The following is a 59,874-nucleotide window of genomic DNA, read 5'->3' as shown; positions in this document are numbered from 1 at the left end:
CCCAACAGGTGAGTATTAAGCGCATGACAAGGCTGAGAACCAAGGAGATTTTCCAGGAAACCACATTCCTCTCAGCATGGAGTGTCCCAAATCCACTAGACCCAAAAGAGCTCAGGGCTGCTCTGAACGCCTTGTTTCACCCCTGCCTGCACCTTGAAGCTGCATTTGTTCCTCGGCACACTTTTTGCATCCTTGCACTAGATTAAATTAAGCTGGAAGACTGCCTTTAATTTGGCTGTATTCTGTTGTTCGCAAACACAGAGTACAATCAAGAAAAAAAATATATACTTAATAATGACATTTCAAATTGGATTTCTGACCCAATTCTTACGGATGGAGTAAGAAAAGGTCTGTGCAGGGGCACAGCCTCTCAGTACATCAGAAGCACCACAGTCTAGTCTGAACTGGAACAGGGATTTCTTGAAATACAGAACCCTTAAACAACTGGAGCATTTGAGAGCGATTCTAATTATAATGCAAATGGCCCCTAAAGCGGTTATGATTTTTGTTTAAATTTGCAGATAGACTTGATTCCAGTACCAAGGAAAAGCAATTTTAGCTACATTGAAGTTGTGACCTAACCAGGCAGCACTGGAAATGCTTTTTGATTTTAAAAGCCGGGAACACTCTAAATCATCATTTCTGAAATCTCAGACATTTCAAATTGTCATGAAACATTTATTTAATATTACAGTACTAAACTGTTTTACTGTGTGACCCTCCGAACAGCAAAAATGAAAGTTTCTTGCCCCCAGAAAAGCAGCCGCGAGGCTGCAAGCGTTACCTGCCGGGGCTGATCCACGGCTTTCTGCGGGTCGCTCTTCACCTTGTTGCTGGGATGGTTTGTGATCTTCGTGACGGGCTGTTTGAATATGGAGGCCGTCTGCCTGACAGGGAGCGCAGTATTCAGATCAGGTTTGCCCTGAAAATTCCAACAAAAAGAGGGAAAAGACACAATAAACTGAGCAAATGCTACAATGGCTAATAAAATAGATATATAGTAGTGAAAAGAAACATTGATGTATTTGAAAACTTGGCTGATGTTCCAGCTCTCTCACCTCAAATTTGGCCTGCAGTTTATCAAATTTAACGTTTTCCCATTCTTTCACATTCTAATTAAGATTCTGATTCCTCTTATTACAGTGTATAAATACTGTTTTTATTCTAATTTTAACAGAACACAGAAGTCAGAACCTTGAATTTGCTTTAGCATTTTAATATGAGAGTCACCTCTGCATCCCTGAGTTTGCAAAAATTAGAAAAATTCTTACTCAGAATAAAGAGAAGAGTTTGGGAATCCAGAAGCCACCGTAAAAGCCTGTTTAAATTCATTTGCAGATGTCAGTAGACACAACAGCACAGTGGGAATTGCAATTACTTTTTTACCTCCAGATCTTAACTAAAGATGTGCTTAATTAAAGCATATCAAAACTAAAAGCTGAAAACTCAGTTTGATTTCAGTTTTTAGCAGGCTGATAACAATCCAGTTTTGCCACACGGCGACCTTTTTATTAGGGGAAACTTAGGAACAGTGCAGCTCATTGTGAGATCTAACCTGCAAATCTTGCAATGGCTCTAGGACATACTTTGTTCTGGAGATTGCAGACTGAGTGTCTGCTTAACATATTTACTCAAGACACAGAGCAAAGTATTCAGGACATAAACCATTTGCATCACCTGCATGCAAATTCATCTGTAAGATGGTGATAAATTTGAAATGAGAGTTAGGGGTGTGTGCGCCTGACTGGTCTCTGCAAGGCAAGGTGTTTTTCTTATAAAAATATAACCAAAGTGATATTCGCTATCACCTAGTGCTATAAAGCAAATGCTCCAATCACTTATATCAGAATACTGTTCTTTTTTTTCTTGCCTGGTTGATATATTCCAAAACATAAACATCACGTTGTTCTGCACATTTAGCTTTCTGGGTGCACAGACAAAACACCAAATGAAATTTGCGGTTCTCTAAAGTTTCCAGCATCTGTTACAAACACTTAAGAAGGACCTAAGTCAATTTAGTCAGACAGGTTTCTCTACAAAAAAAAAAAAAAAAAAGTCAACAAATTGTGGTATTTGTCCAACACGCCACAGGAGAGACTTTAGATGCCCCTCTACTCAGCCCTCTCTCCTGCCACTCCGCTCAGCCCTAGTGAGGCCCCATCTGCAGTACTGTGTTCAGTTCTGGGCTCCACAGGACAAGAGGGATGTGGAGCTGCTGGAGAGAGGCCAGCGCAGGGCTACGAGGACGATCAGGGGCCTGGAACATCTGCCCTATGAGGAGAGGCTGAGGGAGCTGGGCCTGTTCAGCCTGGAGAAGAGAAGGCTGAGAGGGGACCTGAGCAGTGTCTAGAAGTACCTCAAGGGAGGCAGTGAGGAGGATGGTGCTGGCCTCTTTTCAGTGGTGGCCACTGACAGAACTGGAGGTAATGGCCATGAACTGAAGCACCAAAAGTTCCACAGGAACTTAAGGAAAAATTTCTTGACAGTGAGGGTGACAGAGCACTGGAACAGGCTGCCCAGAGAGGCTGTGGAGTCTCCTCTTCTGGAGATCTTCAAACCTGCTTGGACGCAGCCCTGTGCCACGTGCTCTAGGTGACCCTGTGTGTGCAGGGGGGTTGGACTAGATGATCCCTGGAGGTCGCTTCCAACCTTAAGCATTCTGTGATTCTGTGACTTAGATCACGGGACTCTGTTTAAAGCACTAATTCCAAAATGCTAGACGTGCACGTTCTCCCGGACACCGATGTGAGGGAGAGGTGGAGATTTCACCTGCATCTTGTGCTTACTTTGGCTTGGTTCGAGCAGTCGTAGCGCATCCTCTGTCTGTTCTTGTTCATTTTACTCATCAGCATCTTCCCCGTGCGGAAGTCGAAGGTGCTGAGCTCCATGGAGCTGCCCAGGTAGCGTGCCAGCTGGGGCTTGCTCCGGAACTTCTTACCGCTCGGGCTGGAAACAGCACAGAAACAAGCAGAAATATTAAAACCACTGGACTTTGGTAGGCTGCAAAACTGAAGAGTTTCCTTTCTTCCAGGAGAGAAGGCAAATGCTGAATAACTGAGTGTGAAATCCCCCTTTCCCAGCTCACACTCAGCTCCGCACGGATATTTGTGCGTTTGTGTCCAGTCCTTTTCATGATTATTGCAGAAAAGACAAATTAAGTGTAGAATTTGTTCAAATGTTTTTATAAGGAAAGGGCAAAGCTCAGGTCAGGCATGAATGGATACAGCATAATCCACTCAGTACTGAAATGGAAGATATTGGCACAAAACCTCTCCTTATTTGAGGCAACTGAGCAATAAATGCCTATTTTCGAGCACGGCTTCTTCTCCCAGGAGCTCTATGTCTGATAAGCACCACAAATGTCTCCTAAAACTCCCTTTTTTCCTCCTTGGATTGCACATTCAGCCGTTATTACAAGTCTTTGGTAGCACTCTGAACACTCTATTTCAGGATAACATAGTATTAAGGAGTAAGTAGAGCCTCAGCTGCTTACAAGCTGCAAAGCAAAGAATTATGAAGTTTAATTAACAATGGAGTAAAGGTCAAAGCCTTAGAAAGCTGTGCATTAAAGGCAAAACAGAAGAGAGACTTTTTAAGCACCTGACTGCACATAGCAGACCACAGCTCAGCAAGCAGATGAGAATTGCTCCAACTTTTTCTTCTTTTTTTTTTTATTAATACAACACAAACTTTTGTACTACTGCAAAAAGCACTGCTAAATGAACATATTTCACACACAAAGCAGATAAAAGCCAATGCAGTGTGACCTAAACGGACGAGAAGCACAAACACACAACACCACTTCTGTTCATCTCTCCTATTTCTGCATTTTTTGCATCTTTACATATTCTCTTTTCCAGTGGATATAAACGAACCTCCTCACTAGCCTACAAATCCCCCCGGTTCCTGATCTCCTGAGACTCTCCTTTCGGAAAACACAGGGTCACATCCCCTGTTGGCAGGGGGGGAGGTTGTGGCCCTGGTGGCTCCTGGCTGCTTACCCTGCCCACATCTACCCCCCACCTGCACTCTGCGAGTGTAAAAGTGCTTGTGCAGATGCAGCTGTGCAGACAGGGAAAATACTCCAGCTTTTGTGGGAATACTGCAGGGGGACGAGGAGGAAACCCTTTGGCACCAGTTATTCTCCGGCTCAGCGGGGAGGTGCACGCAGGGAGGTGGCAGGAGGTGACCCCGCAGTAGGTGAAAACAGGGGCAGGGACCAGGTCTTCACTTCAAATGTGAAGCTGCAGCTTAAGACTCTAATGGGAGTTAAATGCCTCGACCCAGAAAGAGGGAAAACTAATTCCAGCCAATTTTAGGGCAAAGTCATCCTTGCTGTCAGTGAAGTCAAAAAGAGGAACTTCTTCTACATGAAAAAATATGAAAGCCTTGCCTCCTCTAGCGTCTTCAGGACCGATTTATGGTTTAGTGTCATAGTGAAAATCCACCATTATTCACTGAAAATCATGGGCCACGCTGTTCTGGCCAACATCTGATGCCTAAACGGGCCATGAACAGGCTTGTTGATTTCTGCGATTGCAGCCTAATTCAAGACACCAAAACCTACAGGAACAGCGGGAGCTTGGAGTCTGCCTCTTACACGTGGCTGGGGCTTCCCAAATACAACCGTGCAATGGATATAAGCAACACTTTTGCGCGTGGCAATGGCAGTGCTGCCTATGCAAGCTAACATTTTGACAACAAATCTCAAAAGCTGCTGCAAATCAGCTGAGGACTGATGGGAACCTGCAAAAAAGGGAAAAAGATTCAAGGAATCTGAATCAGAGTCCTCTGGGAAGTGTGCCCTAAAAGAGCTGTGACGAGGTGCTAACGAGAAAAAACCTCTTTTCTGATTCTGTGCCCTGAAAAAGGCAACTGCAGAATAGGGGAATGAGGAGCAAACTTGACAGTGACCCCGAAGGGAAGGCGCAGGTGTCCCCTGGGCAGAGGGGAGCTACAGGCACTTGAAAGTAATTAAAAAGCCCCCCAAAACCCTACAGAACTCGAGGGCAGGAAAGCTGCTTTGTGCTGGCTCTAAGAGGCGATGGAGCAAACGGGCGCCGCGGCGTTCCGGGGACACGCGGGGCGCGGGAGCTCAGCGGAGCCCCGACCGCGGCATCCCGCGCCTCCCGGTGCAGCCAGGTTCTTCCTGCGCTAACACTTTTTGTTATGCAAAGCTTCGAGAGACTCGGGAGGAAAGTTTTGATTGAAAAATTGAAAAAAAATATACACGCACTATACTCGCTGCGCTATATACGCACACGCCGCTGGGAAGGCAAGGCCGCCGCGAGGCTGCGGGCGATTTTCACGCTTGTCCATCAGCAGCCGCGGCGCTTTCTGCAAACGAACGCGAACGGCAACCGAGGGCGGTGCTAGCAGGCCCGGGAAACCCGCCACTGCCTTTCGAGGAGTTGTTTTATTATTATTTTCAGGAGCAGATGACGGGGGACGCAGGACGGCCCATTGAGCCGCCAGGTGCCCGCTCTCCATGCACGGAGCGGCCTTTGTTCGGAGCCTTATATTCTTAAGGAGAAAAAAAGCGGCTGGGAGCCCTGTGCCCTCCCCCTGTCTTGTTAGGGAAATCTCCTCCCCTTCTTCTCTCCCCATTTAGTGTTCGCCAGCTCCAAAGACAAAAGAGGGAAAAGAAAAAGCGAAAAAACCCCACGCAACCCAGATGTTTTTTGCCTTTTAAAAACGCGGATATAACAATAACTTAGGTAAAAAGAGTGATGGAAAGCGGGCGTTTAAAAGAAAACCAGCTCATTTCCTTAGTGTGGGAAGGCGGGCATAATGCAAAACATGTTTCCTTCTTTCTCTAAAAATGGGGGTCCCTCCTGCAAAAGTGGCTCTTCGCAGGCCGAGTCCCCCGGGCACTCCCTGGGGCAGAGCCGGGGCCGCAGCGCCCGCTGCCCTCCCGGGACCCTCCTCACGACGCGGGACCCGCTGCCCTCGCGTGTCCGGGACCCTCCTCGCACCCGGGACCCGCTGCCATCCGCGCAGATTCTGCCTCAAGACCCAACTCTTTTTCTAGGGAACAAACTATACCAAGAAAGGGAGAGCGGGATTGATGGTTCCGAATGGCTCCGCATCTTCACAGAATTACTGCTTGCAGCATCCCCAGCGCGATGCAAATCTGCCTCGGTGCTGCCGGCTCCTGCTCCATAGCTCCAACAGGATAGGACGTATCCAGAGCCTTCCCCCACCCAGGAAAGCCCCATGCAAAAGCCAGAGCAGGGGCCTTTGCAACCCGCTGCCACGCGGACCCGCCTCTATGCACTTAACGCCACCTGCACGTGGATACTCCGCGTTCCTCAGGACACGGGTGCCCTCCGCTCACCTGCCAGCCTTGGGGAATGGCTGGTTGCCATTTGTCACCACACCTGTCCTTAAAGAGCATTCAGGGGCGCAAGGTGGCCCGTCACAGCAGCAGCACAGGACGCAGCACCCTGCGCCCGGGTGCATCTGTGGCCGGGACCTCGGCACAGGGAAGTCCCCAAGCACAGAAAACGCTAAGGGAACGTGCAGGGAAAAGCTCTGCGCTCCTAGAAACACAGCACCCCGCCGAGGAACAAAAACACCTAACCGAGGAATGAGCCCAAGTATCGATATCCACTTTTATAAGGTCCAGCTTAGGAATCATGAGTCTCACTTTAGAGGCTTTGGATAGCGCAGAGTAACTGAGAAAGAGCAGGGGATGCTCTCAGAAAACACATTCTCCTCTGCAATTTTTCTGGAAAAAAAATATTCAGACCGAGAGATTTGAGGGCTTTTTTTTGAAAAACATTTTTCTGAACTCTTTACGTTGGCGTTGCACAGCCAAGGACGCCACAGCAGAACAAGCTTCACCTAGCACACGGCATCCAGCGCTTGCGAGCAGAGGCGCCCACAACTTCCTGAACCAGAAAGGAACAAAACCCAAAACCTCTCACATGCTCCAACACCAAAAACTCGTAACGAAATACTATAGAAAAAAACAAAACAGATTGTTGTGATGCAGAGCAGCTCCCTCCCATAACTATGAAGGAATGGCAGCAACAGCTCTGAGACGGCCACAGGTTCCCTCCTGACTTTCCCAAATCTTAAGTCCCAAGTAGGCGACAGATTCTAGCGGAAAAAAAAAGTTTCTGCCCAATGAACTACTTTATAAAAGCAGGAACGGACACCCCGGCGCTGCTCCCCTCAGGTTGCTGCTGCTCCCCAGGGCTAGCAGGACACACGGGAGCTTCTTCCCGGACACCTCCGACGCGAGGCCGCGCGCGGCTCCGCGGAGCCCGATCACAGCCCCCCGCTGCTGACGGATGCGCAGGGAAACGCGAGGCAGGAAAAGCCGGCGCGTCCACGGCCAGCCACGCGCGCCTCTTCCACGCTGCAGCAGTGCAAAACACAGCAAAAAGCAGGAATTACCACAGCAGGGCCATGTTATACCCTTCATCTCAGTCCAAAATGATATAAAGGGAAAGAATTCATTACAACTTGGGAATAAGAACATGTTCCTTGGCCTCTCTGCACCCACCCCCTTTTCTTTTTTTTCCCCGCATTTGAAGTCCAGGGTTGAGATCACAACTTTACAAGTGAAAATCTGGGAAATAGAGGGATTGTGCAGGTTTTCCGCTCCCCCGTCTGCTTCGGGTGGCCTTTTCCTCCCGGCAGACCCCCTGGATTGCGAGCGGAGGGACTCACAGCTCCGGAGCCCGACACCACCCGCTGCTTTACGCGCTGCTGGGCTCAGGACGGCATTTTTGTGATTACGACCCAATCCGGAGCGAAGCCCTTCACCCTCCCGGTCCCGATCCGGAGCGCAGCCCTTCCCGCGCAGCTGGAGCCCGGACACGGAGGGAGCGCCCCACGGATCCACACGTCCCCCCGCGCGTCGGGAGCCTGTGGGTGCCCCAAGAGGCGCCGCCGAGGCCCCGGGGGCGACGCTCGCCGTTAACGCGGCCTCCAAGCCCCGGTGCGCGGAGGGCCGGGCTGCAGCGCCCACGGGCGCGCGGCGACCCCCGCGGCCGCGCTGGCTGCCCCCAGGCGGTTTTCCTGAGGGAAAACGGTGGGATCCGGAGGCGCCGAGGCGGGTGCGGGCCCCCGCCTCGCCCACGCGCGGCCCGGGCGCCTGCGGCAGCGCCCGCCGCTCGGGCCCGTGTTTGGGGGCGGCCCGAGGGAGCCGCCGCGCGGTGCGGGGGGGCACGCGAGGCTCCGCCGCGTCTATTAATATAACGAGGCGCCCGCCAAGGGCACGGGGCGCCTCGCGGCCCCCGCCTGGGGCGGCGGAGCCGCTTCCTTCGCGGCCAGGCGCCCCCTCGCCGTCCCCGGGAGGCGGCCTGGAGCGGCCCGCGCGGTGGCCGCACTGGGCCCTGCGGCACCGCCACCCACAGCGGGTAACAACCGTACGGCCCGGCCCGGCCCGGCCACGCTCCCACCTCTTGCGCTCCATGTCCCGGCCGGGCCCGCGCCGCCGCCGCTGCGCTGCCCGAGCGGCGCTTCCCGCCGCCGCGCGCTCCTCCCGCTGCCGCTGCCGCCGCCGCCGCCGGCTGTTCCGTGCGGCGCCCACCCCCCCCGCCGCGCGTGCGCCCCCTCCCTCCCTCCCTCCCTCCGCGAGGAGGCGGCGCCGCCGCACGCGGCTCTTCCCGCAGCCGCCCCCGCGCCCCCCGCGCGCGCGCGGGCGCCTCACGGCGGCTGTTCCGAGACGGCGACGCCCCCCCCCCCTTCCGCGCCGCCTCCCGCCGGGCACCGGGCGCCCGGACCCTCTGCCCGGGCTGGAGCGGCCGGATAGTCCCGGGGCGGGGAGGGGGCAGCGCGGCGGAGCACCCTCGCTCCACGACTCCCCTCACCGCAGCCCCCCTCACCGCCACCCCCTCCGCGACCCCGCGGGCGACCCCCTCCCCCGGCCACGTGGGCGCCGTCGAGCCCCCCCCCGGTGCCCCCGACCCCCCCCGCGCGCCCCGCCGCGGCGGCCGCGCTCACCCCAGCGGCGGGCGCCGCGCGCCGCCCCGCGCTCCCGGCAGCGCCGCCTTGGGCATCTTCCCCCGCGCCGCCCGCCGCTCCGAGCGCGCGGCCCCGCGCCCCGCGCCGCCCGCGCGCGCCCCCTGCAGCCCCGGCCCCGCGCCGCACCGGGGCACCCCCCCCGCCCCGCGCGGCGGCGACACGGGGGACGCGCCCGGGGGATGCGGCGCCTCGGGGGGAGGCGCCTGGGTGCGGGGAGGGGCGCGGGTCACGGGGGAGGAGCCCCGTGGGCAGGTCACCCCCGACATGGGGACAGGGATGGGTCACAGGGGACATGGCCCCATGGACAGACCAGCCAGGACACGGGACAGGGATGGGTCATGGTGGACGTAGCCCTGTGGACAGACCAGCCAGGACATGGGGACAGGGATGGGTCACAGGGGACATGGCCCTATGGACAGACCAGTCAGGACATGGGGACAGGGATGGGCCACTGGGGAGGTGGCCCCGTGGACAGACCAGCCAGGACACGGGATAGGGATGGGTCACGGTGGACGTAGCCCTATGGACAGACCAGCCAGGACATGGGGACAGGGATGGGTCACAGGGGACATGGCCCTATGGACAGACCAGCCAGGACATGGGGACAGGGATGGGCCACTGGGGAGGTGGCCCCGTGGACAGACCAGCCAGGACACGGGATAGGGATGGGTCACGGTGGACGTAGCCCTATGGACAGACCAGCCAGGACATGGGGACAGGGATGGGTCACAGGGGACATGGCCCTATGGACAGACCAGCCAGGACATGGGGACAGGGATGGGCCACTGGGGAGGTGGCCCCGTGGACAGACCAGCCAGGACACGGGATAGGGATGGGTCACGGTGGACGTAGCCCTATGGACAGACCAGCCAGGACATGGGGACAGGGATGGGTCACGGGGGACGTGGCCCCATGGACAGACCATCCAGGACATGGCCCCATAGACAGATGACCCAGGCTGCAGCAACAGGGATGGACCTGGGAGTCCGTCCCGAGTCTGACCAGGGACAGAAGCCCATGGACTAGTCACCCAGGACATGGCCCCGTAGAAGGGTCAGCCAGGACACAAGCCCATGGAGAAGCCACCCAGGACACCAGGATGGGCCATCAGGAACATGGCTCCATGGAGAAGCCACTCAGGACATGGGGAGAGGGATGGGCTATGAGGAACACAGGCCACCAGGCCATGGCAGAGGCTCTGCCGCCACCTGACCCTGGCACAGGCACCCGCTGTCTCTGCTGCCGCAGGTCCCAGTGCCCCCAGCACAGTGGTGGCACAAGGGCCCACGTGCCCTCGTGCTGTCCCCACGAGCAGCCAGGTGTTGGGGAGGCTCCTTCTTGCCAGACCCACCATGAAGCCGTCCCGGCTGCCGCCTGGGAGAGCCGCACGGCCGGCCACGGCCACGGCCCCGCGCTCCAAGAGCAGCAGCGAGCAGCGCCGGCCCACGTGTCACCCGAGCGGCACCGCCACGCGTGGGACAGAGCCGCCGCTGCCAGCCACTGCCACAGCCACTGCCACCACCTCCAACCACGGCCTCCAGCCATTGCCACCACCACCAGCCACCGCCACTGCCTCCAGCCACCGCCACCAGTCACCGCCACAGCCACTGCCACCACCTCCAATGGCCTCCAGCCACTGCCACCAGCCACCGCCACCAGCGACTGCCACCGCCTCCAGCCACCACCTCCAGCCATTGCCACCACCACCAGCCACTGCCACCAGCCGCCACCGCCACCTCTCTGTAACCCCAAGGCTCGGTAACGCCGGCGTTTCCAGCGTGGTGTCCTGGTGGGTGAGTGCTCTCAGCCACCACAGTATCGGCTTTCTGGAAAACACCCAGGCCTCCATGTCAGTGCTGCTGGGCGGCACCAGGCCCCACGGGCCAGCCTGGCCTTCAGCAGCCCCCGGAGTAGTTATTCTCTTTAGCAATCCAGTGAAATACTCATTTTTTGTTGTTTAGATCCCCATGTGGATCGGCAGCTCTGAAGCAACCACAACTTGTTCTTCAGACCAACAGCATCTGCTGGAATGCGCCCAAAATCCACAAATATCCACAAGTTTGGGCCCATCCCCGATGCTGGATGTGCAGGTTCAGCTCCAGCCACCATGCTGTCCCCTCTGCCCGTCACCGCCTCGGGTCTGTTCAAACGTTCGGTGCTTCCTCCGTCCTCGCGCTGCGGAACAAGCCGTGCAAGCGGGTGTTTTTCTCACGTGGGCTCTCTCTTCGCTTTCAAAGGCAGGTTGGGAAGGCAGCAGGGAGCGTGAGGAAGGATGCGGGATGTGCACGAGTCCAAAGGGCAGGAACGGCGCAGCCCCCCCGGGCCGTCTGTGCCGGGTCTGCACACCGAGACCCCCTTCAAAGGGCCGGGGCAGCGGGAGGGCACGTGAGCCCTTGTGCCACTGCTGTGCTGGGGCCACTGGGACCCGCGGCAGTGGAGAGAGCGGGGGCCTGTGCCGGGGTCAGGCTGTGGCCATGGCCTGGTGGCCTCTGCCATGGCCTGGTGGCCTGCGTTCCTCATAGCCCATCCCTGTCCCCATGTCCTAGGGTACTTCTCCACGGGGCCATGTTCCTGGTGGCCCATCCCTGTTGCCACAACCTGGGTCGTCTATCTATGGGGCCATGCACTGGCTGGGCTGTTGATGGGACCACATCCCCCATGACCCATCCCTGTCCCCATGCCCTCTTTGTGCGGGAAGTTGCTACAGCCAAGCTACATGGCCGCGGAGAGGGTGTCTTTAATCAGTACGGAGCTTCTGCTGTCCTAGAGGCATCTCATGTCTCCAGGGGTGGTTTTTACTACTGTAGATCTGTGTTCAATGCTGGCTCGTTTGGGACTCGTGCTTAGGAAGTGTCTTGTGCTGCTCTCACTCTTGTTTCCTGTAATCTCGAACACACAGATCAGAAAAACTCTAATTGCCAGTATTGATCAAAACCTCCGGGTACTGGTTTCCCTTTTTATATTTTTAATTAAAAAAAAAAATCAGCAAATTCCTGCCATTCTAACCCAAAGCTTGCATTGAAATACAGCTTTCTGCTTAGAAAGAGTAGTCTAGGAGATAAAGTCTCCAAAGGGAAACCGAGGTCTATTCCAGCTGGGAATAAACCCGCCTTTATCTCTCCCCTGTGCTCCAAGACAGCAACCAGGTCGACCGGGGCGTACAGCAACCCTCGCTGCAAGGAACTACGGAGACGAGAGGATTTTCTTTGGGAAATGCTCGGAGGAGCAGGACCCGCCCGGGCTGCAGGAGATCGCTCAAGGGGATGCACATTCAAAAGGGACGGACCAGAATGCCTTTACTTATTTATTTATTTAGATTTTCTGTAAATGCTAAAGCTGGGCAAGTTCCACCACCATTGCCCTCTAGTGGGGCTCTTCTGCTGCTACCTCTCCCACCAGCTCAAAGGCTTGGGCTAATTTGCTTGCAAAATATATGCAAAATGGGGTTGGCTCATTCCGAGAAAAAAAAATAAATAAAGAGGTAATTAATTGCTAGGAAAGAGGCACTGCAGGGATATTAAAGATTAGAGAGGCCAGCCAGGGCCCTTGAACCATTGCTTGGCTTTTGACACAAGTCTGTGGCATGAATGCTTGATGCTTTCAAGCAGCCCTGGCACGTTTGCTCTTGCGGAAGGAGAAACCCTGGGAATTGGCTACATCCCAATTCTCGGGTTGACGGAGGCAAAGTCATCGCTTAGGTGTTGCAGAGGCCACGGCCACGGGGTGAACGCGCCCGGAGTCCGTCTGCTCCCCGGGTCCAACACCCTCCCGTCCAACCCGCCGTCCCCGTCACGAGGGGACGGGCGGCCCGAGGAGGCCGGTCCTGCAGGAGGGGCAGAGACAACCCGGCTCGAGGCCTCGGGAGACCCCGGTGCGGGACACGTCGCGGCTCCAGGCTGGGACGTCCCGCCGGGCAGGGAATGCGGGCGCAGCCGGGCACGTCCCAGCCCGGGGAAACGGCGAGCGGCCAGCACAGCCCCATGCAACGTCCATGTTCCAGGCAAGAGTTGGGACAAAAACAGACCAAGATCAACAGCTCTGCGTAATTTAGTGTATAATGCATTTATATATAAAATAAAACCTGTAGTTTGGTTGCTGCTATCAATCCTGTTCTCAGCATTTCAAACCACAGCAGCTTTGGCCTTTCAGGAGTTAGCCCAGAGCTGGAGCTGGCTGAAGACAAAACCCACGTGTAGCCCTTTGCACCGTAAACTTACGGATCGTTCCTGGGCAATGGAGCAATTGAACACGATAACGACATAACTAGTTATGATGCAAGACACTGCCACTCCAAACACACTGTCCTGCTAAACAACGAGTGTGCAGGGCCCCGTCCTGCATCCGAGCAGCACGGGCACCAGAACAGACCCGTCCCCAAGGACATCTGAGGGTTCGTTACCACCAAACGTTTTAACGAGATGGAAGTTGCCACTAAAAACAGAGCTTCCGTTTCCACACACACACAGATTTGTTCGCAAATTTTAGCTTTTGCTGAAAGGACCCAACTCTCCCCGCCAAGTCTGAGTTTTCTGCTGTGAATTAGTGGCAGGGGAACACACCAGGAATCCTTTTACTGCTTTTTTTTTTCTCCCCTGAAAGCAAAAATACTTTTCTTATAAAGTGCTCTGCTAGCAGATTGTTTCATCACCAATGTATGTTTTGGGATATGCAAATATACTTGTGAAATACAAGTCTACACTGTATTTCTATTGAACACCCATATCAAAGAAGTAACCCAACTGCTAAACTACTGTTTTTACCCTGGAATAATGAAAGTTTCCTCAGCAGATACCCAGCAAACCTTGCTGTGAGGACACACACATTCAAACAAGCTGAAAATATAATATACGTTTCAACAGACTCAAAGGAGTCCAGTCGAAAGAATGTGGGATAAAGATACAAACAATACAAAAATATCGTTCACTTTGTTTATTTTGAACACTGGTTTTATAACTTATTCCTGTCAGAATGAGACCTGCTGTGAAAGCAATCGCAGAAAGAAACTTCTGGGCAGGTGGTGAGAGATCTTGTTGGTAATGGAGAGGTCCCGCCTGGTCGTGGAGAGGAGGGGACATCACGGCCTGGCGCAGTGGCTCTGCTGGGCATCACGAGCTCACGTCACAGCAAGGTCTCAGCACAGGGACGGCTCCAAAACACTCGGTCCAGCAGCACGTTTCCTACAATAAACACAAACCAGCAAATTAGCAATATCACCTAAAAAGTGCTATAGCAGCCAGTGCTAAAGATTGATGTCAAAAGCCTCAGCGAAGTTTCTGTTATAGACCCTGACGGAGGAACTACCAAAACGCAGGTGGGCAGATTTGTAAAGCCCTTTAAAAAAGAGCCATGGGCACCATGGAAACATCTTTCTTTACTGGTGCCTGTCAATATGCTCCTTGTGGGTCATTTAAGCACCATGAAACATCCATGCTCATCTTGGGCAACGCAGCTGCGGTCTCCGGAATACGTCCATGCACCTACTCATGGCTAAGCTGATTTTTAAGTTAAAGTCTTTAGGACACAATTAAACTGCTTCTGCAGTGCTTGAGAGCTTTTCCATGGACCTGCCCATAAACATCCACAGTCACTGAGACCTGCAATTGCAACCGACTTGGAAGATCCCTTTGAGGATGCAGCTGCTCCATGGAATAGGGAGGAATCATCTGGCTGCAAAGCTGGTCAGGAGCTCGGAGGCGCTATGTCTAAGGCTGGAATGTGAACGGCTTGGATAAAACTCCAGCATTACCACTCGTGATTCCAAAAGATTTCCTCAAGAATCACACTGCATTACAGAAAAAAAAGAAGCAGCTTGCAAAGCAATCACTTGAAAATAAATTAACATTATGCCCTTCTGATTGCAAAGCTATCACTTGAAAATAAATTATTTTGTCCTTCTGCTGCCCCAGTAAACATATATATGTATTATATATAGATGAATAGATATCTATAAAGGGAGAAAACGGAGCGATGACATTTGCAGAGCCGCGACGGCCGCAGCACAACTCACCGCGCGGCGCTCAGTCCTCGGCCCGGTACTTGCCGCCGATGTAGGGCACGTACTGCAGCAGCAGCTTCCAGTCCGTGACCCACACGAGCCCCGTGCCGGCCACGCCGCCCCACGTGAACAGCGTGGGCGTCCTGCGGGACGGGGACACGCGGGTCACGCCAAGGGGAAGGAGCCCCGAGCCCCGGGAAGGAGCCGCGGGCCCCGGGGAAGGGAGGAGCGGCCGCGCGGGGCTGGGACGGGGGATGCGGTGGAAGCGGGTGCAGAGGGGGCGGCGGGAAGGGCCGCTCGTCACCCGCGGTCGCCCCCCTCCTGCCACAGCCGCCCTTGACGCCGCTGCAGGGCGGCCGGGCCGGGGCTGGGCTGGGCCGCTCCGCGGGGCTCCCCGCCGCCGCCGCCGCCGCCGCCCGGTGCCCCCGGCCGCCCCTCACCAGCTCCGCAGCAGCTGCGCGTAGCGCGGCCCCAGCACCCGGCTCAACATGGCGCGCCCAAAGTCACCCCCGCCGCGCATGCGCACGCGCGCGCCGCGCAGGGCCCGGGGGCTGCCCGCGCCGCCGCCTGCGCCCGCCCGCGCGCGCCGCCCTCCGTCTGCCGCCCCCGCGCGGCCGCTCGGGGCGCCCCCGCAGCGCGCGGGGACACGGGGCGGCGCGCGGGGACATGGGGCGCCGCCCGGCGCCACCCCCACGCCCCGCTCCGCCCCGGGGACAAAATGGCGCTGGCCGCGGAGCCCAGCCCTGCCCGGGCCCCGGGGCGGCCTCCGCGGGGGAGCCCGAGCCCGCCCGCACCGCGGCCCCTCCGGCCTCTTCCAGGGCGTCCCCACCGCTGCCGCCAGCAGCCTCCCCCACACCTCGCCCAGCCGCAGCGCGCAGCTCCGCGCCGGGAAAACGCCCGTTCCCCCAAAAAAACGCCCGTTCCCCCCCCCCCCCCAAAACGCCCTTAGCGCTGCGCGACGGCCCACTGGCCACGGCCGAGCCACCGCTGCCACCCCAGGCCTCTGCCACCGTCCCCGGGCACGGGACGGCGTCCCGAAGCCGCTCCGCTGCCTTGGCTTAGCACAAGGTAAAACCATTATGACAACTTCTCACTCGTGGGTCTACAACACCTGCAAGACACATACGGGAAAAAAAAGTAATATTGTTATAAAATGTCACATTTATTGCTACATTACTGTTATATACAGGACAGTTCTCAAAATCTACTTTAAAAAAGTTAGGATTATTTAAAAATTCCAAATAATCCAGCCAGCTGTTTTGACACTTGTATAAAATTATTTAAAAAAATGAAAACAATTCATATCTTGAGGCACTCGGAAACACAATTTTATCCCCCAATTGTGATTCATTTCAAAGAACAACGCATTCCCCCACCCCCAAATACTTTATTTTTTTTCTTTTTGCTGGGTTAGGCATATATATATATATATTTACTATATATATAGTTCAAAACTATAATGTGTATCTGATTTAAGAACAAGGATTTCAGCCACTTAAGTACATCTGGATTTACAGGTAGGCAGCATAAACATCAAAAGCAAGGACCATTTTTTTAAAGGCCAAAAAAAAAAAAAAAAAAAAAGCCAAACCCCCTTCTATTGGGTTAAAAATGAAGAGCTTCCCCAGGCCTCTCCCCTCCGCTCGGCCCCTCATCCTGCGGGATACGGAGCGGGAGCTCCCACGCGGGATGCTGGGCTGGCGTCCGGCTGGGAGCGGCGGCGCCCGCAGCCGGGATGGAAGCGCGTGGATGGGGCAGCCTCGCGGGCGGAGGAGCGCGCGGGTGCCCAGCGGCTCCGCGGCGGCCGTGGGGAGATCCGGGCAGCGCCGGGAGCGGCGCCGCGTCCCACGGGAAGCGGCTGCTCTGCTGGGGACACGGGAGCTGCTGCGAGGGGGACGCGGAAGGCACAGCGGGAGCGGGGCTCCGCGGGAGAGCCCCGGCAGCGGCTCCTCCTGCGACGCGCTGGGAAGCGGAGCCGGGGCCGAGAGCAGCGGGGAGCCGGGACTCGGCAGCGGGAAGGGGCAGGGACCTGCAGGGCCGCAGAGAGGAGGTTGCATAGGATTTACTAGAGCAAACACCTTGTGCGAGAAGAGGGCCCGGAGAGCGGCCGCCACCTCGGGAAGCAAAACCTTGGGCTCCCGTCGGCTCTGCCGCTGCGGCGGGACACAACGCGGGACCTGCCGGGCCCCAGGGCCACGCGGCCGCAGCCGGATCGCGGGGATCCACATGGACACCGCAGCCAGGAGCGGCCGGCGGCCCCGGCCCCTGCGCAGCGGCCGCCGAGGATCCGTCGGGGTGTCCCGACACCTCCGTCCCGGCCCCTGCAGCCTCGCGTCTCCCACTGGCGCCGAGCGTGGGCCGTCCCGGCCCGTGAAGGCACCGACTTGCGGCAGAGGCGGCCGTTTGCTCGGGGGCGAAAGCGGGAGAGCAGAGGGAGCGCGAAGTGAAACCTGCGGTTTTCGAGCTACCAGCGCAGACTGCAGCGCTGCTCCGTGCGGGGGAAGCAGCTGGAGGGAGCCGGGAGGAAACGGGCTCTGCCGCTCACCGCCTGTCCCAGGACATCTCCTCCGGCCTCTCGTCCCCCAGGAAGCCGCCCTGGGGCCGCGCCAGGCTCCAGCACCCCGGGGCAAACGCAGCTCCGCGCGCGCCACGACTGCCCCGTGGCGGCCTCCACAACGCGGCCGCGCGCGGACCGGCCCGCGGGCCCCAGCGCTGCGAGCGCCGCGGAGCTATCGCCACCTTCGCCAGGAAACACCACCTAAACCGCCTAAATCCTGCTGGAAACGCCCCTCTCCGCTCCAGAGCCCGACACTTTAAGGACGATGGGAAAGGCCTGGTCCTCAGCACACAGAGCCCCAGCCCGCACCGAGAGGGGAGGAAGGAGCTTAACAAAATTTTGATCAAACCACAAATCTTCTCCAATTTCCAATTTTTTGTTGACAGTTTGTTTTTTTATGGCATTTTTCTTGACTACCGTGTCTTTCCTTGGCTGCCTCCTCAGAGTTTTGCTGCAGAACCAAAGTGGCGGGGAAGCACTTTTGAACCTTTTCTTTCTTTTTTTTTTTCCGTATGGTTTCAAGCTCGCCAGGCTCCGGACGCTGCTCCCTCCCGAGAGGAGTCTGGGCCGGGAACAGCGGGAAGGTGGGAGCCGTCCCGGTGCCGCTGGTGAAGCACCCTCTTCCCGACGGCCCCTTTCCTGGCGCGGAGCCGGAGCGGGGGCTGCGCAGGGCCCTGTCCCCTGCCCGTGTCCCCAACGGGCCGTGCTCATGTGGCCCCAGCTCCGAGCGGGCCGGGCTGCCCCCGGCGCCTCCCGCCTCATCCGTGTCCCAGGAGAAGCCAAGGGAGGGACGAGGGTCGTGTCCGATGGGCTGCGTCGGCTGCAGGGACCGGCACTGGCACCGGTGCCCCCGCGGGGCAGGAGCAGCGGGCACGGCCAGAGGAGGCCGGGAGCATCTGGCGCCTCCGGAGCTGCAGCGGGAGCCTCCGTGTCCGCCGCAGCACCGGGAAGCCCTCGGAGAGATGGGAATGTCGTCTGCTCTCGGCCGCTGGGCGCATCTCACTGGGAGAAGGCGCTCCGGGCCCGGGGCAGCTGCCGGCGGTTGCATCCCCGGCGTGTCCCCATGGGAAGGCCACGGTGCCAGCGTCGCCTCCGAGGACGCTCCGGAGCGAGGCAGACCCGGCCGTGCTCCCGAGCCGGCGAGGAGCCCCCGGGGCCACAGGGCAGCGGCTCCCTGTGCCGGCTCCGCGCTCGCCGCCAGCGCCGCTTCCATCCTCCCGAGGCGCCTCCCGCCGCGGCGCTCCGGCCGCGCGTCTCCATCGCTGCAGCTTCCTGCGGGTGTCTCCGCCGGCCTCTCCGTGCCCGGGCGGCCGTGCGCGTTCTGCTCTGCCCGGCTCCGCTGGCCCCGCGTTGCTCCGCCGCTTACCCCGGGCTGCCCAGTCCCTCGATGCTGCTCCGCTGCCCGGCCTGGTGCATCCCAGCGGCTCCTCACGCCTTCGTCTCCCGCATCCCAGCCTCTGGCATCCCGGGGAGCCGCTTGCGGAGCCCGACGGCGCTTGGAGGGAGCGCAAGGAGCCGGCGTGCGGGACGCAGCTCTGCCTTCGGGCGCTCTCGGAACTTCCTTTGCCCAAATCCGACGTGGCCAAGGCCGAGAGGTGGCGAATTCGGCACAGGAGCTCATTGCTTGTTTGTAATGGAAGGTACAAGCCAGGCAAGGAAAAATATCCCCTCGCTGTGGCTACATTCGCTTTTAGTGGCTTTCAGAGCCGAATCTGAGAATTCCTCTCTTTATATCCAGTCTCTCTTAATACAATTTTAATATTCTGGTTGATCCTAAAGATGCAACATTAACTATAGAAACAGCAGCAGAAAAGCGGGGGCGGAGGGGTACAAGACATTTTTTTTATACAAAAAAAAAAAAAATGTTGCTTACAAAACATATGCAAAAGAAGCTAAAAAAAAACCCAAAAGGCATTGCTATTTGTTCTACATAAAAAATCTCGTAACTAATGTTCTTTTTTTTAAAAAAAAAGAAATATTAAGCTTAGGCACAATTTTGCTGCTGGCTGCTTGTGAACAAGCCAAGAGAACACGCCACCCCCTCCTAACTGAGTGATATGTATTGACTGTTCCGCACTTTATACTTAAGGCAATTTTTTGTTTTCGTTTTGACAAAAGTGTTTTTTCGTTTTGTTTTTCCACCCCTTACGTCACGCCAGGATCCGTCCACGTGTGTCAGTATTAGCAGTACTAGAGTTTATGGTTCGAGAAGGCTGCAGGTCACGCTGAGGGTCTTCTCTTCCTACACATCTCTGTATCCCAGAGGAGCGGCAGGAGCTGCAGGGAAACCGAACACACGCGAGCGTCAGAGCCACGGGGAGCTCCCGCGGGAAGGCGCTCTGGTGGCTCCGGTGCGGATGCCCGACGGAGCAGCCGGGACCAAACAACCCGGGTAAACGAAGCGCATGAGCACGTCCATTAACAAGGATGGACCTGAGGCAGGATGGTGCGCCGGGGTGGACAGCGGCACCGGCACCGCGAGGGGCTCCCGCAGCGGCGCCGAGATGGGCAGCGAGGCCCAGATGGTACCTTCACATGTGTCCCACAGGGTTGTGACCATCTCCTAGTCCAGGATGTGAAGCTGAAAGTGTCATCTGGGGATCTCCGACCACTCCGGACACCTTCTCCTCTTCCCGGCGCTTCAAGCAGGCGGCTTTCGGGTTCAGGTTGCGCTCTGGGCCAAAGAGAGCAAGGGAGGGAGCCTCAGGGTGCACGACGGCAGCGTCTGGGGGACGGCGAGGACGGAGCGCGGACACCCGGCACCGCGCGAGGACGGAGCGCGGACACCCAGGACCGCGCGAGGACGGAACGCGGACACCCGGCACCGCGCGAGGACGGAGCGCGGACACCCGGGACCGCGCGAGGATGGAACGCGGACACCCGGCATCACGCGAGGACGGAGCGCGGACACACGGCACTGCGCAAGGACGGAGCGCGGACACACGGCTCCAAGTGAGGACAGAGCACGGACAGCCGGCCCCACGCGAGGACGGAGCGCGGACACCCGGCACCGCGCGAGGACAGAGCGTGGACACATGACCCTGTGCGAGGAGGGAGCGCGGACACACGGCATCACGCGAGGACGGAGCGCGGACACCCGGGACCGCGCGAGGATGGAACGCGGACACCCGGCACCGCGCGAGGACTGAGCGTGGACACCCGGCACCGCGCGAGGACGGAGCGCGGACACATGGCATCACGCGAGGACGGAGCGCGGACACCCGGCACCGCGCGAGGACAGAGCGTGGACACATGGCCCTGTGCGAGGAGGGAGCGCGGACACACGGCATCACGTGAGGACGGAGCACGGACAGCCGGCCCCACGCGAGGACGGAGCGCGGACACCTGGCACCGCGCGAGGACAGAGCGTGGACACATGGCCCTGTGCGAGGAGGGAGCGCGGACACCCGGCCCCACGTGAGGACGGAGCGCGGACACACGGCAACACACGAGGACGGAGCGTGGACACACAGCTCCAAGTGAGGACGAAGCGTGGACACCCAGCACCATGCAAGGATGGAGCACGGACACACGGCAAGATGCGAGGACGGAGTGCGGACACACGGCAACACACGAGGACGGAGCGCGGACACCCGGCCCCACGCGAGGACGGAGCGCGGACACACGGCAAGATGCGAGGACGGAGTGCGGACACACGGCAACACACGAGGATGGAGCGCGGACACACGGCCCTGTGCGAGGAGGGAGCGCGGACATCTGGCACAGGATGAGGACGGAGCGCGGACACCCAGCAACACATGAGGACGGAGCGCGGACACACGGCCCTGTGTGAGGACGGAGCGCAGACGCACAGCACCGTGCAAGGACGGAGCGTGGATGCATGGCACCGCATGAGGATGGAGTGCGAACACACAGCCCCATGCGAGGGCAGAGCACGGACACACGGCACCACGTAAGGATGGAGCCCGGACACCCGGCACCGTGTGAAGATGGAATGCTGATACACAGCCCCATGCGAGGGCAGAGCACGGACACCCGGCCCCGCACGTGCTCCTCCTGCAGCGGCTGCGCCTGAGCGAACCCCCTGCGCGCCCGGCCCGCGCGCTCGCTGCGAGCCAACCCCGGCGGCCGCGGCCAGCGCGCGAGACGGGCCGGTGCTTCCCAAAGCTGCTCCGTGGGGAAAAGCGCGGGCCGGGGAGGGGAAGCGCGCGGCCCCGCCAGGCCCCTGGCAGCCGTGTCCATACCTCGTACTTGCTGCTCCAGGCCCAGAATGACCTGCACCGCTTGCTGTAGGATGATCAGTTTGGTCTGCGCTTTGTCCGTTTTTAAGTGCATCTGACACATGCGTCCCAGTTCTTTAAAGGCCTCGTTAATGTCCCGCACGCGCACCCTTTCCCTGGCGTTATTGGCCATTCTCCTCTCCCGGTCCCTCAGATCTTTGTCCTCCAGTGACAGGGCCTCGTCTGTACTGCTGGGTTCACAGCACCACAGGGGTTAGTCAGGGGGTGGCACCGACACGGGGCCCTTCGTTGCCGTGCTGGGAGTGCCCCTGGTGTCCGCTGCGACGGCCCAAACGGCCTCGCGCCCGCCAGGCCAACGGTGCCAGCGGGGCTGCCCGGCCGCCCGGCGCCCCACGGTGCTGCCAGCGACAGGCGGCCCCCAGCTCCGGAGCCAGAGCTTCTCCCCCAAATTTCGCCCGGGTTTTCGGCCCAAGCTCCAAGGCCCGGGGGCACTCAGGCCAAAGACGCTGGGGTTTTTCCCCACCGCTGCCACAGACAGACTTGGTGATTTTGGAAGATTTTGTGCAAAAATCCCACATGTGGCAAAACGCCCCGGCACCCTCAGAGAGTCCCAGAGGCCAAAACTCCATGTGGGTCTTTCAGCGGAGCCAAACGGATAAAAACCATCTGGATGGGGCGAGTTTGGGCTCCGGGAGCTCGGGAGCCGGCGCCTGCCTGCGGCAGGGGGCAGGCAGGGCCCTGCTGGCAGCACCGCGCACCGGGCTCGCCCGGCCCCTCTGCATCCCAATTTACGGACGACCTTCTGCCCCAGAGCAAAAATTCTCCTAGGAAAAACGCTGCGCCAAGAGGGTGAAGCCTTCAGCCAAGAGCGGCCGCAGAAGCGAAGCCTCCTGCGGTCGGAAGAGCCTCTGGTGGGTGCCCAACGGCGCAGAGGGGATGCCAGGGCTCCCTGGGGGAGCCTGCGCCCGCCCGAGGGTCATCCGGGTGCCCTGGCCCTGCCTGTGTCCTTGTCTGGTGCCTCATCCCTCCTGCATCCTCTCCTGGGGCCTCATCCCTGCCTGCGTCCTCTCCTGGTGCCTCATCCCTGCTGCATCCTCTCCTGGGGCCTCATCCCTGCTGCGTCCTCTCCTGGGGCCTCATCCCTGCTGCGTCCTCTCCTGGTGCCCTGGCCCTGCCTCCGTGGCCCTCGCTGCTCCGCGTGTCCCGGCATAGCACCGGGACCCTCTCTGTGGCCATCCCAGGATGCTCCAGCCGGGACAGGAGAGGCCGCTGCCTTCCCAGCCCGGCTCTGGCTCTCGCCTGGGTAGGAGCCCGGCTCATTCCCACTGTCCGCTCCGCAGCGAGGCCGGCAGGTCCCCGGCTGCCTTTCCCGTCCCAGCCGGGCAGGACGGAGCCGGCTCCTGCCGCAGGGGAGCACTGAGGAGGCGGCCGGGCTGCGGGGCAGAGCGGGGGGACGTGAAAGGGCGGCCTGTCCCCTGCGCCACCGCTGAGCTGCTCCTGGCCCGTGCCCGGCACCAGGGCCTCTCCTGCTCCTCTCCCGCCAAGAGGCCGGAGCGCAGGGAGGCCGGAGGCCGCCCCAGCTCCCTGCGCTGCGGCCGGGAAGGGCTTAAAAAGGGACAAGCGTGGGAGACCAAAGTGACCCCGGGGCCGAGCCTGCCTGGCCCCTGCCCGCCCGCCGCCCCCGGGCTCTGTCTTGGTGAGCGAGCAGCAAGTACAAGGTAGAGAGTGGGACCACCGAGAGGTCACGGCTGGGGACTGTCTGTAGGAGATCAGAAAGAAGAGAACCAAAAAAAAAAAAGAAATTAAAATAAAAATAAATAAATAAAAGGAAGGAGAAGTTTTTTTTTTTTTTTTTTAAAAAAGAGACAGGAAAAAATATACATGTTATGAAAGGCAAAAATTACAAACTGAAGAGAGGCACAAAGGACTCCAACATCAATGCAACAGCAGAGGCCAGCAGAGAGGAGCAGAGCCAGGCACAAACCACGGGCGGGAGTGACAACGCGGGAGCCTCTGCAGAGAGAAAGGGGTTAGGGGCGCCGGGCGCCGGGCATGCACCGCGCTGCGGGTTACGGCGCCGGCAGCGGGAGCCGCCGCCTCCCCGGGGCGACACGGGGAGCGCCCGGCCAGGGCTCCCGCGGCGCTCCCGACTCTCCGGCTCTCCATCCACGGCTGCGGCTGCCCGGGCGAAGGGAGCAGCCCGCGAGGGACGTCCCCTCTGCGTCCCCCGCTACGAGACGGTCGCTATTTATATTTATTTTTGCTGTTTTTTGCAAAACTGGGCGAAAGCTGGAGCAGCCTCCGCAAGCAGGGAGCGCAGGTCCCCCCGGGGACCGGCATGCAGCACACGCGAGAGCAGCGGGGAACCAAGGACAACAGCAGGGATGCAAAAAAAGGAAGAAAAACCAACAAAACAAACAAAAAGGAAAAAAAAATAAAAACAAACAAAAAAAAAGACATCAGCAACCTTGGGACTCCAAGGCCACAGGGCAGAGAGACAGTGCGAGCACCACAGCACGTGTCACAGGAGACAGACAGACAGACAGCCCCGTGCCGACCAGATACGTAAAATATCACCACTCCGGGACCCTCACTAACCTCTAACTTGTTGCTCCAGGTTCAGTATGACTGATACGGCCTGGTGTAGGATTAGCAGTTTGGTCTGCGGTTTTTCGCTGTTTAGGTGGAGTTGGCACATGCGTCCGAGCTCTTTAAAGGCCTCGTTGATGTCACGGACCCGCAGGCGCTCACGGGCATTATTGGCGACCCTCCTTTCTCTCTCTCTCTCGGCTTTTTGCTCTGGGGGAAGAAGATCGTCCTCCTCATCCTCATCTTGACTAATGGTTTAAAATAAGAACGAGACAGGGACATTCCTCGCGTGCACTCTCAGCACTGGTCAACTCACAGCAAAGAAACACATGTTCAGACAGCAAGTGCCGGCCCGGTGCCCCGCACGCGGGGACACGCAGTGACTTTGCAGACAAGCAATTTAGACTCTTCTTCTTCTTGCTCTTATTTTTTTGCCTTTTTTTTTTTTTAAGAACAAAGAAACCACCAAAAATAAAGCCCTCCTGGGCTTGTCCCGGTGGCCGGGAGGTGCGGGAGGGAGCTCGGTGGCACTCTCGGCCGCGCTGGGACAGGCTGGAAGGGCTCTGCCTGCTCGCGGCCACGGACCTGGCCGTGCCAGCTGCGCGTGGTGATGGGAGGCAGAGGAGGGAGGGCGGCGGGGAGGAAGGAGCGGGCGCTGCTGCGGCGCTGGGGCTGCCGGGGGCCCTGGCCATGGCCGGACCCCAGCCCCAACGTCCCCAGAGCGGTAACAGAGTAAGTGAAGGGAGAGACCTGTTCAAAGAGCACCTTGTTCTGTTCCGCGACGGCTTCAGCTCCTTCTTCTCCTCTTCCGAGTTATCGGCCACTGAGGTGTTCTCCTCGTCCTCCTTCTCCTCCCTCTTTATCTCGCTGGTCCCCGAGGAGACGCTGCTGCGCCCCAGCGCCCCGGACAAGCCTGCCGAGGGAGCAGAGCCGCATGTTGGAGGGGCACCGGCCCCGTGGGCCCCGGCGGCCAGTGCCAGCCTCTGGGGAAAGCCCTGGGATCCGGAGCCCGCAGGGAGCCCCCGCCGCAGGGAGCGCCCGCAGCAGCACCGGGGTTGCGGCCGGGCAGCCGGGCTGTGCCGTGGGGCACCCGGGCCAGCCAGGGCCATCTCAACCCCGTGTCCTCCCATCCCAGGTCCACCGGAGCCGGAGCCCAACCTCCCTCCTGGCAGGGCAGGGCCCGGGAGCTCTCTGAGGCCAGCAGAAAGGGTAGGACCGTGCGGGTCGAACCAGCACCCCCAAGGACCTCTGCGGCCCAACACCCCCCGCAGCTCCGCTCCGCAGACAGCCCCGGGCGCGACGCGTGCGGGCGGCCTCACCGCTGTACGTGTCCTGCTGCCGGCCGAGGTCAGGCAGCGCGCTCGGCTGCGAGGGCAGCGCCACGTGGTTGTGGAGCATGTTGGCACTGCTGGAGAGCCCGTCCTCGGCGTGGCCGCCCGCCACCTGCAGCGGAAGGAGCGGCGCGAGCTGCAGCACGCGGGGCCACCGTCCTGCCCGGCATGGCCTGGCCCCGCGGGCACGCAGCGGGGAGCCCGGCCCTGTCCGCCCCTGCCCCGCGGGCGCTCAGCCTGGCCCTGCTTGGAGGCAGCCTCCCCTGGGCGCCGCCGCAGCGGGGACGCGGCCGCAAGGAGGATGTGCAGGGCACCCGCTGCGTGCGGGAAGGCGGCACTGGAGCATGCGGATGCCTGGAGCACGAATGAGCCCGTAGGCATCAGTGCTCCCACGTGCAGCGGAACGTGGAGCCCATCTGAACAGGCTCCATCCCAGGGAGTTGACATCCCAGAGCCTGGAGCATCCCTGGAACATCTCCACCCTGGAGATCCTGGTGTCTGCACCCACCATGGTGCCCGGCCACGGGCTCGACCACGGCAAGTCACCCATTTCCATGTGTCTCCAACCCAGCCAAGCTGAAGCTGCACCCCGCGGGGCTCCCTTCACACCCTCAGAAACCTCCCCCTGGCCACCAAGGGCCCGCGCTGTCCCGCGCGCCCGCACTCACCAGGCTCGGGTGCCTGTTCCCCAGGGACATGACGGCCGGCGGGAAGGGCTGGCCCAGGCCGCCCACGGTGCTGCTGTGCGCGGGCGCCGAGCCCAGCAGCCCGTGCATGTCCCCGTGGCTGCTGGGCAGGGTGGCCGTCTGGCCCACGGCGTGGTTCCTCAGTACGTGGATGGCTTCGTCCAACCTGTCTTCCATTTTGTTTTGCTGCGAGGGGAGGACAGTGTCGGTGTGGACGCAGGATGCGCAGCCCCGGTGCGCTCGGAGCTCCGGAGCCGCCGGCCGCGCTCAAGCACATAGCAAGGCAGCAGATACGGGGACAAGCAGTGCCCCAGCGGGGCTGGAGCCGGGCTCTGAGGACACGAGCACGGCCAGGGGCTGGACAAGTCCCTCTGCTCCGCAACGGGCAGCAGAAACGGATGCAAACGCACAAGGCAGGGCCAGGCCTGCTGCGCGCCGAGGGGCTGTCGCTCGGCCGTGGCGAGGCGCTGGGCTCGCAGCGTGGGACACCCAAAGTGGCGTCGCCACTTTCAACCAACCCTCCATCTGCACCCGCAGGTGCTCGGGAGAGGGGTTCCCCCTGCCGACTACCCCGGCCCAGAAGAGCGCCAGGGAGACGCGTCGGCGGCACTTACTAAAGTGTGGAGGCTCCCTTCGTAGCTGGGAGATAAGGCACCCTGTCCGCTCGCTCGCGACCACTGCGACGTGCCTGCAAGCGAACGCAGTGGGTCGGCACCGGGCGCAGCCACCGCTAGATGGGGCTGCGAGCTGGGCCGGCGCCGCAGCGCGCGCACGGGGCTGCAGGGAGCTGTGCAAGGCTGCAGGGAGCTGCACGGGGCTGTATGGAGCTGCACAGGGCTGCAGGGGGCTGCATGGAGCCGCAGGGAGCTGTGCAGGGCTGCAGGGGGCTGCATGCGGCTGTATGGAGCTGTGCAGGGCTGCAGGGGGCTGCATGGAGCCGCACAGGGTGCTGTATGGAGCTATACTGGGCTGTAGGGAGGGGCATGGGGCTGTATGGGGCTGCACAGGGCTGCAAGGAGCTGTGCGGAGCTGTATGGGGCTGCATGGAGCTGTACAGGGCTGTATGGGGCTGTACAGGGCTGTATGGGGCTGCAGAGACCTGTATGGGGCTACAGAGACCTGTGTGGGGCTGCACAGGGCAACATGGGGCCACATGGGACTGCAGGGAGCATCACAGGGCCGCACACAGCTGCATGGGGCTGCATGGAGCCACATGGGGCTGCATGGGCCTACACAGGGCTTCCTGGAGCTGCATGGGGCTGCAGAGAGCTGTACAGGACTGTATGGAGCCGCACGGGGCTGCATGGAGCTGTACAGAGCTGCACGGAGCCACACGGGGCTGCACAAGGGCTGCATGGGGACACATGGGGCTGCACGGGACTGTATGGAGCCACACAGGGCTGCACGGAGCTGCACGGGGCTGCATGGGGGCTGCATGCGACGGCCACGTGTTGCAGCGGGCTGCACGCAGCACTCACGCTGCGCACAGGCTGCCCACGCTGCCCATCCCTGGACCTCGCCAGGGCTCTACATTTACCCCGACTGGTCGAGCGGGCAGCCGGAGGGCCAGGCTGCTCCCAGGCTCCGTCCCAGCCCTGGGGGTTGCTCTGCTTTTTGCAGTGTGGTGGGGCTGCAGAGCGGAAATTGCTCTGCTTCCTCCTGGGAGGAAACCTTTCCAACGTCAAGAGCAGGGCCTTCACCTACCTGCAAGCCCCTGAGGGGAGCCGACCGGTGTAGAGGGGTTTGAGGAGAAGTTATTGCTAGAGTGATCCGGGGAATAAATCTGCAGAAGAGAAGCGGCGCACGGTCAGCATTGCCCGTCCCTGCGGCTGCACCTCCCACGCCACGCGCTCTGGAGCAGGGACTATCCCAGGGCATCTCCCTCTCCCGCGCTGCCGCCGACTTCCCGGCCGGCGCAGCGGCCGAGTCGGCTCATCCCCACCGCAGCACGCTCGCATGCCCCCTGCTTCTGCCTTCCCATCACACTGGGGCCCTTCTCTGTCCCCTCATTGCCATCCCAGGGCCTGAAGCATCCCTTTGGCACCCTCCACTGGGAGCAGGGAGCCCTGGGCTCACGTATCCCGCTGCCAGGGCTGAGCCAGGCACTGAAGTAGGTGCCAGGCTGCTGCACATGGGGCTGCCTCAGTTTCCCCATCCAAAGTGGCTTTTCCACAGCACTGGGTGCAGGAAGGCAGCACACCGAGCCCTTGGGGGGAAATAAAACGTGAGGGAACTCGTGTCACCCCCCCCGAAGCTGCCGCGTTTCTGGGTCTGGTGGTTTCACCCAGGCTTCTCATGGGTTCCTCTTCGTGGCTGCCTCGAGGGTCACCGTTAATCAGGGAAGGATCAAGCCAGGGAAGGGACAGGGAGGAGGTCGGGATTGGGGGAATCTCTTACTGAAGCTAGTGCCTTGCCGAGCGCGTCTCCCGAGCTCCCGGCCGTGGTTCCTCGGTTCCCTGCAAGACAGGACAGAGATGTCAGCGCCCAGGCCTAAGCCCCGCTCCGGTCACAGCCGTGAGCGAGTCCTTCCCTGGCCGCTGCCTCTGAGGCCGACGTTCCTCATTCTTCCTGCTCCTCTTTGAAAACAAACAGGTAAAGCGGAAAGACCCGCTCGCTTCCCGCATCCCTCTGCTCGGGGCAGCAGCAGGGCACGCGCATCCCGCCGGCTTCCCCAGGGCTCCAGGATGGGGCTTGGCAGGGGCCAGGGCAGAGGCCTCCTCCCTCAGACAGCGGCTCGATGCCTCCCCCGCGGCCAGGCCCGTTGCAGTGGGGCCCCACGAGCCCCTCCAACCCGCACCCCGTTCCCCTCCTCCAAACGAGGGATTCTCTCTGAACCAAGGACAGGATCCTCGTTTCCCAAGGAACGCCGGTTAACTGCAGCAACAGGTTTGGTAACAGGTTCAGCAGGGTTGGAGATGAAAGCACTCGGGGGTGAACGTGGCATTTGAACTGAGCGCCAACATTCCCATTCCCCGTGGGGACGAACGGCTTCACGCCCGCTCCCCGCGCTCAGGCCTTCCCACCCCTCGTTTAGTCACGGCTGCTCCATGGATCCTGGTCTCCCTCCAGATCTGACAAGCAAGGTGCAACCCTCGGAGACTCCTCAGGGAGCCGCAGGCTGCCCCCCTGCCCTGCTATCCAGCAGCAGGGACCTCACTAAGTCTCCTCTGCACGGAATGAGCCCGGGCTCGCGTGCCGTGCCCAAAGGACGGACCGTGCCCGGGACGCAGGACGCGGTGCCCCGTGAGCAGCAGGAGGGCCCGGCTCTTCGCGCTCGGCTCCGCACGGCCACGGGGCAGAGGGTTGGGAAGCGCGAGTGGGCGGCGCTGGGGTCGCGGCCGCACGTACCCATCATGGTGTCCGTCCCACTGATGGGGGGCGTGTGGCTGGAGACGCCGTACGGGGTGGAGGCGGCCGAGAAGCCGGACACGGCGGGCAGCCCGCCGTTGACCTCTCCCGAATGCATCTGGTAGTTCTGCGGGAGAGAGGCCGTCAAAACGCCGTCAAGCGCCAGCAGCTGCGTCCTGCCGCGGCCGCCAGCGCCGCCATGGAGCCCCCTGCCCGCGCGGCCGCGGCGCCGGGACGCGGTACCGGTACCATTCGTTCATGCTGGTGTAAACTGCTGAAGCCGCCGGGCTGTGGGAGAGGGGAGGAGGAGCTGCCCAGCATGGCCCCGTAGCTTGACTGGCTTATGGCACCGGGGGAGCTCCACAGGTCGGGCGACGTGTGGAGCCCGTCTGCAAGGAGAGAGCGGAGCGCGGGGCGCTGAGCGGGGCTGGTGCCGGCGGGACACGGCCGGTGTGTCCTGCCCAGCTGAGCTGCGTCCCGCCCGATAGAGCTGCATCCCGCCTGGCCAAGCCGCATCCCGTCCAGCCGAGCTGCAACCCATCCAGCTGAGCCACATCCCGTCCAGCCGAGCCACATCCCGTCCGTCTGAGCCATGTCCCACCCGATCGAGCCGCATCCCACCCGGCCGAGCCGCATCCCACCCGGCTGAGCTGCGTCCAGCCTGGCCAAGCTGCCTTCTGCCCAGATGATCTGCATCCCGCCCGATCGAGCCACAACCCACCCGGCCAAGCCGCCTCCTGCCCAGGATGTCGATCCGCATCCTGCCTGTCCGAGCCACATCCTGCCCAGCTGATCCGCATCCCGCCCGGCCGATCCGCATCCCGCCTGGCCGATCCCCGTGCCCCGCCGGGAGAGCCCGGCCCTTGGCCGGCACCCGCGGAGCTCGTGGCCCTGGGGCCTCCTGGTGCGACAGCCTCACCTGCCATGTAGAAGGCTCCGGGATACACAGTGCTGGGAGGTTTCGAGGGAGTATATCCAGCGGGATCCCTGCTGAAGTCGTCACCTGAGTTGGCTGGATACACCTGGAGGGCAGGGGAGACGCTGAGGAAGGCGCTGGGCTGCACAGGGACCCCGTCCGGCCTCTCCTTTGGGCCGCGGCCGCCAACGGAGCCCAGCGAGGGCAGGAAACGACGCGGCTGAGCCCAAGGGAGGGCCCAGGAGCAAGGCCCGACCCTGGCACAAAACCCTCGGCCCCTCTACGCCCATTCCGTCGCTCACGGCGCCCCGGCCCGTCGCGAGGGGCGAGGGCCTTCACCGGGAACCAGCGGGGAGCAAGGGCAGCGGGAAGGGGACTTAAAGCCGAGACGTCCCCCCGCCCTCCCGCAGGGGCTCTGCCCCACGGCCCTGCACCGGCAGCGGCAGCAGTTTCAGCTCGCCGCTCCGGTTCCTTTTTCTGCGGTTGTGACTTTTGATGGGTAACCACAACAGTGATTATTTCTGGACGCGAAGCCGGCAGCGTCCACGGGCTCCAGCTCCCAAACCCTCCGCAGGGATCAGCTTCCCTCCGCTCGGGAGGTGCAGGGGAAACGGAGGCAGGAGGGAAACACCCCCATCACGGCCAGAGCTTTTTAGACCCCGGGCTTCAACCCCTGTCCCGGGAGACCCTCTGGAGCCAAGGAAGCAAAACCCACAACTGGGCACAGCCCAAAATGAGAAGCGGAGCAGCCGCTCTGATGGGATGCGCTCCACTTCGCTTGCGGAGCTTCCCATCCAACTCTGCTGTGTGGCGCCACCCAGGTGTGTCATTAAAGCACAAAAAAAAAAAAGCGTTTTTTTTTCTCTCTTTTTTAAGTAACTAAACCCATCCTAGAAAGCCTTTACCGAAGGCTGCGTGAAAACACCCGTGTTTTAAGCAGAAATCCGATGCGTAAAGAAACCGAAATACCGCCCGAGACTACGTGAGAGCCTCTGGCAGGGCCTCTTTGCATCACTGCCGACTCATCCCGAAACCGGGCAGTCTTTTTTGGTTAAAAACCCGCGAAAGCTGAGGCTGGCGCCCGGCCGCACTGCCCGGCGCAGACGTCGCACCTGGGAAGAGAAACTCGCCCCGAGTTTCCCCTTCCCGACATCCCTGCGGGCGCCTCTTGCCCGAGCCGGCCAGGAGGGGCAAAACTGGAGGATTTCTGCCTTTTTATTGCATCATTAAGGAAAAAAGGATGAAAAATAAACAAAGAAAAGTGGAAAAAAGGCTTTTTCCCGCCTGAATTTCTTTGGGTTGTGAGAGCAGCCAGGACCCACTGCGACCCAGAGAGCATCTTCCTCTCCCAGTGCCCCGTGTTTGTCCCGCGGAGCTGGTTAGGGAGGAAGGGGATGAAAAAAGGGGAAAAAAGGGGAAAAAAAAACAAGAAAGAGAGATGGAAAGGGGGAAGGGAAAACCCTGATAGATGCAGAAAGCTGCCCCACACTGGACAAATAAAATGAAAAGCGTTTGCCCCTCGGTGCTGCCCGTCGGGGCTCACGCGGGCCCCGCGGCCAAGCAGAGCGGGGCGCCCGCGGCCGGGGCGAGCGGCGGCACGAAGAATACGGATCCGGCAAATTGACTTTTCCTCTAATTTGATTAAATAGCGGGAGCCGGGCCGGGGAATGGAATGGAGCACGTCTAATAGCCCCGCGCCATCTGCCAGCGCTGGCGCGCGGCCAGCGCACACGGCAGCTGCGCGGCAGCGGAGCCGCGCGCACGAGCGCCGGCGCGCGCGGGGCCTCGCGGGAGCCGCCAAAGGGGCCGCTGCCTTTGGGGGCTGCTTTATTTCACCCAACGCCCTCGTCCCCCTGCCCTGTGCATCCGTGTCCGGGGCCTCCGTGCGGCACCGCGCCGGCCCCGCCGGACACACGGGGATCACGGCCCTTTTCTAAGCGCTTTTGCGGCGAGTGGAGGGCTGCGACGGCAGCTCTGGGGGCTGCAGGAATCAGCCCCACGGCCCCAGCCCTCACGGTGGCCGCGGGGAGCCTGCTGAGCTCGTTCCTCCGGCGCAGAGCCGCGCTCCAAGCCCTAGCACCACCGGGCTTCTTTCCACCGCGCCGCTGCTCTTCGAATGGGGTTTAAAGAATAAGGGTAATAAGGGCTTTTGCCCCCAAAGTCAGCTGGAAGGAGCCCCGCTGACTCGCCTGCTGCTCCTCCGAACGGCCCCGCGGCCACAAACGCCCCGCACAGACTGAAGCGCCGGGTTTTACCGAGGTGCCCGTCAGCCCCGTCGCTTTGCACGGGGTCCAGCGACCGCTCGAATTCCTGCAAGCGCCGCGCGCTCCATCCCGCGGGAATGGGGGTCCCGCGGGTGCCTGAAACCTCCCTCACCTTTGAAATCCGAGGCCAATAAACGGCCATTTGCTGAGAGTGACCGTTTCCCCACATGGCGCTTAGCAGCTCCCAATTTCACGCGGAAACCTGAGGCGGGGAGGGGAATTCCGATTCCAGCAGGTTTTTTTTCCTATTAAGCAGCTACTTTCGGAGCATCACGGCCTTCCCGGCTGTGCATCCCGATGCGGCTCCCTCCCTCCCTCCATCCTTGGTAGCCTAAAACCCGCGTGCGCCGGGGCACACGGGTGAGGAAGAGGAGGAGCAGCTGGAATGTCCCTGCTGCAGAGGGTCAAAGCCTCTTGGAGTGGGATGAGGAATCACTTACCGAGGAGGGGAGTCCCGGGGGCACCTTGCGAACCTTTTTGGGCTGTGCATCTGGGGGAAAGAAACCAGGACAGCGTCAAGCGCCGGGAGGGTCGGAGCGCGGCAGCGAAGCGACGCTCTGCGCGCGCTGCGGATTCCTCGTCCCGCCGCCGCTCCGCGGGCGGGTTTCACCCGGCAAAACTCGCGTTTCCAACAAATTCCCCATCCCTCCTGGCTCCTCAGGCTGCACAGGGCTGTGCTTGCTCTCCCAAAGAGACTGAGCCCGTAAGAAAATCCAGCCTTTGTGAGAGGTTTGGAGATATTTTTTGTTTTGCAGACAATTTGCCCAGAATGAAAGAAAACACAGGGATGGGTTTGTGTTTGTCCAATAGTTCTGTTTCCTCAATAAATTATTGGGGGAAAAATCCTTGCTAGGAAAAGGGGGCATCACCCCAGTCTGGTCCTCCCGCACTCTCATTCCTGCACGGGCTCCGGCTCGGAGTGGGAAAGACCCTGAGTTCCGGGGAGGAAGGCGGAAAATATCCGAGGTGGTGGTGGGGGAAGAAGCATCCCGAGAAGAAGCGCTGCTTAAAATTGGGGGGTTTCTCTTTCTTTTTTTGCTCAGAGCAAAGGAAAGCCCCGCACGGGGAAGGGAAGGGGCAAAGGGTACGAGTCCATCTGGAGAGAGCTGAGGAGAAACTCATCACACAGGACGAGCCACTGCAAATTAAAAAAGAAAAGGAAAAAAAAAGCGTTTCCCAGGCTGAAACCTGAAAACTGCGACATTTTTAAAGCAGCAAATTAACTTTCAAGTATCAAAGCAGATGCGTTTTTCTGAAAAGCACTGGAAAAAAATACACGTACCACTAGGCTGCTTCTGGTTTCGTTTGTTGGGGAAAGCCCAAAATAGCAGCAAGAGAAGCAACTTCGGGGGGCGGGGAGGGAGCGGCGAGAGGAAAACCGAAGTTCTGGAGAACTGGGGCTCATCTGTGCTTGCAATGCAGAGCGCACCTGCCCCGAACCCGTTAGGAGCAAAGGGCTGGTTTTCCAGGAGAAGCCGGGCAGGGACGAGCTCCGCTGGGAGACGAGGCCGGGCGCAGGCCGGGGGACGCGGAGCCACTCACCTAGGCTGCTCTCAGCACCTCTCCTGCGGGGGTTGCTGGGGTACGAGAAATACTGGGTCCCCCCCTTGACCCCGGTGGGGGACAGCGTGCTCGGACTCGCGATTCCCATCTCGCCGGGCAGGAATCCAGGCTGCAAACAAGGACATGGTGGTGAGATGGAGGCACCACAGCCAGCGCCCGGAGCCGCCTGTGCGCGAACACGAGGACAAACGCAGCCGCGAGGCCCGCAACACCCCAACGACCCCAACGACGAGGGTGGGAGGTCACAAAAGCTGAGCATCTACCCACCTTCAGAGGGGGATAAATTGGAGGAGAGGAAGATTTGGGGCTTTTTGGACAAGGGCAGAGAGGAAAGCGGCCGCTTCCCGAGGCGGCCGGCTCGGCAGGGCGCGGGGAGGGAAGGAGCAGCTCGTGTGTTCACAGCTGGTGGAATTCCTGCAATCTGTTCCAGCGCTCGGGTTTCCTCCGCGCCGCGAACGCGCGGCCAAAGAAAGCAGGGAGCCGAGCGAGCCGGAGCGAGCGCGGAGAGCCGGGAGCGCCGCGCGCGTCCTCAGCCCTTTTCCTGCAGAAAACGGGCTTTCCCCAGCCCTTGAAGGAGGTTGAGGATGGGGAAGAACATGACCGGGCGGGGAGCGCTGCAGGTGCAAAGCACCAGCCATCGGGCCGTTTTTTGGGCTCTTTTTTTTATGGAAAAGCAGGTTGAAACAGCCCTGAACACAGGAGCAACAATTGCTCCGGGGTGACACGGGGGCTGCGTCCCCTGGGCGTGGAGGGGCTGCAGCTCCAGCCGGCCCGCGCGGCGCCGGCGCCATTTGCCCACCCGCTCCGGTTACCTCGCGTCTCCCGAGCCCCCGGCAAAGCTCGACAAAATCATAACATTAGGAAGGGCCTTGGCTCCTGGCCCGTTTGGATTTTAGCAGCTCCAGTGGTAAATGAAACCCGCGCTGGCACAGGCGGCCGGCACAGCTGCTCCAGCAAAGGAAACATCCTCAGTTCAGAGGAGAGGAAACGATGACAAATTTGTGTCGAATTGAAACGTGCCCCACGCGCGTGGCCGCGGGCACGAGGGCCAGGGGCAGAGCCGCCCTCGCACGGGGCCGTCCGCAGGGGGGATGTGGGCGCCCCCGAGCCGCCCCCACGCGACGCTGCAGCGGGATGCGGATCCGCTGCGCGGCCGTTTTCCCTACGACAGGAATACAGTGCGAGGCCCCTGCTCTCCAAGTGCCCAGGATGATGTTCCAGCCCCTGGGAGGTTTCAGGCAAAGTGGGGCGGCCAGGATGTCGGGCATGGAGGTGGGATGCAAGGCCGCCAGGGACTCCCCATTCCCCATTCCCGCTCCCCATTCCCGAGCTCTCCCCTTTGAGCAGCCGAGAGCCCCAAACTGCGACGCTTTTACCTGATTCAGCCCTGGCATCGCCGCGTCTCTTCCAAACGTGGAGTAGGAGGCTCTTTCGCTGCTCTTCCCTAGAGCGGAGACAGAAAAACACAATGTTTTGAGCGGGATATGGAGATTTTCCCCCTGCTGCCGGCTCAAAGCTGCAGACCCACCCCCAAAATGCGGCTTTTTCCGCCCATTATCGCGGAGGAACCGGGGGAAGAGGAGTTTGTCCCCAATCCAGCGGCTCCTCCAGCTCGGTCCGCGGGTGAGCGGCCCCGGAGGGCAGCGCCGTGTGGAAGCGGCGGCCGTGGCCATGGAAACCAGCAGCTGCCGACCCGGCAAAGAAACCGACTCCACAAACCCGCCGGAGAGACGGGAAAAGGAGCCCGAGAGGAAGGATCGGGCGACCGGGAGCGGAGCGGGGCCGGCCAGCGGCGCCCGCGCACGGGGCTCGCGCCAGAGGGCTGCGTCCTGCCAAAGCCGGCGGCAACGGAGCCGGCAGCGACCCCAGATCCTCCCTGCGTTCCCGCCGCTCCTCGCTCCGCACCGGGGCATCTCCCACGCGGCAAACGCGCTCCCGGCGCCTGCCCACGCGCGGCCGCAAATAGCGTTTGCAGGGAAAAAAGGGACAAAGAAAGAAGAACCCAACGCACGCGGGCTGAGATGTTTCCATGCCGAAACAGCCTTGCGGAGCAGCCGGGACCCCGGGATAACCCTTGGCTTTGGGGTTTCCCCCTCCTCAGTGCAACACGGAGTTTTTTGGGGGGAAATCAGGCACTTTGGCACAAAAGGAACAAGTCTGCCTGTCTGCAAACACGCCAGGAATTTCTTGCTGCTTTTAAGCACAGCCTTGCAATCGCAACGGAAACGGAGACGGGACAGAGGATTTTGCCAAGCTGCTTCCAAACCCGAGAGCCCGGGAGGATCCGGGGGCAGCGGGACCCTCCTCGCCTTCCCGCTCCCCGTTCCCAGTTCGTTTTGGAGGCTTAAGCGTTAAGTAAACGGAGGTCAGCGTGGCAGAGGCCGGATCTCCTAAATGACCTAATTTTCCAAAGCGCTGCTTAGCTGCTATATTTGCCGCAGCGGCTCGACAGAAATACCCGTGGGGCGGCCGCGATGGCTCCCGAAGGAGCGGGATCCCGGCCGGCCGAGTCACCGGCACACGGCAGCCGGGGCTCCCCTCCTGCTGCCAGAGCACCTGCAAGGGGGAAAAGTAAAAGGGAGATTGCAAAACAGAGCGGGTCTGCACAAAAAAAAAGGGGAAAAACCCCCAAACCTGTGACTTTCATCTGAGGTTTCTTCTTTTGCACTTTGCTCGGTCCATGTTGGAGACGAGGCGCGTGGCAGTGCCCGAGGGTGCGCGTTTGGCAGCGACGCGCAAAGGGGAAAAGCAGCAAAAGCTGCAAATCTAACTTGGAAAACTGCAAATCTAACTTGGAAAATTGCACATCTCACTTGGAAAAATTGCAAATTTAACTTGGAAAAATTGCAATAACAAAACAAAACAAAAGGGGAGCATTAACAAGCCCCATCCGTGGCCAGGTTAAATCCGTTGTCCAGGAAGAACCGACTGCCCACGCTACCCCTGCGATTAGCAACCCTTCTCTGAGACGCAGCTAATTACTAGAAATAATTACTAGAAAGAAATCTCTTAGGGCTTATCGGTCTCCTCGCTGTTTAAACAACCCCCCTCCAGCCTCCACCAGAGACGAATGGTAAAAAAGTGATTTTTAAGAAGAAAAACAACTCAAGTTTTCCAGCGGGACACAATGCAGATGAGCACCTCCTTCGCGCTTCCCTAGGGCTGCCCGAGCATCCTCCACATGGAGCGGAGCCTCCGCTGCCTCCAACGTCGCACCAATTCCCTCCCTGCTTCCTCCTGGAGTTTGCTGCTCTCACTGCTTTTCTTGACTTATTTTTGACTTATTTGTCATTTCAGACAGGCATTTTTTGATGCTCGCTGCAATCTGTCGCTGGGGAACGGCGCAAATGGCACAAACGTGAGAAAACTCCCTGCAGGAATTGGACTCTTGGGTCCATCTTTCCGTGGCCCCTCTCACCGCAGCAGCCCCCTCACTAATGGGGAAGCCAAAACTCGGGGGTTTCTTGGCAGAGCCCTCTCGGCTCAGCCTCTGTTCGTGCTCAATCCGTGTTCCCCTTGGAATATCCCTTCTAGGGGGTTCTGATCCTCCTCGAAGAAACAATGAGAAACAGGTCCGCGAGTGAGGACGCAACGCGAAACCTCTTGGTTTTGGGGTCAGTGTTCCGCAATTTGAGAAAGGAGCGTGACTTTGACACGCGCCACGTGTCCCAGGGACACCCAAGCAGTGGGAGCTGCTGCCTCCTGGGCCGGTCGGGATGAGCAGGGACGTGGGGCTGCCCTGCGCCGTTCGGTCCCACTTTGCCGCAGGGCTCCCTGCTCCAGCCCTCCCAAACATCCTGTGGATTTCATCAGACTGCCCGGCTTTGGGGAAGGAGCAGCTCTGCTCCGCCCGCATCCTCCCGGGGCAGAAAATAGGGAATAACGCCCTTGGAGAGCCACGGGGCAGAGGGGCATCCTGGTACTGCTCTGCCCTGTCCGCGCGGGACCCCAGGGGGAAATTCCAAGTGTCCGGCTGCCCCGGAGGGGAGCGAAGCCGCCGGAGCGCGGGATGCGGCCGCGGCGCGCGAGGAGGAAGAGCGCGGACACCTGCTTCCTCACGCGCCGGCTCCGCTCTTCCCCTTTCTAACCAGCGCCGGCCCAGGAGGAACCTGTGCTGCTCACGGGGATTTCTGCCCAGACGCGATTCCCTCTCCTCAGGCTGCGCTTCCGAACCGCGTGCGGCTGCTGCGCGGCCCTCGCGCCTCCCTCCGCGCTGCCGCAGCATTCCAGCTGCCGATGCCTTGGGAAAGGCGCCGAGGACTAACCCAATTCCTGCCTAATGGCATTAGAGCTCCCTAAGCCCTTGGGGACGGGTATTTTCCGCTCTTAATCTCAGAGCAGCAGTCGGGTGAAGGGGGCCGCAGGCGCCCAGGGGCAGGCGGCTCTGCCCGAGCAGGGCACAGGGACGGGTCCCCGCGGTGCTCCCGGGTTCCCGGCCCGCAGCTGGGAGAAGGCCACAGCGAGGACAGACAGGGGAGGACGGGGCCGCCGGCACCTGCGCGCTGCCACCACGAGCGTGTCCCGTGCCCGGGCTCCCTGCCGTCACCCTCTGCGGCACCACGCGCCAGGCCGGGGACACCCGGGCCCTGCAGAGGCTCCTGCGAGGCCCCGCGGCCCAGCAGCGCTGCGGCACAACGGGGGCATCGCCGTGCGCAGAGCTGCGTCCGCGAGAGGCTGCCGCGGGCCCCGTGAGCGGCGGCTCCGAGCACCCCCGGGTGAGGGACGGGACGGCCACCCTGGCCGGCCGCTGCGTCCTGGAGCAGGGACCCAGGGCACTTACCCACTAGTCCCGGTCCCAGGAAGGGCGAGGACGACAGGCTGTTGTGGGACGGCAGCTCCCGGTGCTCTCCGTAGTGGGGGCCTTCCCCGTAGTTCTGCTGGAGGGACAGGGCACGTTTGTCACCGCACACGTGAGGACACAGAGCCCGGCCCAAGGCAGGCACAGATCGAGCTGCAGTTTAGCACAGTGTGATCCCCTCTGGGACGCTCTTCACCCCGTGTCAGGATCCGAGGAAGGGAAGAGCCAAGTTGCTGTTTTCAACCCCGCTACTCTCAGGAGACACCAAAACTCCCCATCTTAGCCCCAAAGCCGCAGCGGTCGCTCTGCTCCCAAACGCAGCGGGAAGGCTGGGAGCCCCAGGGCCCTTTTCCGTTCTGGGAGCCGGGCCAGGCTTGGCCACCCCCTGCCCGGGCAGCGCCGCCAGGACCCGGCGGGGACGCGGCCCCGGGGCACCCTGCGCCGCCCCGAGGAGCCGAGAGCCCCGACGGGGAGCGGAGGGGCCTGTCCGAAGGGGAACGGCCGGCGCCTGCTCCAGCGCGAAGCCGGGGAGGGGACAGAGCCCCCGCGGAGACCCGCAGGAGCATCCCCGGAACGCCCCGCGTCAGCGCGGCTGACGTCTTCTCGCTCTTCCCCTCCTCAGGCCCCAGTTTCGGCTGTCCCAGCCTGGGTTCTTCCCCCCCAGCCCCTCCAAAGCTGCCATCCGTGAGCGATGCCCCCGGTGCCCCGATGACACCTTGTCCCCCACCTAAAACGGGGCGAAAATCCCTCTTCCAGGGTGAGAACCCAGGCGGGCCCAACGCACCGGCTGGGAAACGATCCTCAAAGGCCCCGTTTATTTTTGTTGGAGCTCCATGTTTATGCTCCGTCCTTACCCTTCCCTGGTCAAACGTGGAGCTGTTTTGATCTCCCGTTCCCCAGGAACCTGATCCCGGTCTTTCATCCAAACCTACGGAAAAAAACAGGAAGAACAAAGGTTACTCTTGCTTTATCAGCAAAGCCTCAAAGGTGTTCCCGCAAAATTAACTCTTCCTTCCACAAACAGAAGGGTATTTTCATTAATAAACCACGTCCACGGGGCGGCACGGAGCCTCCCCGCCGTGCTCGCTTTCCCGCCCGGAGCAGGAGTCGGGATTTGAGGCGGCTCCTTGCAGCTCCCGCCTCCCCCTGGCAGCGAGGCTGCAAATTCCCAAATTCCCACCTTGCGGCTGCATCTCGCCGGGCCGCTTGCCGGGTTTCCGGCGTGCAAACGGACCTGGCGCTGCCTGTCCCTTGGATTTCAGGCCAAATCCCGCTCCCCGGGACACGCAGCAGGATCAGGAGGGCCCAGAAGAGCCTCCCGCGGGATTCCGGGGGGATTTGCGCCGTATTCCCTGCCGTCCAGCCAGGCTCCGTGGGGCGCCGGAGCGGTGCCGGGCTCGGGCCCAGGAGTGACGGGCGGGCGGCTCCGGAGCGCGGGTGGCTCCGCACGGAGCGGCTGCTCCTGCTCCCGGCTTCTCTCGCAAGCCGAAGCCGATCCCGGGGGATCAGCCCCGTTTGCAACAGCGCGGCAGCGCCCACCGTCCGCGCCGGTGCCCGGAGCGGCTCTTCCCTGCCCCAACCCTGCATTCCCGCTGCCATTGCCAGAGCCTCTGCAAGCCTGGGGGCCTTGGGGACCCCCCGAATCCGGCACTTTTGCCTTTTCCAAGGCACACACCACGGGCCAAGATCCTGGAAAGCCAGAACCGGAGATTTCTTTAGTCACTGGAAAGCAGGGCCGGGCGGGCGCGGGGACCCCGGCCCCGCTTCAGCCCAGCTGATTATCATGGCAAACACGGAGCGGCCCCTCTCCCCGCTCCCCTCACTGCTCATTTAACCAGAAACTTCTTTCAAATTACATCCTTCTATTTCGGTGCCTTTGTGTTAATCATTTCCCCAGAGAATTGGTGTTTAATTGCTGTCTAATTTGCATAATTATGCATATTAATCTCCACACCTAATGAATATTCATACTTCTCATTTAGATTTTGTTTTCTAATCAAAAATTTCCAATGTGATTACTGTGCAGAGCAGGGATAAGCCTCTAATAATACCTTGGATACTAGGGAGAACCGCTGCCAATTCTGCCAGACCCGGCTCCGCTCCCGCGCGGCGCCCGGGGCCCTTCTGCTTCCGCGGCCGTTTGGGAAGCACCGCGACGGCCCAGGCGGATGAGGCGCCCGTGCATCCTCGGCACCCGCAATTCCGGCAATTCCTGGTGGCTTCGGCTCATCCCGGGCTCCTCGCGGGGCTGCGATCGCCCCCGGAGCGGCTCCTTCTCCGACGCCCTCGATGGCCGGAGGGGACGCCAGGGGGGCCCAGGCAAGGCCGGGATGGGTTTCTGGGCAAAATTCCTGAAGAAATTCCCTGCCAGGGCTGCCCAAAGCAAGGCCAAGGCAGCAGGTGACATCCCCGGCAGCCCCAGGGGCACCTGCTGGTCCCCCCATTCAAGGGGGCAGCAAAAAGGTCTCTGTTCCCTGCCCGCCGCCCTGCCCGTGCCCGGGGCTCCCGTGATCGGCTGCGAAACAGCCCCGTTCCCAGCGCTCCGAGGCGCGATCCCACTCGGAAAACGCCAAAATAGGAACCGCCGCCTCCTTCCATTTAATATAGTTATTAAAAAAAAAAAAAAGCACAGATTAATTGTGCATTTTAATAACCCTCATCATGAATATTCATAATGCATTCCTTGCTCGTGTTCTAATTAAAACGTACTAATAGAATAAGATGTTGCTGTCAGACAGCAATTTTTTTTTTCTTTTAAATGACTTTTACGCAGGAGCTAAGGAGAGCTGATAGACGAGCCCCACTATGAGCTCTCCGTGAGGGTAAAAATAATTTGCCCAAGTTTAATCTCTGTTTCAAAAAAAGAAGCCTCCACCTGCCGAGAGATCCTGTCTTCCCTGTCCAGCCTCCATGCATCCCTGGGAGCAAAGGGGGGTCCGGGAAGGGAACATCCGCAGCCGCTCTGGCTCTGTATGAAGCAGCCTGGCTCCAACGGGGGAGATTCCTTCAGTTTGGGCCTTTTTCCCCCCAGTTCTGGTTGTATTTTTCCCAGGACCCAAGGATGCGGCACCGATGGGGGCTGTGGAGCAGCAGGCTCCTTCCCGGGGGCGCTCCCGCCCCGCTCTCCGTGCGCCGCTCCCAGGCGGAGCGCGCGGCATTCCTGGGGCTGAAAACGCCCTGGAAAGGGACGCCGGAAAGGGACGCCCGCTCCGGCTCCCGGGAACAGCCAGGGCGGTTTGGGGAGACCCCGGCGGGGCGGCGCAGAGGGGCCGCGCGGCCGCTCCGCAGCGGGAAGCTCCGCAGCGGGATGCGGATGCCGGGCAGCTGGACGGCCCAGCCCGGAGCCGGGACGGCGCCCACGGAGGCGCCGCTGCCCCGGGATTTGATTGGAAGCGGAGGTGACAGAAGGCGGCCTGATAAACACGTCCAAATTAAGCGGCTTTGGGGCCTAATCGCTCTGGCGATCAGCCCCAGAGCAAAATCTCCGCTAAAAGGGATTTGAAATCAATAAAATTAGGCGACTGGTAATTAGCTTTAGACCCCGGCAAACGAGCGGGGTTGTTTTGCTGCAAGGGCCCGCGGCCCTGCTCCCCGGCGAGGTGTGGGGATGCGCGGGGACACCGGCAGCGGTGGCAAAAGTCACCGCGAGTCCCGGGGGTAGCAGAGCCGGGAGGAGCCGGAGCCCGGCCCGGAGCGGGGCCGCCCGCCCGGCCCTTTGCAGCAGCCCCAGAATCGGAAAAAACAGATTGCAGGAGCCGCGGGCGCCGCTGTTTACGGACGTGGCGGAGGACGGGCCCATTCAATGCGCTCACTTCCCTTTCCCGGCAAAACAATATCCATGGGTTTTCCTTCTTCAGGACAGGGAGGGGGGAGCGGGAGCTGCCGGCCACCTGGAGCAGCACTCGGGGATCCCTTTCCCCAGCCAGGCCAAGAGGCAGAGCAGGAATCGCGGCGGGCGGCGCAAGGCGAGGACGAGTGCCTGGAGCACGGGAACAGCGGGAGCAGGAGGATGGGTTTCCAGTGGGTTTTCCAGCAGGCTGGGCACCGGGCTGGCAAAGTCCCCATCTCCTCCTGCTAACTTAGGCCCACAAGCCGCTCCGGGCAGAGGAAGGCGGTGGGAAGAGATGGAGGGTGGTGGGAAGAGATGGAGGGTGGGAGACTCGCATGGAAAAGCAGCATTCCCGTGTGCGGGCCTGCGCAAGCCAGGGGATAACCCAAATCCCGGCGCTGATGAACGTACAGAACGGACCCGCGAGGTGCAGCAGCCCCGGGGAGGACCCGGGCGCCGGAGCCGCCGCCGAGGGCCCGGCCCATCCCTGCATCCCGCCGCGTTCGGAGCCGCCTGCAGCCGCGGCTGGGGCGGAGCGGCACCGGCGCCAGCGCCGAGAGAGGAAGCGGGAGGGAGGAATCCCAACACCCAAAACTGCCAAAATACCTAATAATAATAATAAAAACTAACCGAAATGCACCCACACCGGGGTGCTGCAGCCGAGCACTCTGCGGCGGGGACGGTCCTACCCGTGAGCCCCAAATAGAGCCAAGGAGTCGCAGGGCGACACGGAACAAACCTGTGGCAGCAACGGGAGGAAGGGAAGGAAAGAAACTGGGAAACTCCAGCAGCGGTGGGAGCGCGAGGGAGCAGCGGGAAACAGGCCCGGGCACCAGCCCGCTCCGCCTGCACCCCTGCGTTTAGCAGCACCGGGAACGCAGCCGGGAGGAACACATGGAAGCGGGGCTGAGCGGGCCCCGCGCCGCTCCGTGTCCTCGTGTCGCGTCGAGGCTGAGTCACGGCCGCAGGAAGGATCCCGGAGCGGGACTGCTCGGGATGAGGAAGCCTTTCCGAAGGGGAGCGTGCCGAGAGCACCTGCCTGGTGCGGCCGGCTCCGGCTTGTGTTCGCATGCGCTTGCCACAACGGAGGTTTCTGGTCTTTTTTCCCCCCTTTTTTTCCCAAGTGGGAAATGCTGCAGGTGCCAGGGCATCCCTGGAGCTATCCCGAATCCCAGCAAGGCACGTCCCAGGGGTCGGGGGGCGCTTGCCCTCCCAGGCTCCAGCCCCACAAGGCAGCAGCGCGAGACAGATGTGACCCATTCGGGGCTTTGAACAGGCCACCGATCCCCCGAGTTTCCCCAAGGCGCGCCGCTTCCAAGGAGCTCCTCTTCCCTGTTTCCTGCTAACACAAACACGTCACCCTGTTCCCTCGTGCCGTCCCCTGCTTCCGATCCGCATCTTTGCCCACGGTGCCGGCCGGGTCCTGGTTCCGCTCGCGGCCCTGGCGCCCGGAGGCCGTGTCCGGGAGGCTCCTGCCGGGAGGCTCCGGGTGCCCTTCCCGGCACGAGGCCCCAGCGGCGCCTGCCCAGGGAGCCACCGTGGGGACGGGTTCTCAGCGCGGCTCCGCCACCCCATCCGCTTCCACGGGCATCGGCAGTGACGCGGATGCAGCCCACATCGAATCCCACCAGGGCAAGGGTGGCCCTTCCCTTTCCCAGGCCCCGCTGCCATTCCCACACAACCCATGCTCCCGGGAAGCCCTCCTTCTTCCCACGCAAACACGGAGATGCCGGGGGAGGAGGTGGCAGCTCCTCCGGGAGCTGAGGACACTTCTCCCGGGGCACAGGAGCTCGGCCCTCTTGCTCTGCTCTCACAGGTAAAATGAATCATTTGAAAAATGAACCAAGATTCCCCAGCAGCTCCTGGGAACCCCACGAAGACGGCACAAAAACAGGAGTGCGGCCAGGCCAAGGCCTCTGAAAGCACCAAAGTCCCGGCTGCCCTTCAGGGAAGGGGCTGGAGGCCAAAAGGGACCTGTGAGGTGATCCAGCCTCTCTCCCCTCTCCATCAGGCTCCCATTCCTGGTGTCTGGACAAGCAACGTCACTTCTTCCCACAAAAGCAACCGCCCAGCAAAATGCAGCGTCACGGAGCTGCCCGGCCACTGCGCTCCGAGCGCCCAAAGGATTTTGTTTTACCCTTTAAGGACAGAAAAAGCCGCTGCGGTGCCAACACCATAAGGGCAAAGACAAGACGCGTGAAGAAAAAACACGAAGTGGAAAAACCAACTCTGGTTTCACAGCTGCAAGTTCAGTTTTCCAAGCGCACAGGAAGGAAGGAGTCGCCGAACGTGCGGCACCCGGAGCCGGCTCCGCTCCTTGCGCACAGGGTCCTGGGGCTCCGCGCTTCCCAGGAGCTGCCGACCTTGGGGAGCGAGCAGGGAACGCGGGCGGAGGGGAGGAGGACGAGCGCGAGGCCGAGGGATCGGCCGCTTGCAGAGCCGCAAGATCAGATCAGAGCAGTGAGACACGGACCTGCCTCCGGGACCGCAGGAGCCCAACTCGCTCCAGCGCCAGCACCACGGGAGACGCTCGGATAAATCCCATACGTCGCTTTGGATAAATCCGTTTGTTACCGCGTGAAACCTGGACACGCAGGAGCCCCCTGGGCTGAACCAAGAGCCTCTCCCAGGAGCTGCGGCCGCAGCCGCCCAGGAGCTCCCCGAGGGGCAGGAAGACTCAGCCCCGGGCTCGGGTCACCCACGCGCCGGCAGCGGCAATATTCCCGTCTACCGGCATGGGGCCCACGCTCGGAAAACCCTCCCCTATCCAGCAACTTTGCGTTATCCTGGAGCCGGCTTCCAGCTGCACATCCTTCCTGCTCCGGGTTGCTGCGGCATCTTTCGGGAATGGGATTTTAGGGACGCAGGGGGATGCTCTGGGGAGAGGCAGGGAAGCAGCAGCAGGAAGGGCCGGGCTGTCCCTGCGGAGGCCGCGGGCAGCGCAGAGGCCCTGCCCAAAAGCAGACGGATACCGGGAGGCAGGTGCATGGAGCATGGCGAGGAAGAGGAGGAAGGACATCCCTGCGGATCTGCAGCTTCAGAGCCATCCAGAGCAGCACTGCTGCCGCTGTGCCACAAACCATCCCTCCATGCCCCATCCCATCCCCTTCTTTCCCCACAAATTCCCAGTGCCGCCAGACGCCTGGCGGGAAGACCTACCCCGAAATAGCTGGCGCCGGGATGCCATGTCCATGGAGTCAGGGGCAGGCGCGGAGCCGGGCGCCTGTGCCGGGCGCCTCCGGAGCCGGCGCTCCTCCCACCGGCCAGGGAGGAGCCGGCATCCCGGCCCCTCCTGCCCGTGGGGCACAAAGTCCAAGGAAGCGCCGGCCGCTCCGGGAAAGCTAAGGGGGTTTAGGCAGCATCCAGGGCTGCTCTTCCCGACCGGCTTTGCTCCGAGCTCTGCCCTCCGGGAGAAGCCGCCTCCACTCCATCCCACGCGGCCCGGCCCTGTCCCGTCCTGTGCGGCTCTGTCCTGTCCCCCACGGCCCTGTCCCATCCCGTGTGGCTCCACGGGCCTGGCTGTCCCTTATTGTCTCTCCCTCCTTTCTCACGGATCTCGGAGCCTTCTCTGGGAGCAGAGCTGGCTCTAGTGGCTGCCCCTGGCGCCCCATTCCCTGGAACGCCCACACGGACGCAGGCGGCTCCGGCGCGCGGACCACAGCCCCTCAGGCACCTTTCAGTTTTCTTGCTCAGTAAGAGGCGCCCAGGCTCCAGTTTCGGCTTTTTCAACCTTATTTCAAGAAAAGAGAACCCAAAGCCACGAGGTTTGTGCCTGGCGCGGGGGGAGCAGGGCCGCGCGGTGCCCAGAGCCGCTCGTGCCCTTTTCCCTTGGGCAGCGGCACGGGATCTGCTCTCAGTGGCCCCAACATGCCAGGCCTTTCCTGCAACGCAAGCTGCAGATCCCAGGCTTTTTCCATGGATTTTCCATGAATTCTGTTCCCAAGGAGCACCGGGAAAGAGGAGGCCCGACTCCAGCGCTGTCCCCTGCGGCCGCGAGCAGGGGACCAGAGCAGGGCTCTGCAGCAGGGCCGGCGCCGGCAGCACCTAGACCCAACCCAGGTGGCTCCACATGCCCAGATCCCGCCTGGAATGAGACCCGCGGAGCTGGGAAGGAGCCCGCAACAGCAGGGCAGTTTGTCACCAACTCCCAGCTCCGAGGCCGCCCGCTCTCCTGTCCCCTTCCCTCCTGCGCCAGGAACCTTCTGCAAAAGACAACAGGTCTCAGAGTCCCCATGGGCACGGGAAGAAATCTGGGAAAGCTGGAGAGGTTGTAGGAGTTTGCAGAGACACAGGGGAACCCGAAGACTCGATTTGCACTCAAAGCCGCTCAAGCCGGGCTGCGTTTCCAAAGCTGCAGAGCTCCCCTTGGACAAAGCCCGCGTTTCCATGCAGAGGCAGCCGGTTCGGGGAGCCAAGGCCGGGAGGGCATCGCGCGCCCCAGCCCTGGAGCGGGGAATCCGGCTCAGGAAGAGCAATCCCGGCTCCTGGGAAGGGCCGGAGCCGGCTTGGAGCGGAGGCAGCTTCTAGCCGAGGGAAGGGGGCGACTCGTGGGCACCGAGAAACAAAGGCTTAAAAATAAAGGAGTGCTAAATTTTGACTTCTGAACTAACAGAAACTGAGAGAACTTGAGCCGAACCCCCGCCGACCGCAAGGCGGGCGAAGGCTTCCTCCTCCTCCTCAGCTGCAGCTCCAACCCGCCAAGCTGCCGCTTGCATCACAGCTGGGAAAGGGGAGCAAAGAGCCCGAGGGGGACGAGGGTGACGGGGGAATACCCCAAAGCGGAGCTGGGGGGTGGGATAACCCTGAAATGGAGCTGGGGGGTGGGATAACCCCGAAACGGAGCTTCCAAGCTCTGGTTTTGAGTAAAAAGACCCAAAGCAGCTGCAGCCTTTAACAACCCACGGTGGCTGCTGGGTTTCGCGTGAGCGGGGTGAATAACCTGCAGCAGAGGGAGGAAGAGGAGGGAGAGAGGAAGCAGAAACCTGCCAAAACGCTGGGAAAACAAAAGCAGGGACCGGCTCCGTCCTCCCCACCCCGTGACTCAGGGCAGGGATGAGCGGCCGGAGCAGGGGCCGCAGCGGGACCTGCACGAGGCCCCGCGGCTCCGGCCCGAGGCGTTTTGCACCTCCCGGATCAGAAAGCGGGTCGGAAAAGGCGCCCTTGCCTCTTCCTGGGACAATTTGCGGGAGTTAAGGCGCTGCCGGTAGCGGGATCGCGAGCGGGACCAAGGCACAGCCAGAGGGGAAGATGTGGGGGGAACGCATCCAACTGGCCAACATAATAGTTGGAAGGAAAAGCAGATTTGCAAAAAAATAAAAATGAGGGGGCGGTTAAAATATATATATAAATATATAAAGAAATAAAAATCTCAGGAAGTCATCTAGTCATTCCTGCTCTTTACCAACACAATAGGCCCGGGATGCTGGCTAAGTTATAAATAATCCTGCTGGCTGCACAACAACGTGCAAGGCAGGAGCGGGGTAACACGCTCCGTGCAAAGTGACTCACGACCTTGCCACAACATTCCCAAAGAAGGACAAAGGCCCCGGCCTCGCGGCTCCCCCAGGATGCAGCGGCGGCCGCGAGGAGGCTTTGCCGGGGGCTTTCCGAAGCCGAGCGGAGCGCCCGGCCTGGCCCTGCGGAGCGGCGTCCACAGGGAAAACGCCCGGGAAGCCGCTGGCTCCACAGAGTCCTTCTCTCTTTGGAAGGGAAGTTGCCTCTGGGAGAGAACCCGGGCCCGGTGGCTCCTGGTTTCCACAGGGCGCTCCAGGCGCAGCGCTATGGAAAGGGGACGTGGCAGCCTGGGATGTGCAGCCCGGAGACGCCGTCTCACAGGACTGGGACGAGGGTCCCCAAGGGTCCCCTCCAGGGGTGCTGCCAGGGTGACACATCCCCATCCCTCTTCCCCATCCCTCCTGGCCAAGGGTAAAAGAGGATAGGAAACATCTTCCCAACTGGACACTTACATCATTTGGAAGTGATGTTTTTTCTTAAAAAAAAAAAAAAAAAAAAAAAAATCTTTTCAAAAAGAGCTTCCTGACCTGTTATTCCATTACCCAAGTCTGGAATTGTAATCACGTTAGTTCAGCTGCATTAACACAACAACAACAACAGCAGCAGCAGCAAAGAGTGCCCCAAAGATCAAACTGACCTCCCACGGCCACGAGAAAGGGGAACAAAAGTGGGAATACTGGGACAAGCCCCCATTGCCCGCCCGGCTCCACGGGCATCCGTGGGAGCAACAGCTGCCGAGGCAAAGGCTGCGAAATCCATCAGGAATCCAGGGGATTTTGAGGGATTTTTTGCCGGGGAGGCGAGGGAAAGATCCCGAAGGGCCTCGGAAGCACACGCAGCTCCGCGTGGGAAAGGGGGAGCTCGGTGGCTCCGTTCAAAGGCACCTCGAACTAGGAGGGAGGCCATCGGGAAAGCAGGGACAGAGCACGTGGAAGTCACCTGCTGAAAGGGAAGGCGCCTTTTGATACCAAATTCTTTTTCCTTCCTTTTCTTCTTCTTCAGGCCACCAAAGCACATAACTAACCTATGAGGATGAAGCCGCTGTGTCCGCAATCCAGAAGCGCCGGGATGCCGGGAGCGGGACCAACGACGAGGGGCGGCTTCGCGCGGAATCGCACCCCACTCCGTCCCCTCGGGGCGCCGGGAGCACACGGGAACGGGCCGCGCTCCGAGCAGAGCCCCCGTGCAAGCAGGAGCAACGCTCACGGCTGGAAGAAAATCCCAGGTTTTTACATCAAAAAGCGGCACCGCCTGCGCTGGGGAGGCGCCTCCATCTTCCCCCAGCCTCTCCGGCCATTCATCATTTGGATAAAATCCCGGTTCGCATTGAAATTCAGACGGACTTTCAAATGCAAATACGAGAAGAGCAGCATATGGTAGAGGTTAGTCCGTATTTTTCCTAATTAAATGGTATTCTGCTGTTTTGTGTAACAATGTTAATAGGGCATTAACAAGCCTTAGGAAGGGAGACTACCTTTTTTTTTTTTTTTTTAAAAAAAAAAAAGGTCTTAAAAAGCAGAAGGGGCCCTGGAGAAACCGCCACGGCACCCGCAGGACGGGGACAACCACGGGGTTTTGGGTCACCCGGCAGCATCCGAAGACGCTCCGACCGCTTCCCACCTCCTCCTGTGCCGGGGGGGGCATCCTCCAGGTCCATCCTATCGGGGGGCTCTGCTGCATCCACGACCACAGGACGCTGCCGTTTTGGGACACAAGAGCCCAGGGAGAACCTGCTCCCGCATCCCAAGGGTTGCCAGCACAGGCCGTTTCCACAGGAGACAACATCCCAGGGTTGGCAATTGCCCGGCAGCCACCGGCCGCTCCTGGAAGGTTTCCTGTCTAGGACCGGTCCAATTCTTAAAAATGACCATCCTTTGCCCCACTTGGTAGCAAAAAAAACCCCAGAGAAACAAGCCCCGTCCACCCACCAGAGCCTTGGGGACACTCAAAGTCAATAAAATTAGACGGAATAAAACTGGAATTACATGGAGTACACCCAGCCCCCGTCCCCGCGTCCCACGCTGTTATCTCTGCAAACTAGGGGGTGCAGAAGAAAGCAGGAGAGGACAGAAGCCCCCGAAAGCTGCTGGTTCAGCTCCGACCCCAATCCCGGAGGCTCCGGCCGCGCGGGATGAGCCCTGGGCTCTCCCAGCGGAGCAGCGGCCGCGCAGCCCTTGGCGCCTCCCGCTCTCAACCTGGAGCCGGAGAAACGTCCTCCGGGATCACTTCGCCAACGGCACCTGCTTCTCAGGGAGAACAGCAGCGGGCGGGCTGGATCTTTTCCCGTTTTCCCTCCTGCCGGTGCCTGCAGAGCCAATCCCAGCCTCAGCGCGCGTGCCCGGCGGAGGCGGCAGGACAGTGCGAGTCGGCCCCGAGGGTCCTCCCTCCGCAAGGAGCCGGGGAAAGGCCCCGGGAGCCCCCACGGGCTACTCCGTGCCTCGTTTGGCAACAAAATTAATTAAACTTTAAGCCAGGCTGGGGGAGCGCCGCACCCTCCCTCCCTCTGTGGCGGATACGAGGGGGTTTGTTTAAGCAGACGCTAATCGGGTCCGGCCAAACCCCCGGGAAGCGGCCGGGGCAGCGACAGCCGCGTCCCCGGGGCCGTCCCCACGTTCCCTCGCCCGCGGCTCCGGCGCGGCCTCCATGTGGGAAACGGGCCCTTCTGCCGCCCGTCAGCGCGCGGATGTGCCGAAGCCTCCTCTTGGATTCGGTCACTCATGTCTAGGGGTGACGCTGGCCACGCTGGCCCCATGGGGAACGCGGCACCTGCCTGCAAGAGGGGCCACTTGGTGCGGCAAAACGGCCCTGTGCACAGAACAGCCCCCTTAGCACATCCCTTTGCTGCCCCAAAGGGCAGGAGGAGGAAAAAGGCAAAAAACCCTCCAATTTGTGAGCGAGCGGCCATGGCCGCCGCGGGGCGAGGAGCGGCGCCCGGAGCGGGCACAGCGCTGGGCACGCGGCTTGCACGGAAGCGGCCCCGGCACAGGCACCCCGGAGCGCCCGGGACAGGGTGGCCCCAGCGGCTGATCCAGTGAGCGCCGCATCAGCGACTGCCCGGCAAAACCTGCTGCTTCCCGGCCCTGCGGCCATTCCGTGGCACCCGTGACGGTGCCCTCGGGCCGCCGAGGTCTCTGGGAGCCACCGGGAGGAACCTGCCCCGGGGCAGAACAGGAGGCAGATCCCTGCGCTCCCCCAACACCAGCGCCCTCCAGACCCCACTTAAACATGCGCCAAGGAGAGGCCCTGGCAGCACAGGGCATTTCTCACCCGGCCGAAACCCTCCCGAGCTCTCGAACCCTCCCTTCGCTCAGGGCTGACAGCAGCAGCTCGGCCGTCCCGTGGGGCGGCCGTGACGAGGAGGGCCCGTCACCCCCGCTCACCCCGGCCTTCGCCTCGTTTGCTGGGGCGGCTCTTTGGCCCCGCGCGGCCCCATCCAGGCGCTTTCAATGCAAAGTGCCGGTTTTAAATAGCAAGGCGCACGTCGCGCGCCCCACGCCTGCCTTTCAGCGGGCACCGAAATAGCAAGGCGAGCCCCGCGCTCCCACCCGAGCACCAGCGACGCGTGCGGGAGCGGGGGCGCTGCCGAGGAGAACGTGATCCAGCCTTGCTAATAAAAGCTCCCGTTTTCCTCACCGTGCAGAGCCGCAAACGCAGCTCTGCAGCCTGAGCCAGCACCACTGACAGCAAAGAAAACCCAGAGGCAGAAACTCTCCCCGCTCCAGAGCGGCTCGGGCGCAAGCGGAGCACACACAGGAATTACCTCTTCAAACAGCCCAGCCGTAGCGGCAATTAAAGACACAGCCTCATCTTTGGGAGGATTTATTGCTTTCAGGGCTGTTGCCACAGGTATCCAAGTTTGACTGTTGTTTAAAGCAGCCTTTCAAAGGGGCTGCAGACTCACCTCCCTCCGGCGAGAATGCGGGGACTTTGTTCACGAGACTATAACTTAAAACGTGCTGCATGCTCCGGCTTGCAGCGCTTTGAAAAACTCCCTCGTTAGCCACCTTCAAATGCGCTTGATGAACTCGCCCCGATCAAAGCGATCCCTCCTCTCGCAATCACATGGGGGGAAAAAAACGCAAAGCACCGAGCAAACGTTGGGGGTGGAAACAGCGGCCCGGCCCTTCCAAAGCCGCTGGTACCTCGAGCAAGGGGGCAAAGACGGTGCCGGGGGATCGGAGGGCAGCGAGGGCCCTCCTGCTGCAGCCTGCCCTGCAAGCAGGACGACCTGCCAGCCGGGGCGGGCTGAGCTCCTACTGCAACGAGGTGCTGCTGGCACCGCGCGCCCGGCCCCGCGGGCGAAGCTCGGGGTGCAGCCGGCCCTGCCGAAAACCCAGCGGCCGCTCCGGGTGATTCCCTGCAAAACCTCCCGGCCAGCTCGGGCACCTGGGAATCCCAGCCCGGCACGGCGGGGACGAGGGACGACGTGAAACGTTTTGCTGCTGCAAATATGGGACCCGTTGCACACGGGACCTCGTGGGAGCGGGACCGAGCGTGTCGGCGAACCCAAAATACCAGCAGCAAATGACAGAGCTCGCGCTGGCAAACGCCTGTCGCTGCTCAAAGCTCCAGGAAGACCAACTTCCCCGCGGTGACCTATATGTGCTATAAATGCTGCAGACATGGGCTGCATGACGTCAGCTCAGCCTGGTGGCAACCGTGGGGCTCCTCCTTGCCAAGAACGCGCCGAGCGGAGGTGCTGAATTGTCCGCGGATCGCGAAACCAGTTCCTCCCCGGTGCATTTGAGGACAGAAACGAGGGAAACAGAGGCAACGTTTAAAATAAATCCAGGAGACAAATATAAAAGCAGAGAGATCTCCGAGCCCACGTTAACGCTTTGGATTTTCCTGGCCGGCCAGAGCCGCACGGTCCCTCCTGGCGACGAGGCCGCCCACGCGCGCCCGGCCAGTTGTTGGGATGCGAAGAGGCTTCGGGCTCGGGGCAGTTTTGTCATTCCGAGCTTCCTGCAGGGCTATTTTGAGTCACTGCAGTTACCTTCGTTCCCAGCTGGACTTTGGAAGCTGGAGCCCAACCTTGCGCAGCGGGAGCAGGGTCACTGCTGCCCTCCTGCCGCTCCCGCTCAAGTCAACGGCCAACTTTTGGCCCAAACTTCTTACCAACTTTTTGGGCCCAAACGACGCCAATTTGCTATCGGGGGTTATTTCAATAAATCTGATGAGAGGTTTATGCTATGGTGCACGCAACCGAGCTAGAGCCAAGAGAAACCGCATCTGTTCCCGCCTCCCGAGCGGAGGCGCCGCGTTTGTTATCACGGATACGGGACACCGGTTGGCCAGCAGGGTTCAAGAAACACTAGACACATTAGAGGCGAAATCTGGTCCTTCCTGCCCGGCAAGGAGCTTTGAGGAGCTAATCTCCAGGCCCAGATTACAGAGTGGCTGCAGGCGCTCGGCTCCCTCCGCACATCCAGCTCCCCAGATCCAGGGACCATCTGCTCTTCGCCCCTGACCGCGCCGGGGCTCCTCGGGGCCGGGGGCCTGGTTGGGCCCTCGGGCTGAACCAGGATCTTGCTGCCAACTTGCTAAATTCAGCTAAACCAAGGCCAACAAGCACGAAAGCAACCGCTAAGAGCAGGTTTACAGTCCCGTTGGATCCATGAGCGGACGCGAGGCGCCCACGGACACGTCGCGTCCTCACATCTCACCCCTCCGGCCAGCCAGGATCAGCCTCCAGCCACCAGGACCAGAAGGAAGCCATGGATCCGACAGGAAAACCAAGCATCACCCTCAATGCTTCAAAGGCGACGCCAGAGACAACCGGCCGAGGCGGGAACTGCTGGGAGTCGCCACCGGAGCGAACCGCATCCCGCAAACGACACCCGGAGCGGCCTCTCCAAGCCGGGATGCCCGGGACAACCGCGCTGGCTGTGTCACCTCTCAGCCCACTGTAGGAACTGCCCACAGCCAGGCTCCAAAAGCAGCAGCCCGGAGGAAAGGCGGCGTCAGCATCACCTTGCATCCACCGGAAAGCAAAGGGAGGCAAAAAGAAAGAAGAAAGACGAGATTTGTCGTCTTGGCTGCCGCGTGGCGGGGGGTCCGGTCACGGCTCTGGCTTCGCCATCCGAGCCCTGTTCCAGGCTCCGCTCGCTGCATCTGGCCAGCTCTATAAAGGAAGCAGCCAAGCCAGCCTCGGAGCAGGAAATGAATTCCTGCAGGTTTGCTCTGCTACGGTTCTCTCGCAAGCGTGGAGCGTGTCTTGGGTGGACTTCTTTAACAGCAAAGGTCTCCGGCACGTACGCGCCCGAACGCTCGCCGGAGAGGTCGGCTTCCGCCCGGATTAGCTGCGGTTTTCTCCCCTCAAGCCCTCCCGCAGCGGCTGCCCTCGCTGCAGAACCGTCTGCTCAACGCAGATCGGGCGCGAGGCCGAAGAGCCCCACGGGGAGGCCGGCGCACACCCACGGGGAGGCCGGCGCACACCCACGGGGAGCAGGAGGGCAGAACCAAGCAAAACCCCCCGGTGCTGGAGCAGCCGGCATCCCTGGGCACCCACCGCCCGGTACCATCGGCGACTTTGCCGCTGTTTCCTCGCTTTAACCAGCGCTGCGTTGCCAAACCTGCCACCTGCAGCTCCGCGGCCTCCCGAGCCTCCTCCCACAGGCAGGGCAGCGGCCTGTCCCTCCCTGCGGATGCTCCGCTCCCAAATCCTCGTGTTTGAGCCCCTTTTCCTCCATCTCCTGCTCCTCCAAAGGCAAAACGACCCCAGCTGCTCCCCACAGTGTCCGAGCGGCAGCGCTTCCAAAGGCGCCCTGGGGACGGAGCGATGCCGCCGCCGCAGGGAGCCACGCGGAGTGGGCACCGCTTTGCACCAGCGTCTCCCTTGGAAACCTCAGGCACCTCGGGAATGACCTGCCAGCGAAAGGGCTTTTCCGGGATGCCCGGCAAAACGTTCCAGGCTGGAAATGCTCAGAGGCCCCCGCGAGGTACCCGGGGAACTGCACCAACCCTCTGTGCTCACAGCGCCGCGGGGCAGCAACCGGCAGCGCAGGCGACGGCCTCGTAACCGCACACGGACGAGCGGGAGCAGCTCTGCCGGCCGCGGCACGGGAGCACCCGCGCAAATGTCCCCGTGCAGGGAAACGCAGCAGGGCACCCCACGAACACACGGAGCGCCACACGCCTACGGACGCCCTCCGCCTGGGTCTTTGGAAGCAAATGCAAATTTATGGCAAAAAAAAAACCCAAACATGTTACGTTGCTAAGATGAAAAAGAAATTAAGACAACAGTACCTGATCCTCCAAACTGAGTGCTCGCTAGGGTCGTGGGTCTGTTTTTTCCATTAGCCACTGGCAGGGGAAACATCTAAAAAAACAAATGAGAGAGAAGAGAAAAAAAAAGAGATTTCAGTACTTGAGCTTTGCTGCTGCGAAGGGGGCAGAGCGGGGGCGGAACAGGGAAGGGGGGAGAAGCACTTTATTGATGTGAAAACCAGAGGCGGGCGCTGCCCAGACGCTCGTCCCACTCCCCGGGCACACAGCAGCGTGCGCAGACGCTCCGTTTCCATGGCCAAAGCGGCAGCTTTTTTCCTAACTTTTGTTTTTTCCCCACCGGGCCCGGAACCGCAGGTGCCCAGGAGGCTACGGAGCGAGGGGTGACTCCGTTCAAGGGGAGCAGAGACGAGAGCACCCGGCAAGGCCGCTTCCATGCCCGACCCCTCGGCAGCGGCTGCCGTTCCCGGTCTCCCCCAGCCCAGCTCCGTGCCGCGGGGCTGCAGGACGAGTCCCCCCCACAGCGCTCCCTGCCCCGGCGCTGCGGTGCCGCCGAGGCGCTGGCCCCGCTCACGGCTCCGCCGCGGCGCCACTGCGAAGGGTGACGGCTTTTCACAGCACCAGCCGCTCTGGCCACTCGTTCGCTGCCCCCTAATCTCCTTCTGCCAGGGAGCTTCCTCTAAAATACTGCGTACCTAGCGAGCCAACCTGTGTAAATATTTTTAATATAAGTTGGGAGGGTTTCAAGAGCTGTTATTTAAAAAAAAATTTATATGCACCTGCGTGCAGCAGAAAAGAAAACTAATTCTTCTGCACGCAAATGGAGTTCTAGCCAATAAAACAACTGGTGGGAAAGCGCTTAGTAAATTAACATTTTAATATCCTTTTACTACTCAACTCAAGATACTTTCACCACCAAGTCATTTGAATTTTTATTATTTTTAGCTGCGCAACGTCTGAATAACCCAAAAGTTTAATGCTTTGAAGATTAAACAATGTAATGGCCCAAGAGCCTAGAGAAAGGCAGCGTTTCATGCCCTGACATAGCTGCTGTCTGGCTGTGGTCAGGAACATTCCTGTGCACAAAACTGTCTGCCCAGCTTTGTTTTTACAAATGCCGAGGAGAAAGAACACAGTTAAACGCGGTGGAGATGCAGAGAGGGCAGCGAGCACCTCAACGGGGCAGCGGGGACCTGCACGTGTCGCCTTCGGCGGGTACCGGCTTAAACACGGGGACAAGCAGTGCTCGAGCCGGCAGCCCTGCCCGGGGAGGAGCAATTCCTGCCGGGAGCAAACCGGGAAGCAGGAGCAAACCGGGAAGCAGGCGGCTCCCGCGCATCCCCGCGCACCCGGCCCGGCCCCGGGCAGCGACGGGCTGAGGGCCACGCTGGGCTCGCGGGCAGGGCGCTGCGGGGGCGCAAAGGAAAAAGGAACGGGGCAAAAAGCCCTTCCCGGCCCGGGCCCGAGGGCTGCGTTTCGCCCGCGCTGCCCGTTTGTCTTTCCGCTGCGGCGGGAGCCCATCTTGGTTGCAAGGCCCCCGTAAAACACTCCCACCCGCCCCAATTTCCCCCCATTTTTCCCCAAATGTGACTTTAAAAATAAAAGCAGGGGGGCGAGGCGAAGAGCCGGAGCGCGCGAGGGACCCAGCGCTCGAGGGACCCAGCGCTCGGCCTTCGTAATTGGGTCGTTACTTGCCCTTTGTTGGATTTGAATAATGTAGATTTAAGCAGTTGTGTAAAATCCCCTGTCTTAAGACTCACGCCTGTAACCAGTTTCTCAAGCAGCGCCCCCGGTCTGCCCCCGCGGCTGACAACAACCTACGTGCGGCCTCGGATCGGCACTTCCCCAACGGATTAAATTCTCCTCCTCTCCTCCCAGATTAAGGGATGCAAAAGTAGGGAAAAATCCCAAAGGGCGCACTCGCCAGGGGATGCGAAACCTAAAAGACACCGCGTTCCCAAGAGCAAACCCGTAAGCAGGAGAGGGAGTTTGCCGGGTGCGCAGCGCCGAGCCGCGCTGCGATTCCCACCAGGACACAGCGTTTTCCAAGCAAATTCCTGTTCTCGCTCCCTCCGCTCTTGCGCCTTGGGATCTCCGGGCCAAACCGGCCTCGACTCCCAACCCGAGATCCGTTTTGCAGGAACGAAGCCCCCAGTCGCTCATTTTGGGGAGAGGAGGGAATTGGACTCCCTGAATCCGCTAGCAGGGCATTTCGTGCGCTCGCTCCAGGCAGCCCTCCTGCCTCCGGCCCCAACGGCCGCGAGGGGCAAAGCAGAACTTCGCACCCGCCCCGCTCGGCACAAAAGCACCGGTTTTATCATGGAAACACAGGCGCCGCCGAGGGCCGCGGCGGGGCCCGCAGCGACAGCAGTGGCTCTGGCAGCCCCGGGCGCTGCTCGTGCCCGCGGCAAACCCTGCCCGCGCCGGGTTTTGGCCCTGGGCTTGGCGCTCGCGCCGGGAGGGCCAGCGCAGGACGAGCAGCCGCCCGCAGGGCCCGGGCGATTGCTCACGCCGCTGCCTGCGGCTTCGCAGCGAGCCGGAGCGCCGCTGCGACACCCCGCACCCCCAGCATATGGCTAATACTCTGCTAATAATCATGCCTGTTCACAGCGTCTCGCTGCTGCCAGGGCCCCGGGCTGGCACGCGGCCGCCTCCTCCTATCTGCCTCGGCAGGCGGCGGCGCCCCGGCTGCTCCGTGCTCGCCCCGGCATCGCCGCTGCTCCCCGGCCCGCTGCGGCCCCGCGGCGCGGGCGGCACCTCCCCAAACGGCACCTCAGCGCGGCTCTTCCCGGGCTCCTTCTCCACCCGCAGCCTCCAGCTCCGGGCCAAAGCAGAACCTCTTCCCTCCGCCCGGACGCGCCGAGCCGGCACGGCAGATCAATACGTGGGATGTCTTGCCGAACGCTCGCTCGCACATTTGCGAGCCCTTCCTGGATTACTGCCACGGAGCGGCGGGGAAAGCAAGCTTACAAATTACCTCTACTTTGGGCAATTATAAAGGGCAATTTGTTCCGAGGCCGAGGCGAGCGCACACCTCAAAGCGCTGATCGGGCTGCGTGTTTGGCTCCGGCTCACTGAAATGCACATGATAGATTCCTTTGATTTTCATCCTTATTGGTAAATTACCTCGGCGTGAGCGCCGTGCACTTCGGCACCTACCCAATTTATGTATTTAATAAAGAGGGCACCTCTAAAGGTGCCTTTGCCAGGCTATACGCGCAGCCCTGCCCTTTAGTGACCCCACAAACTCAGGCCTGCCTGTGGAATATCCAGCGACTTAAAAATCACTCCCTGCAAGCAAAGCGCAGCACTGAGCCGGACCACAAACTACCAGGGCTGAATATATTTGCCCTAGGAAGAAGAAAAAAAGGGAACTGAAATACTGATGTGAAGCAAATGCTTCTGGTCTCTCTAAACCTCTCTCATCTTCTCTCCTATCCACTGTCCTGAAGAGGACCCAGTGCCCTACTCCCACTTATTCAAATAAAAATATAAATACACTCGACAGAGACTTTCGTGGTGGCAGAGCCTTCATCCCGGTGCCGCAGGGCTGCCGTGCCTGGCCGACATTCCCACCCCGCGCCGTCGCGGAGCGAGGTCAGCGTTCCCTTCGTGCCAGCGCGGGAGAGGGGCTGCGTGCGTGCAGGGGAGGGCTGGGGAAGCAGGGCTGGCAAACGCCCAGCCCGCGCCGGAGCCCATCGGGCAATTCCTCCTGCAGGGACCGTCTGCGAGGCACTCGCTGGCAAAGGCCCTTTGCAGGCCCTGATCCGGCGAGCAGCCGCCCCCGGCGCTGCTGCTGCTGAAGACAGGACAAATTCTGGGCCTTCTCCAGGTTTTCACCGACATAAAAGAGCTGGAATCGAACCCAAATTCGACCATGAGCTGCAGATTAACCTCCAAGAACAGAAACGTTCGTGTAGGGAGGGAAAGAGAGGGAACAGGTCAGGACCTCCCTCGGGAACACAACTCTGCAGGCATGCAAATGAGGACGGGTCGTTAATTTTGAAAATAATTTTTTTTTTAAAAAAAAAAAGCTCCAAACAGTGAGTGGGATTGGATTATTTTCCTTTGTTTCT

At 60.8% G+C, this 59,874-nt stretch overlaps 3 protein-coding genes across 4 annotated transcripts in view; all 3 read right to left on the bottom strand.

Moving 5' to 3' along the window:
• MBD3 (methyl-CpG binding domain protein 3) overlaps window positions 1-9,016 on the bottom strand; it is a 12,624-nt gene extending 3,608 nt beyond the window's left edge. The window contains exons 1-3 of one of the 2 annotated variants that reach the window (XM_088535056.1): window positions 8,959-9,016; window positions 2,787-2,946; window positions 785-922 (exon numbers count right to left, since the gene is read on the bottom strand). In XM_088535056.1, coding sequence (XP_088391182.1) covers window positions 785-922; window positions 2,787-2,946; window positions 8,959-9,014 — 354 coding nt within the window. In that variant the 5' untranslated portion in view covers window positions 9,015-9,016. Of the gene's footprint in view, window positions 1-784; window positions 923-2,786; window positions 2,947-8,414; window positions 8,484-8,958 lie in introns of those variants that run through there. The other variant, XM_088535057.1, reaches the window with a different exon arrangement.
• Window positions 9,017-14,077: 5,061 nt separating this feature from the next.
• Window positions 14,078-15,494, bottom strand: UQCR11 (ubiquinol-cytochrome c reductase, complex III subunit XI). Its single transcript, XM_088535054.1, has 3 exons — window positions 15,415-15,494; window positions 14,980-15,117; window positions 14,078-14,156 (listed from the first exon to the last, which is right to left on the bottom strand). Exons 1-2 carry the CDS (start codon window positions 15,492-15,494, stop codon window positions 14,997-14,999), a joined length of 201 nt encoding a protein of 66 aa, XP_088391180.1. The 3' UTR covers window positions 14,078-14,156; window positions 14,980-14,996.
• Window positions 15,495-19,258: 3,764 nt separating this feature from the next.
• TCF3 (transcription factor 3) lies at window positions 19,259-55,892 on the bottom strand (the record flags this gene model as incomplete). The annotated part of the gene is made up of 18 exons (XM_088535068.1): window positions 19,259-19,808; window positions 20,061-20,205; window positions 21,737-21,963; window positions 25,088-25,235; window positions 25,642-25,765; window positions 26,322-26,525; window positions 26,954-27,027; window positions 28,044-28,122; window positions 28,737-28,795; window positions 29,688-29,814; window positions 29,937-30,076; window positions 30,607-30,709; window positions 33,308-33,357; window positions 34,410-34,539; window positions 35,807-35,874; window positions 39,211-39,307; window positions 40,083-40,156; window positions 55,820-55,892. Coding segments are annotated over 17 exons (1,920 nt in total), but the record flags the coding sequence as incomplete, so codon positions are not given.
• Window positions 55,893-59,874: the final 3,982 nt, after the last annotated feature.

Source organism: Tinamus guttatus, unplaced genomic scaffold (assembly GCF_059628265.1).
Source record: "Tinamus guttatus ecotype Peru unplaced genomic scaffold, ASM5962826v1 Tinamus_guttatus_pri_ptg000610l, whole genome shotgun sequence".
Taxonomy (NCBI): domain Eukaryota; kingdom Metazoa; phylum Chordata; class Aves; order Tinamiformes; family Tinamidae; genus Tinamus; species Tinamus guttatus.
The sequence above is the reverse complement of the archived record's forward strand: the minus strand, read 5'-3'. Positions and strand labels throughout refer to the sequence as shown.

What these genes read in the sequence shown, in the direction of transcription:
- UQCR11 (XM_088535054.1), bottom strand. Translation starts at nt 15,494, where the DNA reads ATGCGCGGCGGGGGTGACTTTGGGCGCGCCATGTTGAGCCGGGTGCTG. An exon ending in GCGCAGCTGCTGCGGAGCTG is followed by an intron (nt 15,118 to 15,414) that starts GTGAGGGGCGGC and finishes CCCGTCCCGCAG; the next exon opens with GACGCCCACGCTGTTCACGT.